We start from the raw sequence: 60948 nt of genomic DNA, 5'->3' as shown, positions 1-60948 counted from the left end.
TGGTGTGTATGGGTGGGTGAGAAAAGTAGGAGAGCGGGCAGAGGTCTCCAGGGTGGAGCTGTGTTCTCCCAGAGCAGGCAGGGCGTTGGCACCCTTCTCCTTCCTTCAGCGGTGCCATTTGCAGCTAGCTGCACAGTCCACACAGCGTGCCACCGCTAACGGGGATGCTCTCTCTCCGTGTGTGCTTCCCTAGGACAGGTAACACCGGATTATGCTTTTCAAGCCTCCTTGAGGTCAGTAAACAGCATCTTTGAGTAAAGCTGGGCCCAGAGCATGAGCCTGAGGCCAGCTGTCTCTTTTGAGTCACTATTGACGATTGCTGAATTGCAGGAACTGTTTTGTGGTTTGTTTTTTTTTTCTTTAAACGAGAATAGCAAAGTCTGGAAGCGAGTTCGGGGCGAGAAACATTCCCAGCCTGTACAGGGCACACAGAGAGGCGCGTGTGATTCACCAGCGTGTGAACTGCAGCGCGGCAGATGCTGTGATGGCTCCCTGCTGAGGCGGCCTTGGCTGGCTGGCTGGCCGGCTGGCTGGGCGGCTGGCTGGCTGGCCGACTGGCTGGGCGGCTGGCTGGCTGGCCAGAGGGGGACGAGGCAGGTTTGCCGGGGCGCAGGGGGTGATCCGCCTTCCTGGAAGGCCCTGCCCGGGGCCCCTGCGGCCTTGTGGGGTGAAGCGCTTCGGGGCCTTCAGCTGTGTGGCTGCGGCGTGTGGGGCAGGGTGACCAGGAGACAAGAGATCTAATTGTGCCGCGACGTCTGTAGTGAGAGGAGCTTATTCCTCAGAGGAAATGGTGAGAAACGACTGAGTGCTGCGCACAGAAGGGCGGAGGGCGGGAGACGCCTCGCAGGGCTGGGGAGCCTCGCCCTAACCGAGAGACAGCCCCCGGCCCCCGGTAGCCCGGCAGGGGTGGCCCTACCCCGGGCTGAGGCGGATGCATGCCGCGGTGGGGCGCCGGCCCGGCCCGGCCCGGCCCGGCCCGGCTCGGTGGGGCGCGGGGCGGGCGGAGGGCGCCCGGGCGCTCTCCGTGGTGCTGCAGGCGGCGGCGCGCCCCGGGGCAGCTGCGTCCCGGCCGGGGCGGGGGACGGGGCAGGCAGGGAGACGGGCAGGGAGGAGCGGGGACGGAACGGGGAGGGGGCAGGCGGGGCGGGGCGGGCAGGGCTTAGGCCCCCCTCGCGGGCCCGGCGCCAGCCGCAGCGCGGAGCGGGTGAGGGGCTGCGGTGGCGGCTCCGCCCGGCCCGGCCGCCCCCCGCCGCCCTGCCGGCGCGGGGCGGCACCGGGGAAGCGGGCTGGGTTCGGCTTGGCTCTGCGGGGCTCAGCTGCCCGGGGGCGGGGGGGGACACCAGGACCGCGCTGCCCTGATGCATCTTGGCTCGGCTCGGCTCGGCTCGGCTCCCCACCCCCGCCGCGGCAGCCGGCACGCCCAGCAGGCAGCAAACCCGCCCTTGGCATCTTTCTCATCTAATTCCGTTTTTCCTCTGCTAAACTGCTAAACCAGGAGCAAAGGGCGGCAGGCGGAGCGGGAGGGTTCCCGTCGGCGGTGGGTTCCCACAGCCCCTGGCAAGGCGGGAGCCCGCTTTCGGCTTTCCCGTAGCCGCCGCCACCGTGCCGGCAGCACTTCCCCACTCCCTTGGCCGTTGCCGCCCGGCGGTGCGGGAGCGGCTCCTCTGCCCGGACCCCCGGGTGCCCCGGGCCGGGGCCGGGAGGCTCCGCAGCCCCTCCCGAGGGAGCCGGCGCGGTGCTGCCGCGGGTTGTCAGGCCGGGGGTGGGGGGGAGGACGGACGACGGGACACACAGCTCGGATCGCCCCCGAGAAGCGGGTACCGGGCTCCTGGGGACGGGGTTGCCGAGAAAGCGGTGCAAGAAATTGCATGGCCGCCACTGTCACGTAAAAGCCTTGGCATATACGGGAGCAGTTATTAGACACTCCATAAATCACTTCTGAGCCACTGCCACCTTTTAATGTTGTGTTTCACATAAATTTTAGAGGAGCATGAATTAAGCTCCAGCACGTCCTAGCAAGGCTAGCACTTGTTTTCTTTCTCAGGCCGGGCCTTCTCTTGATTGACATTAAAATGCATCTGCAGCCCAGCCTACTTCCAGGTCTGTGGATGTACAGGCTGTAAGGATGTTCTGCTGAGCAAAGCACTCCTTAACGGCTGCTGAATAGCAGTGGGATATAACTGGGGCTTTCATCCCGCTTTTTTGCTGGACGCTTCTTCTGTGGCCTTGGCTAGGTCATTGAAAAGCTTTTGGGTTTTTTTTCCCCATTTGCTCTCTTCTCCATTTGTTTGAAAGGATCTTACTTTTTGCCCCCTTGCAGAGAAGGGGAGTTGGTGATACTGGAAAGATAAATGTTCACGCAGCACTTTGAAGACTATTGTTGCTAGGTAAATGAACTACATTGGCACTGAAATAATACAAATGGCAGAGATGGGAGTAGGTCATGAATCTCTTACTCTCTGCCTGTGCTTTGTGTCTCTGCTGCATAGGCTGGGAGACTCTGCAGCCTTGTTTTGCTTTCTTAAATAACTTGAGAAATTCAGCTTTTTCTTATTGAATTTTGGGAGACTTGTTTGCACTCAGCCTTTGTCATTAGGAAATGTAATGGACCTTATTTAGAGCAGCTGATTTTATTTTTTTTCCTTTGGTCACTCCTACTTCTTCTTTAGGCCTCCTGGAGCGATTTCTCTTTGTGTCTATGCAATTTTAGAAAATTGATTGTTAATTAGTTCATGACTGGCTTGTTTTCATCCCTGTTGCTTCCAACCCCTCACCAAAACCTATGATAAAAGATACTATTCAGACTGTACGATGAAGTCCTCAAAAGTCAGAGAAGAATGGTGCCTGTGCAACCTTAATTACCCTTCCTATGCATATATATCATGATACAGTTATTAATTATATAGTCACGTGCTATTTTTTCCACCAGATTCTCCCTACATACATAACAAGATGGATGGTACTCCCTTGGTAAGCACTGTTTGATATTTTATTTTCATTTTGTTCTCCTAAAACAGAACCTTGACACAGTCCTCTGTGCCCTTGAAAACATGGGTACGATAAAGATTTTCTTGCAGGAATGTTTGCCAGAATATTTTCCTAACATGGGGGAAAGAATCTTTTGTCTAGCCTTATTCTTCACAGCAGGTTAAGTATAGGTTAGAAGATGTTAGCATAGTTTGTGTTTCAGTAAGCAACTAAGCCCTGTGTACATTAATGTGAAATTTAGAGACAGAAGACTGCAAACATATGCATGTGTGATTTTGTAATTTTTGTAATGTTTTTTGTAACTAACTTCTGAAATTTTCTTCAGAACGCCATAAATATACCAAGCAGATTAAAAGATTAGCTGTGACTGAAAGCATAGGGAGAAAGAAAGAGCACTGACACATATGCGTAACTGTGTCTTGTATCTGAAGCACGGTGACCATTTTCTTCTTGAATTATATTTTTCTTACCCTTTCATTTTCCTATGTAACATTCGAGTTACAAAGCAGTAATGTGCTGTTACATTTCTATTAGCATTTCTCCACTTCTGAAATTGTGCTTTTTTGCTGGGCATAGCCTATCTAAAAATCATCTTGTTAAAGCTTGGTAGTGGCTTGATAAGCCAGCTGCAAACAATGTCACCATTAGTGATTTCAGTTGCGGCTCATTCACATGCATGTTGGAATAGTGCAGCTTTAGCGCTCGCCTGGTTTCATGCAAGCTTTTATACTTGCACGGCTGCACATGGTGTTCCTTTCAGCAGCATTCAGGATCACCATGGGGAAGCTGAATAATGGTATTATGGTATTTGCAGATATTTTTTTCCTAGAAATCTGTAAGCAATGGTGTAATGCTAACGGGGGGATTGTACGTAACGGGATCTCCCTCAACACCCTCGTCCATGAGACATGAGCTAGAACTGTGCAAGGCCGCACAATGGGAGTGACTTGCTTGCGTCTAGACTCTGTCCTGTGCTGCATATACATAAACCACCATAGGCCTTGTGGGAAACACCCTTGTTCATGAGACCATGAGAACTGTTGCATGGGATCAGACCAAGGGGCCATCTATCCAGTAGCCTGTAAATTCTATATCCTCCCATTCCAAGGCCCCACCAGATAACGGGATTTTGTAGTCAGTGACGTTCTTGCCTTGGGTGAACCTGTCATCAGCAGCTCTTAGAGGAGGCAACTTGAAGGGGAATGCCAGGGCCTGTGGGACTATTTTGGTTCTCTCCTCCTGACCCATCCATCTCCAGGTAGGCCACCCCTGGGCAGCCTCCCCGCATCCTTGCATATGTTCAGAGTGCCGACAGAAGTGCTGTTAGGGATGCTCAGCCTGATGTTCCCCTGTGAATCCCTGTTCTGTACATTTGTAATCCTTTGACTATCCCCTGCCTTCTTGTTTCCACTTCCATATTCCTTTGTGGTTGTTTTCCCTAATTTCTTTCTTCTTTAGTTCACTGCTCACAGGTTAAGTCTTAGGGTTTGGGGTTGTGTTTTTTTTTTCTTTTTTTTAGACAAGAGCTGACACCTGTCTTTGAAATAGGAAACCATGTAGGAAGAGCAGCCATAAACACAGGCCTAGGAGTATCAGCAGACAGAAATGTATGACAGAGCTCCTATTGTTCTCACAATATATGCAGTTTGGGGCTTTCCTGTGGTCTCTACACATTTATTAACCCTCTGGTAGTCCAGTCTCTCCCTGTTATCACTGGCTGTAGGCAAATGCTGCGGGGAAGGCTGAGGGTAGGAGAAGCACCTGCCGTACTCCCCCAGGGATCATTCCAGCCACTGACTGCTCTCGGGAGATGCCTGAGCCTGATACAATTTTCCTACTCAGTAACCCTTGATGGATCTTTCTTTCTTCTACAACGTCCACAATGTCCCGTGGCAGTCGGTTCCATGGGGTGGCTCCTTGCTATGTAAAGAGGCATCTTCTTTTGCTTATTTTAAGCGTGTGTCCTACCAAGACCTATTATGTTTATCTAGATGTGGGATACTAAGTACACTTTCAGTCCTAGAATCATAGGGGTCTTCACTTTTTAAAGTAAAAAGTAACGGAGGGAAGAATACCAGATCCGATTCCCCTTTTAAAATGGGAGGAGACAAGTAGAGGATGCAGAAGGAGTTAAGATGAGGCTGATGGGGGACAACACCATCCACTGCACCTTGTAAGGTCACAATGAAATTTTCCTAGAAAAAACAAAAGTGCCAATACTCAGCAGATCTAAATCACAAGTCTTTCCAAGACCAGTAGGCCAATTTGAAAGTGTCCTCCAAGTGTCCTATTGAAATGGGGCGTATAGTGGCACGTTTCTGATTTGGTTTCCTGACTATAGTTTTCTGAACAGTAAAATGCCTTGTGTAGCAGGAAATCAACAACATAATTATGCTGCAAAGTGCCTATTTCACTTTGCTCTGTCTCCCTTACTGTTTGCAGTGAGAGAGTACATGACTATTAAAACTTTCTTTTGCTGTTTTTGCTCGTCTTTGGATTGACTAAATTTCCTATGACTGTTGGCTGGTTATCAGCTGTTTCATCATGGCTTTTGTCTCACACCCCTTGGAGAAGACCAACAGACCATTTGATGCTCCAAGTATATTCTAGGCCATTTTTCTCTATGTAGTCAGGCATATCCATAGATATGTGTGTTTTAGGACAGTAAGTGTTATGTTATTGCTGGCTCTCAGACAAGGATCCAGTTCTTGATATTGGGCACATCTATTCTTTTTGCAACTAAAATTTATTTTGATATACTCAGTGATTTATCACAGTAAAGACAACAGATGATGATAAAGTAAAAATATGCTGAGGATAGATAGACTTTGAAGATATTAGTTGCATTTGGGTGACATTTACACTTACAGGGAAGCAGCAGCAGAAAACCACTTTGAGAATGAAGTGTAGGAGAACTTTTTTATTTCTAGTCTTGCTCTTAGCCCATTAAAAAGTTTACAGGAAATTTCATTTAACAACTGTTTTTGCTCACAGCTTTGCCAGACTTCATTATCTTCATCTGACACTTTCACTGTTGCATGCACATTGATTATTGTTTGTGTTTGAAAAAAGTCAGCTGAGATGTCTTAGCTGGTTTTGAGGATAAATTTTATGCAATATGACAATGTTTTGCTCATTCTGGTGATCTTTTCTTGGAAATGCAGTAGCATGACCCATTCTGCAATAGATAATTGAAATCCGGCAGGCAATTGTTTTGGTAGCAGAGAAATGGACTGTCTTTTCACTGTAAAAATCCGCTTAAACTTGGCAACATTTTAAGGCTTTAGAAAAAACTGTGCTTCATACTGCTTTTGGAGACACTTGCTAAAATCTTAACAGCTAAAATCTCTGAAGTTTCTCTCTTCACTGAGCATGCTTTATTTTTTTTAACAGTGTCTGTCTCATCTTTTGGGACTGAGAGCTGGTCAGGGAAATAGGAAATGGGGCGGATTAAATGCTAATTATGAAGAACACAAAGAATAACAACTGGAATAATGAGGGAAAGCTGGTACTGTCTGGACAAAGAAACTGCAATGGAGAAGCCTTTGGGAGCACGGGTAATTAGGGTTGCAGAAGCAGACTAGGGAAAGAGTAGGGTTGTGAGATGGGGCCTGGCATTTGTTTGCTGAAGAGATGAAGGACAAGGATTTGTGGCATAATGTGGGGAGGTGGTTGCTTGGCAACCTTAATTTGGTCCCCTTATGATACATGTGTGATCACAGACTGTTTTTATGCAGGATTTCTGGCTCGAGCATCGTGCAGGATGGACCTGCTCTAGGGATGTACGAGGGCCATGCAGGAGAGACGAGTGATGCCCAGGTGACTCCTGCCTCATTTATTGCTTGAGTTGGGAAGTCATTAATGAATGAAGCAAGGGAGGGTAAAGGAAGATCACGTGACTGAAATAATGCACTTTTGCACTGGACTTTTCCTATCTAGTGCTAATATAGCCACTTAAACCAGTTCTGTGATCTCTGTATGTGGAACCTCTAATAGTCTAATAGCTTCTAATTATCTAATTTTTAATGACCACCTTTATTTATGGTCCTAAATCCAATTTGCTCAGCAGTCACACCTGTGACTGATGATGCAACCTCTGTGCTTGAAATATTGTTAAATACTTTAAAATTACATCTATGATGCCTCAGACAGGACATCTAAAATCAGTGAATACCTCTGCCTTTAATTTTTCTGTGCCTCCACGCCCTATATTTTAGACAGCAGTAGTACCTTTTCTTTGCCACTGTGGATTGTTGTGAAGCTAAATTAATTTGCATTTGTGCAGCACTCAGATATTGAAGTGATGAGCACCATTGAGAAGCCCTGGAGGAAATTAATAATTCTGCCGTCATAACACAATTGAATAATGGGCAGTAAACAAAGCATGGGCCACACAGTGAGTTATGAGGTGAAAGCAAAATATTGATTAGCTGTTTGGTGAATGAAGCAGTGGTCCTATGCAAAAATAGTGATTAAAGACTGTGTCAAAATGCATAGATACAAGACGTTATTATCACCTCCAAGAGGGGATTAAACAATGTGCTGATGCCCCATGTGCCTTTTTCTGTCTCTAGGGCAGGGTTGTTTGTTTGTCTAGTACGGAGTTTCAGGTTTGTGATGAGTACTTTAATAGCTATACTCCTATTTTAAATGTGTAGGGTTCAGGAGTGCGCTTTGTGCTGAGAGTAGAAGGTGATGGAGTTTTTGGAGGTTCTTGTCTTTTGTGGGAATTTGCTCCATACTATGCCCCACATAGTCACTGCCTCCGAGTAGTATGGTTGGGTACACTAAGGGTAAATAGTGCTTCAGTAGAGATTTAATGGGTGCCATGGAAGATAGTGGCAATGCATTAACGGCTTGTGCCTGGTTGGAGAATAGATAAACATGTTTAATGCTACTGTTTGCAAGGAAAAAGGTATTACAGTAACAGTTCATACAGGCAAGGAGCTACTGGCTTACTAACTCACAACAAAAATCATTCAAAGAGAATAAAGAATTGTTTCCTTTTGTATTGACCTTTCATTTTGATTATTGATACACACAAAGTGGTTTTTGGTAGTATCTGCTTGTAGGTATGGGGCTCAATAGGAATCTACTTTTTGGATCACATAAAATTTCTCCCCATGTTTTTTGGTTCAGCTCTGAACTTACAAAAGCCTGTGTACCACCTGAGTTCCAACCCTGTGACATGGATGACGGTTCTGCTGACTGGCATACATCTGTTCTGTCCCTTTTTGTGTTTTCTTGTTTTTGTTTTTATATGCAGCTCTGCAAGGCCTGTACAGTGCAGTCCCATGTCATGAAGTGCCTCCTCAGTTTTTGCCCTGTACCATAATTAAAACAGACCTTTGTGTTTGCCACATGGAGAAGGTGGTAAAAAACCAGTGCTACCAGCAGCCTGTACTATTTATGCTTTTTGCTTTGCATAGCTATTTCTTTTTTCACATCTGGAGTTTGAATGTAATCACTATGTCCCAAAGGAATGAATCTTTTCCAGTAAATCTTCAGACAAAGAAGTAAAAGGGAGTCTTATTAAACCACAGACTTGAAAAGACCGTGAGCTATTATTCATATGAGCTAATTCAACAGCCAATTAAAGCAGTAACTCACTTTTATCTTTTCTAGGGCTGAAAAATTCCTGTCTGACTTCTGATTTCCTATTCAGTCAAACACTATTAGATTCAAGTCATGTAAGGGCTCTAACTTTAGCCAGAAAATGAAAAAAAAAAAAGAGCAAAAGCTGCCTTCCTTTGTCACTGACTCCATGATATGTAGCCATTGTAATAACCAAACATGGAAAATCACATTAGATTAAAACTTCCAGTTCAGCAGCTGAATGGGACTGGATGGGAGTGCATTTTCATACTGTTTTTTAAACTTAAATTCAAATTGTTCAAAGTTCTTTGAAGTGTGGGGTTTTGGAGTGGACTTCTATTCCTCCAGAGAAGTTGGTAGATAGAGAAGTCTGGATGGGCTGTAGTGTTGGTAACCTACAGATTATAGCTTCACTCAACACATGAAAGCTGTTTTTATCTGAAGGGTGAAAAGGAGAGATGATTGAGGGAAGTTCCTGGGGAACAAATGAGGTTGTAAGCTGAAGAGTGAAACGCTCCCTTTCTAGGGAAGATTCAAGTAGGAATCTACACTGGCAGATGAACATGTACTTCTATTGCTAGCCACAGTTGTATTCTGTGGACTACTATAGGATATCAGCTTCCCAAGGCTGGTAGCTTTTAGAATTAAGTCAATTTTAGAATTAGAAGTATTTCATTACCCCAAAATTCAGAATTTAGAATGCCATGTTTATATGATGCTTTGCAGTAGAAAATCCAGCTGCTAACCCAAAACTTGCTGCTGTCCTTGGTAGTCTAACATGTCTCTAAAGTATAAATAACATTTTGGTGCTGACTGAAGCTCACAAACCCCCAAAAACTAAGGCTGTAAACTCATCTCCTTTTGAGGCTGTTGCATTAAAATATTGCAGTGTATACGTGACATAAGATCATGCAGTATGAGGAGGGTACTACAAATGTAGCAATATGACTTTCAGGATGACAACTTTAAGCTCTTGGATCTGTGAATTGAACAGTTAGACAAGGATCAAATTCCATTCTTTCAAGATGCGGATCTTCGGAAATTGCTTGTTAGATGCCTGGTTGGCAGTGAATTTCTGGCAACAGCATTCATTGAGCCAGAAAACTTTGATCTCCTTTAGCCAAAATCCTTGCTCCACTAACCTTTCTACTTTTGCAGATGGACAGAACAGAGTAGTAAATCATTAAGTCTCCTTATTTCATGTATTGAACAAATACGCAGTTACTCTTACATTCTAACAACTGTTTGGCAAAATGACTCATATTTTCCTAAACATTTTCTAGACAGGTATCTAGTCTTCACCTGAAGGCACTGAGAGATGAAAAATCCACTAATCTTTGTAAAACAATGATGTCTAGTTTTTAAGTTGAATTTCTCTGCCTTCTGAGTCCACCTTCTGGTTTTCTTTGTGCCTTTTTCTGTTTTAGTTTCCAGTCTCTTCTCAGTCCTTTTTCTGAAAAAACAAGATGATCTGGAACCTCAAGTTTCTTGCTTTAAGGCATTATCTTAGGCCTGATCTTTATGGCTCTTCTTATTCCATTTCTGTCCTTCTTTTTTAACATCTTTAAAAAAAAAAAAAAAAAAAAAGGTAGTAGACAGGAACATATTATTCTAAAATGATCTCATCAAGGGGCAAGAACTGCCTCTCTGCTTTTGCTCATTTCTTTTCTTTTAACATGTTCAAAAATCCTATCAGCCTTTCTTGCCATAATGTAGCTGCTTAAAAGTTCATGCCGTTTTACCTATTCCTGGTTCTATACTTTTGTATTTGAATGTATTAAAATGCAAATTTACGTTATTTGCAAAATATAACGAATTTCTTTTCCAGGTCTATGCCACAGGTTCCAGTGTGTTGCAGTAACCGTCCACATCTTTATCACTATAGTAATGATTTGAAGTTAACTGATAAAAGAAATGAACCAAGTATTCTTTTACGTCTGATTTTTAACAGTGTTGTTTCATCAAGTATCAGATCCTGCTGAGTTTACATATCTCATAAGTAGCTTTATATTTGTATGTAGGTAAGCATAAGATACCTGAAGTTAATGAGAAACACTTTCTGACTTCACTAGGGCAAGCAGTAGGCTCCTCAGTAGATGACTCCATGAGCATGAAAATGTTTGAATGTGGAGATGTTTGCAGAGAACCGGGGCATAGTGTCATCCTGCTAAGTACTATGTTTAATTCAGTTTCATTAATTAGACCTATTGAAGGTGCGGTAAACGTTCCAATCAATAGAATGTCATCAGTTCATAAATTTTTAAGTCTGAAAGGGCTATTGCTTTCTCTGAGTCATTCTGCAAATAATTATTTATGAAGTCACAAATTTTATTAGTGTTTTCGTATCTACTAGCATCAGTTTAATAGTCCCATTTAGATCACTGACAAATGCTTCTTCACATCTCATTTAAAGTAGACCCTTTTTTGGGAACCTCTCTAGAAAGTACCTCTTTGGATAAAGATGCTCTGCTTGCGATTGTTTTCTTCAGTCTCTCTGGTGAATCAGCCTCTAGACATTTAATGTGCTCACCTTTATTTAGGGCATTTCCAAAAAATCAAACCATCAAATTAGTTCAAGTTTAAGTGTATCTTATAGAAATCTGTTATATGAATATTACAAATTTATATCCCTCATGAACTTTTTAATGATATTGCTCAAGTTCTAATTCCTAAGAATAAGTAAATACAAATTTTTAAATGGGATTCCTAGGTACTAATATGGATCAATGAAGTATTCCTGTATTGCCGAAACAGTTCTGATTCCAGTCACTGGGCTTTACTTGCAATCCTTCCTCTGGTAATACATTTTACAAATGGAAGAAATTCAATTGTCTGAAAGGATGATAAGAATCCTGAGCAGCAAAAGGAATGCAGCATCTGTCACTTCTGAGAAACCGTGTATCTCTATTGCTAAAAAGGAAAGATTTCAAAAGTAAATAAGGCACATTTTGGAGAGCTCACATTTTCAACTCAGTAATGCATTTAAATTGGCATTATTAAACATCAATAATGGCAGCAGTGATTCTAAAGTGAGAATTGTCAGCTAAAGTTTGCAAAATTCAGTAGCTTTGAACTAACATAGTACAACCCATGGCCTTTTTATCTCTGTAGTCATCTATCTCACTGTTGTAGCAGTAAGATAATTGTTTCTCCTATGTCTACAGTGGTTCTACGGGCTAAGGATTTGCTTTGAATAGCCCCTGGAGAAGAAAGGACTGTAGCATAAAATTAATTTTTTAACATTAAGGTGGCATAATTATTTGAAAATTTCAGTTGTGGCAAAGAACGGAATTGCTATGACAGTAATACAGCAGGCAGTCTTTTCTTTTTCCTGGTGTGTCAGGGTTAACGAAGCTTTATTCCGATTTTGTAGTTACGGAAGCTGAGGTCAGGGTAATGTGACTTCTGAAAGGCCACAGCTTGACAGTCAGCATGTTTCACTAAGAAATTTGTTTTCTTTACTCAGGAATCTGGGTGCTCAACTAAACCTTCTTATATCAAAGATCTTTTCGTCTAGTAACTGTCAGTCTTCTAATATGTTTTTATTTCATCCGAAGGAATCCACTTTGCATGCTCCAATCAATAGTAGGATGTTCATGCATAAACAGATTCATGATAGGAGTGTGAGGATATCTTCTCTGCACAGAAGGGCAATATTGTATCCAGTTCATATTCATATTTAAAAAACTGTTGAAAGACTTGAGAGAGCAAGGGAAAGAACTACCAAAATGATTCGTGAGCTGTAAGAAATACCTCATCCCATGAGAAGTAAAGAAATTGGCATGTTAGTGAATTAAAAACAAGACTCAGAGGTGACCTCATTAAAATGCGTGAGCATATTCACAGTAAGAAAATTCTGAGTACTAAAGAAGCAATGGCTGGAAGCTGTCACCAGCCAAATTCAAATTAGAAATTCTGTGCCCGTTTTTAACAGAAAGAGTGATTAATCATTGAAATACATGATGAAGGGAAGAGATGGATTCCCCATCTCTCATTTTCAAATTAAGACGGGGTGTCATTTTGGAAGATGTATTTAAGTCAAACACAAAGTTATTGAGCTCAGTACAAAGGTAATGGCCTGTGATAAGTAGATCAGATTAGGTGATCACAAATGGCACTTCTGGATTTAAGCGCTGTGACTCCAAGAGATCACGTCTCTGCCAAGAGCTGGGTGAGCAGCTGGTGTTTTTTGCATGGATCATAAATTGTACCGCTAGTAAAATGCAGGTTGCTCAGCCCCTACACTATTATTATTCAGGTGTGTGGAGTATGCTCTGGAAGAATTTCTTTGTGATAATCCTGGCAAAACTAACTAAAGTAATCCAACGACCAGAAAAGCTACTGAAGACTGTTGACTTTAATGTATCTCGCATCAGGTGACACAATTTTGCCTATTAACACCACGTAAAATCTTCCATACCAACTCAAATTAAATGTCTCTGTATCCCTCTAACTTGTTTCTGATACCAGCTAGGTTGTTTACAGTGTAAGAAAAGTACACGTATAGAGGGATTTAGCACGGTTCAGCTTGGAAGGCACCTCAGGAGGTCTCTGGTCCAACCTGCTGCCCACAGCAAGGCCAGACTCTGAGGAGACACCAGGTTTCTCAGGGCTTCCCAGGGCTTCCCAGCTTCTGGCGGTCACTGGTCAAGAGATTTCTTAAGCAGCAACTGGAATGCTGTGTTTAATGTCCTGTCCCCTGAATTTGTCTAGGGCTATTTATGTGTTGACTGCCCTAAGATCCAGTGATAACGATTTCCATGATTTAATGGTACACTGTACAAAAGGCCCCACTTTACCTTAAACGTGCTCTTTACCCACGGCTTATCATGTGAGAAATAATGAATAATCATTTTCCTTCTCCCATGGTCCACATTTTACTAAAGGTCTAGCATAGTGTCCTTCTTTTACCCTGGTAGTAAAATGCAAATATGTCTTTGTGCTCTTCCCGCTTTAATACATGAGATTAAAATGTGATGTTGATGACATTAAAAATAATGGAGCAAACACATGTTGTTCCTAAAGGTCTTAGCTATAATGAGTTTTGGCTTCACTCAATAAAAAGTCTTCTACAAAGGAGAGCCTATTCAAGACTGAGTAAGCTGTGGAAAATCAATTTTCCATGGCTGCTTTGGCCTTGTGCAAAAGCTTAGTGGTTTTTATAGTGAACCAAGCCTTTTGTTTTATGATTTGTTCTGCTTATAAATTGTGAGGATTGAGCTACTAATTTACAAAGGACAAACAAATCTTGTGTGACAGTTTAATCACCTAATTAATATCTTAAGTCAGAAGTTTTATTGTATTTTGTTGCATTTGTGGGATTTTGCATATTAACACCTGAGCAGGAACATGTAGTAAAATGCATCATGAATTTATCAAATGTCAAAACCCATGACACAGCTTAAAACTATAATTTTTACAATGAAATGATATTTGAATAATTGTCACGTTGTAAAAAGGCAGCCCTGCGGAGGCTAATGGAAAGCTATGTTTCAGTATAGTTCCTGAGGACTGCTCCCAATGCATCAATTAGGAAAATTACCGCTAGCTTTGTCAGGGTGAGATTGGGTCCAATTTCTTGGAATAACAATCTGATTCTGTTATGCACACTCATGTGCCATAAATCCTCTGCACGTTAGGGTGCCAACTTTCAAGCCAAAGTACTGTACACCACGAATAAGCTTGGGTTCAGTCCTGCAAGCTGCGGATATTAGCACAAAGAGTCGAGGCCTGAGCAGAGAGCGTGTGTTATTTGCTTAGTGTGAGTGAAGCTGTGCTTCTGGGCTCTGCAGAAGAACGGGAAACGCGCACACAGCCCCAGCCGGAGCCCGTGAGCGAGCAGCAACGGGCAGCGGGGGCCGGGGAGGAGGAGAGACCTGCCGACACCGCAGCTGATGAGCACGCGTGCCAGCTCTCAGGACCGGGGTTGATCCCCGGTACAGAGTGGAGGTAGTGGCCTCCTTGGCCAAGGCTTGCAGACCTGATCTCTGAAGAATTTTGGCTTAGAAGGATTTTGGCAACAGCATCCCAAAAAGCTAGCTGCTGAACGTCCCGAGGTGGATGTGAGGCTTAGCTTTCACAGGTCTCCTGTGTTTGTTTCCCTCACCTTATTGAACTGGAAACAATTAATTGTCATGCTCAGCAGCTCCACTGGTTTCTCAGTAGATTTTTTTTTAGTCAGTTTGTTGACTCCCTGAATAACGTAACTACAAAATCATATATGACAGTTCTGACCAGCTGCAGTCAGCAGACACATTTCCATGGATTTACTCTGGATTTATACCAAGGATTACACTTGTACAGGGGTATTTTAAATGATATCGATGTTGTAAACTACTTACAGGGGTTTCTGAAACTGAAAGCTTGCCTAACATTGGCTTTTATTACTAACTTCAGCCGGCTTTCCTGAAAGCTTCACTCGAGTTTAGGAAACTCTGGGGTTCATGCCCGAAGGTCTTTGCTTCAAAGCAAACCCAAATGAAATTCAGTGCCTCCTCTGGGTATTGCTTCAAAACTTGGAGTTAATTTGAAACCTCCTGCAGATACTTTGGAAATTCTGTAGTGTGGAAGCAACGGGAGTGACATGTACTGAAGTAATAGCAATGGGAGCCATCCAGGATCCTTGTAGCCTTGGGTAGGGAGTATTACACCTTTCAGAAGAGTTAGGAGCAATCTGTATTTTTCAAAATTAGGCATTCAGGTGCCAGTCCCACTCCCATTACTGCAATGGTGCAGCCTGCTCCTCTGTGATTCATTCTGTAGTGTGTCTCTGAGCAGCATTTATGCATAAGTGAGAGAGAGAAATAGAGAAAAAAAAGAATACTGTTTAAGGCTGAAGATGTCTGCGTTTACACTTTTATATCTCTAGACTTGTATTGCATCATTCTTTTTATGAGATAAAAACAGGTTACATTTTTATGTACACATACAGCCTTAACAGTGAAGTAGAATACAAATATTTGGTTCAGTTAGTGTTTTGTCTCAGGTGGTTTTGAATTTAAGGTGGAAGACCATGATGTGTGTTTATACAATAATTTTCCAGGTTTTGTCCCTGAGATTGTCAGTAAATGTGTTCATCCCATTCACATAGCACTGATTGCTGGAGTGCTGTCAGAGATCGCAGGAGTAATTGTGGGCCTGTTACCATGGTGTGCCCTGCTTCAGCTGCTGGAGTAATAAGCACAATTCAAGTGAACTATTATGTAAATGTCCTTGAGGAAACATCAAGTGGTGAAAACATCAACAGCTGTAAGGACAGGACCCACTTATTAAAAAAATAAGGTCGACTAATCCATTGAGCTCCCTGAGGAGGAAGAAAAATGGTTTCAGGGTAGTTTTACATGAGGAACCAAAGTTTGATAATGGGACCTTCATTTTAGCAGACCCAGGTGTAAAAACAGGACGAGACTGGAAGTTGAAAGAAGATAATTTCAGCCTGTAAGTATGGTTTACATTTTTAACCATGGAGGTTACTAATCATCTCAATTATTTCTCAAAGGTTGTGATGCTTTTACCCTCACTGGCGTTTTTATAAGTCAATGTTTTCTTAAGAGATACATTTTTATCCAAACAGAAATTAATTCAGGAAACATCTATAGTTACAGAAAAGATTGTGTTAGTTTATCCCAGTACTCTCGGCTTGCTTGGCAATTGCTGAATCACCCACAGTTGTTGACTACAAAAGGCACAGTGATATTATGTGCATTGACTTGTGTATGGTCGCTCTAAGCACTGTCATGATGTGGGCATGGATACTTAGTTAAAACCAGTCACATAGAGAAGGACGTTTCTATGTGCTGCTTGGATCCACAATAATTACTGTTTGCTGTGTAGCCCTTTCTTGTGCCAGGGCCGTCTCTCTCTCCCCTTTTGTCTATTTGGTTGTTCACCAGTGGCACCTGGCTCTGAGGTCACCACAGCCACAGGTCAGGTGGCAGGGGAGAAGGAGGGCAAGGTGGTCCCTGTGTGTGGTGGGACACCTCTTTCTCTTCATGCTGCTGGGACGAGGAGGCACACCACTGCAGCCTTCGGCTCCCCACAGCAGGTCTCTACACAGTGCATCTGGGACTGTGATTTGGATAGCCCAGTGCTGGGACAGAAGTCAGGAAATGAAGATATGAGTTCCTCTTACCTCCTCACTTCCTCCTTGACCAGTCCGTGCCTATCAAGGTTCCGTATTATTGCTTAAATTTGACAGAAACTCTTATGCTGTTCTGTGCTGCATAGTCCGTAGCAGAACTATGTCTTTTAAGACACTGGGATACATATAAAAATAAGTATAGTAATTTCTAGCACATTATCTGAATCTAGTTCAGTGAACGTTTGGTGAGTGCTGGTGAAGCATACTATGTGTCCTGTCTAGGAGATAAAACTGCAAGAGGATGCATCAAAATCCCCCTTTTGGAGCGATCCAAAGAAGGATTTTTTTTTTTTTTTTTTTTTAGTTTAAAAAGCAGGATGGAAAGCTGTGATCTGTGATGTCTGTTCCCATTGTTCAAAATGGGAGAGTAATAACTCAGAAATCTTAGAGTCCTTGATTTTTTTTAAATTTTTTTTTTGCAAGGCATATGCTATTACAAATGTATTATTGTATTCCAGGTTACACTGCAAGTTCTAGTAAAGAGCTGGGCATATGTTTATTTTAATATATTTATTTGGCATGCTGAAAAGACCATACTTAGCATTTTTACTTTCCATATAGAAACATTAAATCTTCCAGATAGATATAAAAAAATATTTCTGCACAATGAGGATGGGAAACACTGGTATAGTTACCTGGGAAAGTTGGTGAGTTGCCATCCTTGGAGATACCTGAAACTTTCTTGGACACAGTCTTGAGCAACCTCATTAAACTGGAAGCTGTCCCTTTTCTGGGAGGTCCGCCTAGATGACCTAAATTCCTTCCAACCTAAATTATTGTATGATTCTTTAAGAAACTTATAGAACAGAGATACTTCTTGGTTTTGAGTTACAGAATTATGACTAGGTTTCCTGCTAATAACTCTGCTTTGTGATTTTATTTTTTTTTCCCAATGTCTGCATCACAGAGTGTATAAATAAAGGAAAAGCCCTGTAGAGGGTTCTGTTGTTTTCCATCATACAGATTTATGAGAAATAATCATAGGAGCCACAATAAAAAGAACTGCTCACTGGCGACTACAGCCCTGGCACCGCATACCATATGTGTATGTCCATACTGGGAAGCTCTAGGAGAGGGAGCATGTCATTCCTTACCTTTCTGATATGTTTCCCTACTGATTGGATAGAGATTGCCACCCAGCCAAAGCATTTTCTGCTTTCTTTTGCTCAGTTACATCCTTCGGTTCTAGTTACTAGTAAACATGCTGGTTACAAAGTGCAATATTACATACCAAATGTAGGGTATGTACATTTTTTCCATGTGCAGGGGAATTGCCAAGGTTTCAATGCCCATGTGTTTGACCTTCAGCTAAAAAGATAACATAATAATAGTGGTTGAATGTTCAGCCTATTTAAATTAGTGACAGCAATGAGAGATGTGCATTAGTCCACAATTGGCTTGATAGTACCCAGCAGAATATTCTTCCCTTACAAATTCTCTTTCATCTGACATGATTGCTTTCCCTTTCTATTCTGCGGGGACTCACCTCCAGACCTGCTGGGTTTAGAATTAGTCCCACTAGTGTATTATTTTTCCTTTCAGCAATGACAGCCTCTTTAAAACAGGCCCCTTTTATAGAGATTTTAAAGGTTTTCTGTGGCTTTCAGTGAAGCCTGACAATTACTAAACCATCAGTAAATTAGCCCTGTTGCTCTTTAAGTCATTGTGCCATTCTCAGGATTTTGCCTTCCCTCCAAGGTCTTTCAGGAATGACTTCTCTTGCTCCCTTCCCCCCCCAGACCCCCTGCCCAAACCCCTTCAGCCATACTAAGCATTCCTCGTTGCTGTAAATGACATTTTCAGTGCAAATGCTTCATAGGCCCTCGCGCACGCATAAGGATGTCTCGTCTCACCTGTGAGACCATTGTGACAAGGGATCTTTTGCTCTAAGTCACGAAGTGCACTGTAAATATACATTGTCACAAGGGTTTTAATAAGCCCATAACTACACAATAAAACCCTTTTGGCAAGGCAGGGATTGAGTAAAAGCCAAGAGTCCAGAGGACAGCATCACCATCGAATCCATGTGAGATAGTTTGCAGCTCATCATGTGAGCTGGCTGTTTCTAGCTTGGTTTCTGCTGCACTTTCCTGTTTATTAAATCTTTCCTTTATTCTGCTTGTGTTCTTAGTCTTTCATTGTTTTACAGCATGGTGCTCCTTATTCCATTTTGAGAACTTCTTCACTGTGTAATCTGTGCAAATGGCTTTCAAGATTACTTTCAAGCTTCTTTTGAAACATTTTCAAGGGCTTACCAATACTTCTGATTTTCTGGTTGTTTTGTTGGGGTTTTTTTTTCCCCGTTTGATGTCAATAATGTTACAATTTCAGATGGCTCATCTCTTTACAGGTTCAGCCTCCATCTGTGTTCAGTTTTCCTCCTAATGTTGCAATGGGATCCTGATTTCCATAGAATCATAGAACAGCCCGAGTTGTTCTGCCTTCTTCCTTTCCCTTTGTAGGGATGGGCTGCTCTTGTGCTTCCAGGAGGTTGTTGTTGAATAATTTTGCAGAATGTGAACATGTGGTGCTGCCAGAAAGTAGGAAGTCAGGAAGCTTCTTACTGACATCAAATTAAACATAATTTCCCTGATTCAGACCCTTACTCATTATTCTTCTACTGAAGACCTTGATCCTTGTAGTTTAGTCAAAAAATTCTCTTTAGAAGGACATGGGGAGTTAGCCTTCGTGTATACTTGTGTAGAGCAATGAGTGAAGTTAATCTTTCATAGCTAAGTAGGAAAACAGGAGGAAAAATGCTTAGTTTTTCCAAAACAACATAGAAAACTTCTGATTTGTAGGTCATCATTGTCCTTTTGACGCGGAGGGAGGTAATACATATCAGCCCTCTCTTGGGGATCTGTAGAAACATATATAGCCATGAGTGTCACAAAGCTGCAACTTACAATTGTAGCTTTAACATTGAATCTGTTGAAATCTTGATCCATTCATTTCCTTTTTTTCTATCTTGGATTCATTTTTGACGGTAAGATGGAATAAACAAAACCTCACAGAAATATTGTGAACATTAATTAGGGATTGTTGACTAAACACTGGCTATTTACCATGTGGACTGATAAATAGACATGCAGTTTTTTCACATTAACAGTAGAAGTAAATGAGCATCCCAGAGGAGAACCCTATGGTAATCTTCAAATATCAGTAAATTGGAATTATGGATTACCAGAAAATCTTGAATGCATTTCTCCAGAACTGTTAATAACAAAGCAGAGGCTTTATCTGGTGTGAAAATCTTTAACTTCAGAATAGTTTAATTTTCTATTTTAAAACCAGTAACTCTTGCTACTGCTGGTTGGCTGTGAGATGTTTTTCAGGTCATTTATTCGCTATTCCTGATGCAGCAAGAGAAGGCAGATACAAAAATAGTCGTCTTTATCATACCCAATATGAAATTTTCCAACAAACCTATCTGATGGGATTGGATTTTGTAGAAAATTCCTTCTCAGCATTTCCAGGGAACCAATTCCCTATTCAAGGGGGAAAATACACAACTGCTTTAATTTTACTATAAAAAAAAATTCTATCAATTAAAAAAAAGATGAGCTTATACAGTTTATTTGGAAAATTTAGTTGGTTCAGTAGCATTTGATTTCATAGGACAAAAGTGCCTGTGAAGTGACGGAAGAGAGATTTCTTTTTCTGCTGATTGCAGTAACATTTTTGTGGTTTATTTGTTCCCACTGAGGATGGTGACCCTTTGTTAAAATATAGTGTGATAGGCTATTATCTTTTCATCCTGTAAGGCATTTTTATGCCTTTTCTGCAGACTGTCTTCTGATTCAGAAGAATTTGTACTGAACCATCATATGAAGTCCAATTTTGTGCCAGTGCTAGGTACAAGGTGCATCTTGTAACCATTGGTGCATCCCTGGAACATTGCCACAGGAGGACCACATGTTTTTTGATTTAGGCATGTGCTTGAGAAGCATTCCTGTTTGGAGGGACAAAAAGTTTCATTATTTAGATCACATGCATCAGATCAGTGCACACTACAGAGTCACTTTGGTTAATCAACTGTGTTGCCAGCTGTAGCCTAAACTAGCATCCTTCATGAGTGACATTAGAAAGCAAAAGGATTTTGTTAGGAATTCCTTCAAAAATTATGTTTCTGAGAGCAGAACAAGAATTAATTTGATCATTAGCTAAATAACTGCATGTATCCAACTGCAGTTTGATAAAGTGTTGTACAGAGCAATCTTTGGATACCTGCCTTTGCTGTCTCCCTAAGTTCTGCAGAACCCCAGGAAAAAGGAAACCATCTCTATAATTAAAATTTATTGTCTTATTTTTAATGGTCTTTTAAGTCACAACTCTAAGCAAAAAAAAATCAGTGAATAAATCTCATTAGAAGTAATCCATCTTCCTCTGCATCCTTTTTGTAAGATAATCTTGTCACCCTTTCTCCTAATTTTTAACATGTCAACCATTTGGTAATAGGATCCATTTCCTAAATAATTTTATATTGCCTGTCCCATCTGTGCTATGCTGTCCTCAGTACTTCATGACACAAAACATATTTCATGGTAACAGCACAAGTGGGAGATTGCCATGAAAACATTAAAAGCAAGTTTCTATTTGCAGTTGTAATGGAAATTACAATAAAAATTACTTACAGAAATTGCCTGTAGAATACTTTGCAGTTGCACTTCTGTATACAATAAAGATTGATGGAATTAATTGTAATGAATATTCAGTGCTTTGAAATCTGATTGCAAGATGGCTCAGACACTTAGGCGAAGCACCTGAGGGACTCTAGGCCTTTCTGCTTCCCTTGACGCGCTAGCTAACATGTCTACATTAGCCAGTTCTGTGGTCCAGGGGGAGCAAGGTCTGTACGGTGAAATGCCATGAGACCCGATGTCCACACTGAATGCATTTTGAGAGTTTTTACTTTGGACTAATTCTTATCTGGTTGTGAGCACTGAAATTATGTTTCTGAGAGCAGAACAATAAGTAATTTCATTCGGGTGCTTTTCTGGAGTATACCTTCTTGTTTAGTTTCATCCAGAAAGTTTAAATTCAGAATTTCAGCTCCAAACCCTCTCTGTGGTGCAAGCCAAAGTGAGGTAGGTGAGGGATATCAAGACATTTGCTATTAGAAGCACACTCCTGAACTGAACTAAGGTAGGCATACCATTTTGGGTCTACCATCACTTCCAGAAAGCATGTTGGGCAGAGAGGGTATGCAGCATAGGGGTGGGTGTCAGCTGCAAGGGGTTTTGGTCCTCAGTAGTCCTGTATTGCCATCTTTGCTTTGGATCAGTTCCTCATTATTGTCTATCCCTGCTGACCAGTCTGGTTCAGCCTCATCTCTATCAGAGGATAGAGAAACTTTCATGAGGTGCAGATAGATATTTGCTCTATTATGTGAGTTTTCTGAGCTCTCATGCCTCCTATTATAGGCTGCAGTTCCAGACAGCATTTTTTTTACCAGGGGCTGGATTGGGTAAAGTGAGTTGCAGAAATGCCCAGGACTGGGCAAAGCTTGTTAGTGAGGGTGCAGTACTGTACGAATTTAGATATTTTGCATACAACCTGAGCCGCCTTCCACACTGCTGGCTAATCCAGGAAAACAGTGACAGAAAATAGGTTTATTAGTATTAGTAAGGCTCATCTTTACAGTATCTGTGTCTCTTTTAATAACATTCTCTAAGTTTGCTAAATATCAAGATGTCAAATCATATACAGTGAGGTTTACGCTGTTGGCCTGTGTTCCTTGGCCAAGCCATCTGGGGTGACATTCCAATCCCAATGAGAATTTTGCACTTTGAAGGGGGGAAAAAAGTTAATTTCTGGCATATCATTCTCAATTTTCTGCTTATATTTTCATTTAAGCTAAGGAAACACAGGGGTGCAAACTACTATAGATCTCTTCTAGTGATTTTTTTACCAGATTTCACTTTTTCATGTACTAACCATGTTGAAAGGGAAAGTCAGGCTCTTTCTTATTCTGCCCTACATTAAGGAAAGCTGGATGGTCATCCACCTTCTCTTTGTCTCCCCTCCTGCCCCAAACCCTGACCAGTGGATATGGAGCTGGTACAGGAGGTGAGAGGCATGTACCAGGTCAAGCTCAGGCTCCAGCCAGTTAGCAGGAGCTGGAGCAGGAGTGTCCCCCCATTCGTATGTGGAGTGGGGCTTTTCCCTCCCGTCTAATGGATGATACAGGCAGGTTGCTGCCTGCCTTTTATCTTTATCTCAAACTGTGGGAGCTGTGGCTTCTAGCTTTTTGAGGGCTGTAACATATCTGTGCAAGTAATTGGGGTTTTTTTCTGAGTTCAGTTGAGTTGAAAAAAATGGAAGAGCCTGGGAAGGAACAGGTAATTCAGGTCATCCCTAATTGTCAACATTTTAGAGTGCTTCATTTGTTTTTAAACAAACGTAAAACTAAACAGGTCAAATAAATCAAACGGAACATTTCAGCAAGGGATTTATTTTTTAGCTCTTTTTATCCCCCTTTTTAAATGCTGAAAAAGAAAAATTTTTTTTTTTTTTTACATAAGAAATCTAAATGATCCCTTTTGGAAAGGTTGAGCAAAATGCATTTGGGAAGGTAAAATTATTTATCAAATTAATTCTTAATGTGCAAATCATTTCAGTGTCCCTCATAAAAATCTGTATTAGTTGTTTCCACCTTTTTTTCTTTCTTTAGTCTCCAGCCCCAGCTATTGTTATAATTGGCAGCTGTCATAATTGCTTAAGCCTTTGTTGAAAGCTGTCAAAACTACAGGCTTAAAATTAATTTAAAATAAATTAGTCACATTTGGCAAATACAGCTTCTTCATCGGTTCACGACATTAGTATCTTAATATATTTAGAAAGAAATAAGAGAGTAAGTTAGCAAAGGCTAAGGTGGCATTTGGACACTGAAAATCTTCCAGTAAGGCTATGTTTAAATAGCTTTGGCCTAACTCGAAATATTTGAGTGCTTACCTTGATCTGCTCAGATCTTCTTCAGTAGGTAAGCTCCAAAGAAACTGTGTTGGAAAAGCTCCATGGTGGAGCTGATGGAGGAGCACCGAGTCTCTGAATCCTGCTAAGAGATAAGCAGGTGTAAAGGTTGGATATTAAATAATTCAATATTATTGACAGTTAGGCGATCCTAGCTAGAGACAGTCAGGCAACAAGAGAATTTTTCTGTTAGAAAATTAAGCACCCAAAGCTGATGTTTTCAAGCTCCGCTCAGCAGACCCTGGGGATTCCCTGCATTATTCTCAGGGTCTTAAAATAAAGCAAGTTGACAGTGGCCATACAACAAGTCACACAGTCATGTTTACGATGTTCACTGAAAAATGTCTTGGGCTCCACAAACTGAAAAGATGAAATCTCTTGCTGAAGGAAATTTGGATGCCTCTCTGGTTAGGCGACAGCTAAGTGCAGTTCAGCTCCCCCTCAATTTCCACTTTGCATGCAGTGGTTAATAGGACAATGTAAAATTTGGTCCAAAAGACAGCCAGGCAAATGTGTCCTATTCTGAGGCTTTCTTATACTGGTCTTCATTTGTAAAACAGAGATAATAACCTCCAGTATAAACCTTGGTCTTGTTTGCTTTGAAATGAAATGTAAACATTCCCTTTGGGTTCCGTGTGGAAGGATCAGGCTTAATAGCACTTCTGCTAGCACTCAGTAGCTACAGGATCAGGTTGTCCTGAGGATTGCCCATCTGACTGGTAAACAGTAAAATATAAATTACCATTCCCCAAAGAGAACAACTTTCCAAGACTTTGACCAAATAGCACCATCATTTTTTTGTCATCTATTTTGACATGTGAGTTTTCTTTTTTGGGGGCACAATGGTGGAAAAAAAGATGAAAACAAGAGGTTCCTGAACAGTGATATGCTCTTAGTAGTCCTCCGCAGATATTACTCTATTTGCTTTACATATGAATGACTCTACCTCTGGGATGACTTCTTAATGCATATTTCTATTTTGCATCAGGAAGGGGAAAAAAGTATAAATAAAACTCCCAAAGGTGGAGAAAGGCTCATCATTTGAACTAAATAATGAAGGAAGGAGCACTGTGGACAAGGAAGAAAAAAAATGCACCAAAAAGAATATTAAATCAGAGATGGTGACACGATGAAAACATAAAACTTACACATTTTATTATTCATCACTTACTGTTATGGAAATGTATGCAGGGGCTCCACTATGATGCATGCAAATCCTCGACCCATTCTTCTGACATTCACCATCTGTATGATTTTCATTAACCCCACCTTTTTAGGTCAGCTTCAAGTGTTTCTGTAATCTTATTTAAACTTAAAAACAGAAAGAGAGAGTGAGAGAGAAGAAAAGTGTTCTTAGTGTAATGTAGCATCATGGTAGCTGTTACCAGAAAAGCATGCATGCAGGAACTGACATCTGCTAATGTGTGTCCAAGTCTCCCGGTGATATGGTGAGAAGCCATGGAACTAATGCTATGTGTAATCAGTTTGTAATTAATTTCTTTGCTGTATTGTCTCCCAGCTGCCTGGTCACATAGCTGCTTATTCTTGGAGGAGTGTAATGGAAACATAGCAGGTAAACTGCGGCGATGAAAAAGGCACTCGGGATGACAACGAAATGGCTCCAAAGCAACCAGACCTCTTTATTGTCTTTTACAGCATACTTATATATTACTAAAACAGGAGCACATATCTGGCTTGGCTGGGATGTTTGCCACTCCTCAGAACACTTAAACACATTCCACACATATACTCGTGACTGTCTTCAGCCACATCTTCCCAGGCACACACCAGGCAATCCTCTGACCTGACCTTGTAAAACTAGTTCTTCAAAGGCTTGGCAAACATGCAGCACAACAAGAGCTGCTCCCACAGCAAACACTGTACCGGTTTCCATCTGCACAATTTTTCTGAATGTCTCTGTTAGAAGGACAGACCTCCCTTCACTGCCTTATTTCACAAAGTGGGGAATTTAACCTGTCAGCTACAGGGACATTACCCAGAGGTAGGATTCATAGTCATTTCTGCTGAGGTCCTGGCTACATGGGGTTTTTTCCTGAATTCAGGCCTTTTGGGATCCTAAATAGTTTAGGCTTACGCTTGATTTTGAACAGAATTCACATACATGCTCCCATGCTGAAATGCTTTATTGAATCAGTACAATGGAAAGGGGCACTGCATGAGAATGAATCACAGTACCATAATGATGAACTTCCCTAAAATAATTTATCCTAGGGCTTATTCTATGATTTTGTCACTAATCTCTTACTACCATTCTCAGATAGAAGAGCCCACATATCGTCATTCTTTCTAGCCTCTAATACGCAGTGTCACATAGCTGCTTGTAGAAATACTTGTTAATTTTGACCAGGAACATTCTAAATATATCTTACAGGAGCAATGGCATTTCCCAAATACTTTTGAAATGCTTACACCCTTTAGACCCAATGCACACTATAGCACAGTGGTGGAGCTGTACACGAGACTGTAGTTTCTGACAAGTGTCAAGTCAGTAGAATGGTCAAAGCACTGAAATCCTGCCCTACAGGAGATGCTGAAATCTCAGAAATTTGGCCGCACCCTGAACTAGGATGAAAAATCAACATTTTGAAACTCTTCATAAATCTGAATATTCTGCAAACCTTGCTCTGATTAACCACACCCTTTTGACTATCCTATAGGTAATGGAAAGGTTGTATTGATAAAGTTGAAATGGAATATTTTAGTAATTTCATGACAAAATGTCTGGATTTTGCACAGATTCCTGCAGATTGCTTCATCTGAGGACTGGAAACTTGTGGCAAACACTAAAATTGGTGCTAAAAGATGATTTAGTTAAAATTGAGAATTTTTTTTGGTAAATTACATGAAAATTTTTGGTACTGAAGTGTGGCATATAATTAGTGCTAGAAATCTGAGAGGTCCGGAGTGTACCTGAATACCTAAAACCCATATTATTAATTATTAATTTATGAATATGGAAATTATATAGGCATTTGTGCCTCTAAGAATGCCCATAAGAATGTAATATACCTGTATTTCTTATCTTTCCCAGCAGTGCTGCTTGAAAAAGAAGACAGAATGTGGGAGAATTGTATTATATCATCAGAAACTGAAAATTCCTGTAATGCTATGAAGTATTTCCCAGAAATAAAGCTATGAAGAAGTGTGGCTACCTGGGTAATACTATAGGAGGGAGTCAGAGATACATCACCAGCTCCTTTGGGTGGATGACTTTTATTTACAGACTGATGAGTCTGTATGTGTGAGTTACCTTACTGAAACGTATTTATTTTTGTATTGCTTGCTGACCAGCAACTCTTAAGCAGAGACTGAGGCTGGAAAGATTCCCGAAGCTGAACAACTCCCTCAAAAAGCATCTGTGTCTGAGAATAAGTGTCTCGGGGAAATCCTAGGGCCCATCAGATCTGCAGTGCAGGGTATGCTGCTGCTGATGCAGTCCCCTGAGTGCCAGCTGGTGGTGATTTGTTCAGGAGCACATTTTCAGCAGGCTGTGATTACTGGTCTTGGTAGATGCCCTCCTTTAGCATCATGACAGCTTTCTGTGCCTGAAAAGAAGAGCAGGTGGGCAGTAAACTTGCTTTGGACAGAAATTACCCCAAATCAATTACTGACTGGCTGATGTTGTCTAAACATGATCTTTGGCTTTGTGAAACAGTTGTACTGATGCTTGTTGGAGCTATTTATTATGTCCAGAGCCTAATCTTTCATTTAATCTTTGGACTTAAAGTTGTTCTGATACATACGTTTTCTGATGTTGATAGCATAAACAAGCAGAATTAGCTGTCTTAACATTGTCGTCGGTTTCCTCTGGGAACTGGCAGAACTCTGTCTTGCAATGACTGGGTTGAAAGCTGGGAGCTGTATCTGCATGCCGGCAGCTCATGTGAGGGTGTGAGACCACAGCCCTCTGACTCTTCCCATGAAGTCAGAGCCCTTCCACTTTTCCAGTTGTTGGCTTCATTGCTGATGGGTCACGTAAACTGCTAGCTCAGAGCTGACATCTAGGCATTTTTAGTATAAAGAGTGAAATCTGATTCTGCTTTGCAGTATACCCTATTACTTTAGGATCCATTGTTTCTATAAGATCACAGTTTTTGTAAACATTTTGGCTGACTGAGTGAACAATAGTTGAATAACACCCCTATGGCACAAACTTCCTAAGGCAGAGGGAAACTCCTGTGGGAGTTAGTTCCAGAAGTGGAAATCAAGAAAGCAGAGTTTGGGATGTCACACCTATGCTGGTGGTACTTGTGGGGAGACATGTCCTCTACAAGGCACAAGCTGAAGCGGGTTTTAATCATCACTCTGCCAGAGTGAAAAAAAACACCAGACAACTACAGTAGAGCAGCAAGGTGCTGATTTTATGTAATGGTACATTACATAGGTATCTATGTAGCTGCTCAAAGTAGGAGTAAACTATTTCTCAAGACAGTGAAGCCAAAGACTTCATTGAATCCTGCTTTGAATCCTCCTTAGCTTCACTGTTATTAACTAGGGACTCCTTGAAAATGTGTGGTGGTGTGTGGAAGCAGAGGTTTGGTAGCTTATAGTTACCCATGTGTGGCTGTAAGCCAGGGAACAGCGAGAGAAGCTAAAGAATGGGGTGGGATAACCCGTGGGGTCCTCCATAGGCTGCAGTGTGGATATCTGCTCCACCGTGGACCTCCGTGGGCTGCAGGGGGACAGCCTGCCTCACCATGGTCTTCCCCACGGGCTGCAGGGGAATCTCTGCTCCGGCGCCTGGAGCATCTCCTCCCCCTCCTTTTTCTCTGAGCCTGGAGTCTGCAGGGCTGTTTCTTTTGCATGTATATAAATGTACGTATATATAATGAGGTTGAGACAAGGAAGCTCCACATCAACATCTCTCAGAAACAGCTTTAGGAGCCTGTGAATACCAGCTAATGCCTCAGTTATATATAACTTAACATTTAGAGCACTGGATAAGTAGACTGGAAAAATTGTAATTTTCATTTGAAGGGAATATTTGAAGAAATCAAAAAGCCAGAATCCTTTCAAGGGTGTTTCTGGATGTCTGCACATATGATTAGCTAATGACTCAGTTTCTATGGAGCAATGTATCAAAACAGGCAATGCACTGCATAACAGAGTACATCTGTAAGTGGCATGAGCAAGAAAATAATACAGTTAGCACTGACACAGCAACACATAAATACATGGTACAGATCACTAGACCCATTTTAGAAATGAGGAAACTAAGCTTCCAAGTACCTTTATGGACCTTGCTTTTATTCTTTTTTCCTTAGTTTCCTCGAAGAGTCAGAACATGGCTCATAAATACAGCTGAAGGCCTAAAGGGGTACTCAGCACCTACATCCAAAGTTCTTGGGGGTCCTCGTAAAACTGCTGGGGTGTTTCTGAGTTTCCAGAAGAAATCAGGTTCTTTGGCCATAGTTAGGACATTTGCCTGGTTAAAAGTAAACTGGAGCTCCAGTGCTAGCTCCATTGATGACTTGTGCATTTTATTTAATGGCTATTTAACATTAAATCCATAAATGGTGACTTTTGTCTTGATCTTGGAGCAAAACTACCTGCAGAAGATGATGTAGGCTTGAGAACCCTGAATGAAAGGATCCACCTCCTCGTAGCAGTTCAGATGCTTTGCAGTCCGTGGGGAGTGGTAGAATTTGGGTCACTCAGCTTTGCCTCCTGGTTAGGGTTTAGTAGCTCTTGGCAGTCTTCACAAATACCAACACTTAGCCGTTATCACGTTTTACACAGAACAGGTGAACTGCTGAGGGTTGCCAATGCCCCTGCAGGGAGCGAGTCCACAGCGCAGTGCACGAGCAACCCGACTAAAACCGCACTTGAAAGAGTCACTAAGAACCCAGACGAGAAGGCAGGATCCCTCACGTGCCATTTCTTTGTCTTAAACACACAAGCGTTTTTACTTCCTTTTTTAAAAGAATACATTCTTAATGTCTTTGCTTTGGGTATAAATAATTAACTTAAGAGATACTTCACCTCTTACCTCTAGTTGTTTTCTGATACATAAAATCATTCCAAGTGACAATCTATCTTTGACAAACTGTTGCAAGAGCAACATTTAGATCATGGGAAATTTTAAAACACTTAGGACCTGACAATCAAGGATATTTCTTTCCTAAACTAGGAAATACATAGTAATGAGAGCAGTCTTTCCAAATGCATGTGAAATTGAGCAAGATAAAATTTTGTTTTTACCATGCACCACGTGCGATCAACTTTGTGCTGTCCTGTGTACAGGTGCAAAGACATGCCTCATGAAGTCAAGTCACTGACAGCCACTCTCAGACTCTCGCACTGGCAGTGTAACAACAAGAGGAATGAAATTTGATTAGTAAGGCAAAGCTAGCCCCAGATAGCTATTATGAGCAAAGAATATAAAAATCTTGGTTAAAGCAAAGCAGGTTTTGTGAGTTTTGGAACACAATAGAAATATAACTGTGAGACCATCTGCCATTTTGGCCTCATACAATGCTGCAGGCCATCACAAAAATGGAAAGATGTCTCCTGGAAAAGCAAACTTGTTGAATGGTATAGTAAGGTGTCCTTTGAACCTGATAATATGACTGAAATTCCCATTGAGGGTCTTGAGGAAAGAGGGAGAATTTGAAGAAAACTGAACAGTGACATCCTGACCTCCTGTATTGCTCCAATGTTTCAGCAATGCTAATGACCCCATTTCTTCATCATGTACCTTTAAAAAAAAGATAGGTCAATGCATATAGTATTTTATAGGAATATTAAATATTCCTATAGTCTCTGCTCTAAAATGGGTTGTGACACTTGTGTTTGTTATGTTGGTAGGGGTGTTGTCAGTCTTGTTGGTTTTATCAGACTAAAGGACAAATCTCCTATTTTTTCACTGACAAAGCCTTTTAGTAACTTGGCTTTTCCCTGCCTCAGTACCAGTGAGAGTTGTCCAGCTACTTCCAGAATCAAGTGAGGTTTTTCAGATGTATTGGCTGATTTTGCTTATCTGTGAAACCAAAAAGTGATGTGATTTGCTTACCGTTGTCATCAGATTTAGAGAAAGTTATGGCCTTATTTTTCTTCTGTGGAACCTGTTCTGGGCTCCAGTCTCTGAGGCTTTGGCTTTTTACTCTGAGATTGTTTAAAGAGCAAAACTATCTTTGCATCTGAAGCTGATCCTTGGCAAAGTTTAATGTAGCCTCAATGCCTGTCTAACTTCTGCTGCTACCAGAAAAAATGCACTTGCAGATGGAGACTGCAGTTGCAAAAAGGTCTGCATTTGTGCTTGAAGTGTCAATAGAAGCTGCTCTTGTATAGATCATAGCTGCTGAAATGTTAGGCTAGTGGGTTTGGTCATCAAATACTCTGAGTTTTGACAAATTTGTCTTTGTTAGCTACTCAAATATGGCTTGTTAGCAAAGGGAAATACAACACAAGGTGGTCTTTATATTTAGAGTTCAGCTAATAGTTGCAAGGGGCCAATTTCCACCTGTCTGCACATAAATGGCATTTTTCACTATATTCTTTTGCACTGCATACAGTGAATGTATCAGGGTCATTAGCATCCTAGTGAAAAGAAGAGTTACAGATAGAGTCTCACTATACAGTATAATATAGATGTTATATATGGTTAAATTTCCTTCTACCAGTAGTCTTTATTGCTGTACTGTGCAGTTGAAGGGCAGTAGAGGTATGTGTGAAGGACACCGCTGAAAATATTTGTCAGCTACTACACACAGCCAAATCAAGTCCCCAGACATGTATGTTATACACCTGGCAGGATCTCAACTCTGTATTCTAATGGGTACTGTTAATAAACATACTATTGATCAACCTATACCTAATTCTGCATACTTAGGTACTCACTACTCAGTGTAAGGCCTTCTTGTGTCATGGCTGGTTTCTCAATCAATTGAGTTTATCTTTGCTGTGATACAGAGACTTGTAATTGATTTTGTAGAGTTATGAAATATTTTCCATGTTGGTAGTAAATAGATTAATTTCCATCTGATTTACTGGTTAAAATAGAGGAAATAACTCTATGTTCTCTCTATACATGAAAACTCTATGCTAATGTTGATTGAGCAGTCATTAAGACTGTAGTTTCTTAGGCTTTGTATTTTTTCATTGTCCCATCTCCTAAGAAAAATTACATATAGAAATGCATAAATAAATTGCGTCCTTCTTCTTTCTTTCCCTGTACCTACGAGAAAGCCAAAGGTTAAAAATGCAATGTGAACCTTAATATATGATTGGAGGATTCCATCAGTCTCCCTGGCATCTCAACACTCAAGGTGCTTCTACTGTGGCCAGCTCCAATGCTGCATCAGATGTCTTATATTTCTAAAAACAATTGTACAAAAACCCCCACAACAGTAGTAATGGCATTTTAAGGAGAAATGATTCTCCTGGCTCTGCTCCCCGATGCTGACTGTATGAGCAAGGAGCAGGAGAGGGTTACCAACTTCAGCTTTTGACTGCAGTGAAGCAGAAGTGAGAAACTGAAAGAGATTGTGGCATGAAACTCATGGAAAGTATCTTGGAAGAGTGAAAGTATAGATGATGACTGGAGAAGTAGAGGGCCAAAGAGCCAAACTTTTACAGAGGTGTTTGAAATATCATAGTCATGAAGCAGAGCAGAAAAATAGGGTCCCACAGAGCTGCTCGTCCATAGCGATGTGAGGGCTTTTTATTGTTTGTCTCCACAATGGAAAAAAGCTGGTGCATGAAAGCTGACAGCTCTAGACAGTGACTTTAGTTTTGATCAAGGCTCGGTGAAAATGGGTGGAAATACAAATGATTATTCTATAATGACAATGAGAAATACAGTTGATGACACATGCTTAGATCTACTGACTTGAGAGCAGGGCCAAAGCGATAGAAGACAGGCAGAGGTCCATGAATAAACATCCTTGAGATTCCAGGGGAACAATAACAAGACAGCTACTGGTGATTATCTTTAGGTGCGTATTGAGGGGTTCAGAGCTGCGAATCAGTTGTCAGATATGTGACCATGAATGCAGGCGCTGATAAATTATGCTGTGTGCTATCCCAAAATATAAATAGCAAAACTAAGCTATTTCCTGAGTTTGATTGCACAAAGAAGTGTTTACTGATTGATACACTAACTGTGTATCATGCTTAATAAAAGAGGTGCCTGCTATTCTAAAGAGCATCCTGCTCTTTATGTGCCAAGGATGTCAACCTATCATGCACAACTGATAAGTGGGTAGAGTGTTTTAGTCAGATATCAGAGGACATGATAGAGCACTTCTTAATTAGACCACAACCATTGGGTCATTTATTGACACCCTTCTCTTTGTCTAGGAAGCAGCAGCAAGGTTGTAACACCTGCAGCCAACAAGAATATTTGCGTTGTAAGACTGGGGTGAGGAGGAAGAAGAGAAATTTCCAGGTGGCCTTGCTGAACAGGGACTATACCTTGAGGGTATACTGAAAGAACAGGGGACAGAATTCCAACAGAGTTCAAGTATCACAGGCAGGTTTGGAGTACAAGCTACTTGCAAAATGGCAAGGATCCATGTGAAATACTTTGAATTAGAGGCTGGTTGAGCCACAGGTGCAAGAAAGGTTTTGCATGGGGAGGGGGGAAAAGCAAGGATTTTAAGTAGCACCTTATCTCTGTAAACCCAAGCTGAGCCTAATCACACAAGTTATCAGAGGAAGTGCAAATAGGAAATCAAAGGACAGTACGACACTGTAAACCTTTAGATTACATGGTACAGAAGTTAAGGGATGTGTTCTCTCAAGGATGAAGCAAACGCATCTGTTATCACATCTAGACACTTCCATTAAAAAAGAAAAAAAAGGTCCTTGAATTAAGGTCAAAACCCAGAGAAGCTGCTAGTCAAAAACAAGAGCTGAGATGTAAAAATAGGAAACGGCAAAGGAGTCCCATATCCTGAGGGAAAGACAGGTAGTGATGTCCTAACCCAGATGGCTTTGTGGTAGGTAAATGTGAATCCAAATCTAAGGCATATTTGATGAAGTGCTAAATTTGCTAATTTTCCATGTCTGTATCCTCACTGTTTTTAATCAAGGGACATTAGTGTATGCCTCTGGCCAGAAGGGTGAAGGTGGGGCAGCAGGGAATCTGGCCTTTCCACACCTGGAGTTCAGAGTAATGTCATCTGGTCAGCGGATATAGTTGTTTTTCAGCATTCAGTTTCTCTGGCCCCATCAGGAATGTATAAAGACATATTCAAATGACACTGTGATTTTCAGTGAACAATGGGAAGACCAGCTACATGTGATCAGGGTTTTTTTTCTGAATTTGGAATTTGATTAGGAAGAAAGATTGAGAGCAACCCCTGGGTACTGTGTGCAGACTATAAGTGGGTTTTGTCCTTCGGGCTTCAAGGCAAGAGGCATATAAAATACATGATGGAATAATGTCCATATGCAATGCAGACAGATTATCACAACTGGAGAAGGAAGAGAGATATATGCATTTTTTTGTGTGTTTGGCTAGCTATATTGGGCGGTTTGTATCTAGGTTCTTGGAAGTGGTATCACCGCTTCCAGAATAGAGAAAGAGAACAGCATCGCTGCTGATGGTGCCAGATTTTCCAAGCCATTTATACTCTAGACAGATGCCTCTAGCAAGGTGAAGGAACTACATTATATTGATATAATGTTAAGTATACTTTAAAATATAATATTAGCCTTAAGCACAAAGCTATCAGCATGAGAGAAAGCATATTCAGCCATTGAGAGGGCGTCCTTGCCAGCTGGTGGGAAATTACAAACCTGACTCAGTATCTACTAAGCACTTACGTGTCTTTGATAGATACTATGTACCCCATCATTCTGGGTAAAGGGTTGTAATTATAAATTACTGCCATCGTCCCTCAGTCCACAGCTCTTTTCCTTTTCTTTTGAACATGGCCTTGGGAAGGTACAAACACAGACTTCTTTTCCTCACAAGGCGGACCCTCACCATGTTTTTGGGACCTGGGGGAAGGTTGCAGTGAGCGATTAGGAAGCCTATATTAATGCTTATAGTATTACCAGTGGAACTGAGTGTCTCTTTGGCGTGTCCCCTGGGGAGCACTGCCCACAGAAGTAGCCTCTCCAGCCAGGGCAAGGTGGGCTCTGGCCTGAAGTGAAAAAGGACCTCCAGGAGAAGGGGAAAGTAGAGATCTAAAAGCTGGCCATGCCAAGAAGTGAAAGGACAGAGATGGCTGGGCAGATACAAGAGGCAGCCTCCTGGGGAAGAAAGCCTGAAAAAAGACAAACAAAAATGCCTGTCGTGGGCTCAGCTGTATGTGATGTTAAGAAAACAGTTAGTGACAGTGGTGTGAAGTATCAGCTGAGTCCCACAGAGATGGTCCGGGAGATACAATCCCCAGGTGTTCTCAGAGGCCTCCTTTCACGGGCAATCTACAATGCTGATGTTCTCGAGATGAAAGAGGGCAGTAATCTCTCTGCCCACTCTATCCTTGCTGTAAGGCAGATGCCCAAATATTGTCACAGAGCATTTGTACAAGCCTGGGTGGGCCTGATTTTCAAACATGCTCATTCACCCACAGTTGAGACTAAAGTGAGAGCAAAGAGCAACTGGAAATTTGGCCACGGCATGTGGTATATTTACAAAGCTAAAAATAAGTCTCTGCCTCAGGCACAAGAATAACAAGAGCATTCCTTATAGCCGATATCAGTGTCACAAAGAAAGGTAAAGGCACAGATGAAAAGAGAACGTCTGGTGCCTTGAGAAATGGAAAAGAAACAAATTGGACATTGTGCAAAACCACATTTGCCCTGGAATGCGATGGGTGGTGGGAAGAGGTCATAAAGGGGGAGGTAACAGCAAAGGGCAGCAAGATGCTGCTACAAAACAACATCTACTATTCCTTTAAAAATAATCTGCTGCCTCATCTCCCAGGCTCCATGCGTGTCAGGGCTATTTACAGGCTAGAATTTGTCGTGGAGACCCATGATCCAGTACTGCCAGCCTTAACATTAAACTATGTGACACAGCTCTGGAGTGCCTAGTCTCTGTAATGCTCCTGAAAGCACTAGATACAGGTGTTGGTCATTGCAGAGTTAAAGCTGCTTTCGCAGCTACACATGCTTTTTGGTAATGAACCATCTGGCTTAGTAAGAGAGGTTGTTCAGCTGCAAATCAGCAGTTTTCTTGCAGATGTCTGCTATTTGCTACTTCTTAATTCCCTTACTCCCAGTTCCTCCTTTTGCCTTGCACAATTCTCACTTTGCCATTTGTCTCAATTCTTTCTGCAGAGGTAGCTTTCATTGCAAATATACTAGTGCCTGGGTCTTTCATTATAATTATTTCTTTCTAGGTTCAGAATGCCAAGTTTTAGTGTCTTGGAGGTACGGATTTTCTATCTGAAATAAAGGTATGACATCTTCTGCAGACCCTGCTGGGACACATTTCTGTCCTGGATGTACAGAGTTAAAAAGGATAAATATCACAGTTTACTTTCCTCTTCTTTGAATTTAATTTCAAAGGCTAAGTATTTAGGGTATTAGACAGCATAGTTTTCCTTACAACAATCATGTCATCATTTTGCTGTAGAAGAAGAAACAGAAAGTCTGCTACATTCTGCTACAGTTTTTAAAATTACGGACAAATATGTCCAAAGGAAGAAAATAAGCACTCAGGGAATTGGGCATTGCTCTTGGAAGAAGGTAAATTATGGCAGTCAGAATCTGAACCTTGATGTTGGTGTAGAAGAGAAATTATGCAAAAGAGAAATAAGTCTAATGATCTCCAGAGTATTTTTATAAACTACATCCTCCTCCTTCATTTCTCCCCTTTATTTTATCTCAGATGATACCATTCAGTGCATTTTATTTTACTTACCTCCTCCCTGGCTCCAGGGTTGGCATTCCATTTCTCATGCAATTTACATGAAAATTAACCTTTCACATTGGTGCAAATCCATGTGGGTAGAAATAATGTGGTCTGTGTATTGCCCAGTAACCAGAGGCTTTTGAGCAGACCCTGGAAGACATTCAGTAAAAACTAATTTACCATGCTTTCTGTAATAGTAGATACTTTCCTAAAGCTGTTCTACTGCAAGGTGTTGCTATACTGATTCAGCATAGATTTTAAGATTTTATTAAATGTTACCTGTGCATCTAGAAAATTTTTATTTGAAATAGAAATAAAAATAATTAAAAAAACTGTTAGGAAAGCAGGAAAATGTGAAAGAAAACCTAGGGCCTTAATCAATATCTGTGTGGGAGACAATGTCTGCAGCAGGTAGCAGCTTCCTGAGGGATTGTTCTTACCTATTTGCTTTCTTCCTGTGAGTAGTAAGTTTAATGGATAGGGTCCCTCCAGGTGGGCAATCACAAAACTATCATTTTTATTTTCCTGAGAGAAAATTGCATCTCTTTTTCCTAGCAGAAAATGACATCTCCCCTAGAAAATTCTGATGCTTTTGCATAAGTGGTTTTCCTTGTCAGAGTATGTCTCCAAAGCAACATTTCCCACTGGTTTTAACAATCTAGGCAAATTCTTCAGCAAATTCTTCTTCTTTACTCATTTATTTTTAGTTAGCATGCTGCTCTGGCAGCACAGTCTCTCCCTAGGTAGCTTGGTGAACAGGTGGGGACCGTAGTTCCACTGTCTTCAGTGCTACCAGATTATTCTGAGGATGAGAGAGATGATTTACAGATACTTTTGGTCTCTTTTTGGCTGCTTTGGAAAATTTTCCAACAATTCATTAGGAAGAATAAACCCTGCTCAGAGTAATGGCTGAAGGTGCTGGAGGTGGGGAGGCTGTAATGGTCTGGCCCTTGTTTCTACAGGTGGAACCACCTGTTCTTAGTGGTACAAGAACAACTTAACTAAGTAAATTAAGATTATTGTGTTCTAACTGTCTAAGCTTTTCATGCCACAGCTACAAGAGCCTTGGACCTCTCTTTGTTAGACTGTCCCATCCAGCCAGCAAAGCCCATCCATGTTCTCTGAAATGCTCTACCTCCGGTTAACAGCTTTCCTCCCTTAAAATGTGGGTATCAGCAGCATTTACCCAGTGCATTTAAGGCTCCATTTTACTTTGCTATATTGGACACTTCAGAGACATATATTTCTGGAGATCTTTTTACAGAGAGTTGTTAAGAGGAGATTGCTCTCCCTCTTACAGTGCTGCAGCCATGCGAACACCAGCAACGCTGAACCACGTGCTGGCCACTGCTCCTTATCATTCTTGTGGAGACTGTTTCATCCGCTGAGCAGGGGCTGATGGTTGGTCATAATCCTCCCTTTGTAATGTGAGGGATGCTTTGAAAAAAGGCAGTGTGTTCAAACCTGAAAACTACAATGAAACAAAGCATGAGTATTGGTTTACACCACTGAAAATGATGAAAGTCATAGCTATCACTAGAGTCTTGAATTTTACTCAGTTCCCAGAGGAGACCTCAGAATTTTTGTTCTTAAATTCCCAGTCATAAAACACAGCAAAACTGAATGTGGATGTCAGTGAGGAATACCACCAAGGTCCTAACTTTGATATTATTTACTTTTCACAATTAAGTTTGCATCAGACTCTTGGTATTGCTTAAGTAGATGTTTTTAAAATGTTTATACTCTTATACATAGGTTTTATATTTAATAGGCCTATGCTCAATGGACCTTGAAATTAATTAAAGGACATAATTCATCTAAATTATTTCAGACAACCTCTTTTGCTACTTACTGTCTTTGAATCTTTAAACGTTATCCTTTAGTCAAGACAAATTGTTGTGAAGTCTGAATTCATCAATAAGGAAGATCCTTGCAACCATCTGTGAACTACTCAGGGGCAAGTATTTCACTGTCCTCTAGAAAATCTTAACTGTGTGATGCTTTGGGGTACACAGATGTTTCCAATGCCCTGTCAGACAATCCCATCATGTTGCAGGTGATAGGTGACCCCATTTGCTTTCTCTAATTGAATTGCACTTGGATTTCCCCTGGGTTTGGCAGGGAAGGCATCTCTGATAAGGATGCATGAGAAGAATAAATCTCACATGCTAGTATCAGCTGTTCTTCTAGGGAGAGGAAGAAAGAGGAATCTCCTGCATGTGTCCTGAACCTGGAGCTAGGCAGTGAAAACACAAGTGTTATTGCTTATGGCCCTGATTACAGAGATGGATGGTACTATGCAGAACTTTTTCTTCTGTACTTTAACTGAAATCCAACCCAGGCTTCCCTGACCTCTTTCCTTCTAGAAATTAGTCTTTCTTTGGGCACTGGAAACCCTCCTTTTCTCCATGCATAGCACACCTACTCTGTCTGATGAGAGGGGCTGGGTGGACTATAGTAAAAATACACAGGCCAGTGTCACTTTGTAGATTGTTAAAGGACAGTTCAGAGAAGGGCTTCACAGGATTTGTGCATAGTCCTGAATTTGAACTGGAAACAGAGTCTTGAGCCAGTCAGGCTTTCCTGTGCCAGGAGTATTGTCATCAGGAATGCTGCTAGATATTCAGTTAACTACTTGTGGCTGCTATGAAACCAGAGGACAGGCTTGCATCATCTAACTTTGGTTTCTGGGGCATTCATTTTAAGAATACAGTCATCCCTTTCTAATCACAATTAGAGAGGGACACTCACAAAGGCTGATTCTGCATGGCTCTCTAATCACTGCCTGTGGTAGCAGCTTAATGTTACCAGAATCCTAATTAAATTTAAAGTGAACCTGGGCTGAACCTGGCCTGCATCTGAAACAGCGGTGAGGAATAAAGCTGGCTTGCCAAGCATCTCCAGACTGGCAAATGCAAATACAGACTTAATATCTTCCAGTTTCTGAGAAAGCAAAACTTGCTGCATCAAGAGCATCAGATACTGGGAACACATCCACAGTTCTCCTGCAACACTAGGTTTAAATCAAGGCACTGTTACTGATTCCCTATGACAGCCATACAGTAGGTTTCAGATACTTTTTCTTACTACAGATTTCATCTTTCTCATAACTTATGTTCCTCAGGGATTACGAGGTCACTGCCAAAAGGCAATTTCAGTGGAGACGGAGCTTTACTACTGACTGGCTCAGGACTGTGGACATTAAGATGGAGTCATTTGGTGGCACTTCCAATGAAGGTGAGGTAAAATTCACATTTGTATTGGCTTTCCCATAACTGCAATCCAATCAACAATGTCTGAGAAAAAGGAGTCAGAGAAGGATTCAATCTCAACTTGTTTCAAGATAAAAAGAAGGCAGGATCCCAGATAAAAACTGGTATTCATGTACTCTGCTATTTAGTATAAAGCGAAGTTAAAGTTTTTTAGATTTTTAGCAGACCTCAAAGCAGTTTCCTCATATGCATTGACTAAAGTCTGTGTTTAACTCTTATGCTTAATGTTGTTTTCAGACAATTTTAATTCTTCTTTGACTACTCTGTCACATCAATCTCTTGCTATTGCAATTATGTTCTGCTGCAGACTGAGGACACAAAAATTTACCGGTGACTGGAAGGCTGAGCATGAGTAATACAGATGTGCTGTCCTTTGTCTGTATGGATTGGCTAGTGAAGCTGGAAGCATACTTGCTGTTGCTGAAATTTTATCAAAGACTGAAGGCAACCGCAAATATTATTTATAAGCAAATAATCTGTGTTCTTCAAATGCAGTTTCTTTAGATTCTTTAGTTGCATTCCTGCCTTTTGGAAAGAGATAGTGTCCTCTATCTCTGCACTTAGTTTCTTCTCCTAGGTAAGCAAGTTCTTGCACAAGGATGTGGTGCAACCAAGATCTGTCATTTAGAAAAATCTGATGCCTGTTGCTTGCTGAGTATGTCAGTTGTCCTGTGTCAAGTCAGACAAACTGTTTGAATGTTTCTCCTCTGTATATACAGTTTGATCAGGCAGGTGGACTATTGCTTCAGCTGCTGATGGCGAGGTTTAGGCAGCTCTCTGAGGTGGTGGATGTGTCTGTTCAGGTTTCCCTTGCAGAATGTGCACACTGCACTGCCTATGCCTAGCTCCGTTATTAAAAAGAGACTCGCCGTTTCTGCACACTCAGAGCCGCCTTTTTTCTGATGTTAGGTAGTCTATACCTGCTCTCAGGACTTTGATGTACTTCAGCTAAGTTTATAGTAAAGAGAAATGACAAAAATAGTAACCAAAAAGACTCTACCTTGTCTGTTTGTTTTGTGGTTGGTTTCTAGGAGAGGTTTGCATACGCTCACAATGAAATGTCCATCAAACTGCCCTAATTTCCCTTTTATGTTACTGAAAGTACAGAGACAGTCTGAGGAACCACACAGATGCTTAGCCAAAAGGTTAGTGACTTGCATGTTTTAACATTTAACCAACGTACAGATAACTAGATAGCAATAGATGGCATTTATCAAGGATTTCAAAGTACAGTTCAACTGTTGTATGGAATGATAAATAGAGTCTCAGGGAGGAAAAATCAGATGCGGAGTAAATGGAAGAGGCTTGGCTGGCCTCACACACACACAAACACACAGATAGATACACATACATACATACATACATATAATCAAACTTGAATTTTGAATTCACTTTCCCTAGATCATGCAGAATACGAAATTTTTCTTGGTCCTACTGAATACACATGTATTTATTTACTTCTTCTTTGCATGATGCTCATCTTTTAACCCTATAAATATTTATTTTATAGTTCCTAGTTTATCAACTGGATTCTCAGAAGAGGTAGAGAACTGTTTACTGCATTACTGGGAACTGTTTACTGCATTATTTCTTGTGATGCTTGTTAAGGTTTAGGAAAATAAATATGTTTGAAGGAACCTATGGATACCTCTGAGTGTTCTTGCCCTGTGCCATAGATATCAGATTGATTTGTAGAGAAATACTGTGCATTTTAAAATTACCCTCACTAGCAATATTTGATTTTTAAGGAGTGCAGAAAATGGGATCAATGAAAGACCTGTTCAGAATGTGCTGGGAAGTCAGAGAGTCAAAACTGCCAAGCCCTGGAAATTCTGAGAGATGCAAAGATTAGAGGCTTTTATTGCTAGAAAAAGTGGCACTTATTCTCATAGCATTCTGTCCTTTTTATCTGGCAAATATTTTCAGTGAAAATAATATACGGAAGAGAAATCTTGTATGCTTCTGAGCACAATGCACAATTACAATGATCAGGGAGAACAGAGCTGCTGATGCTGTGAATAACTGGCTTTGAGTTTCATTTCAAGGTAAAAATGACAATGCAGCCTTTTCTGAGACCCAGAAGGTGCATGGAAGTTCAAGTTTTTTATTCCCCTTTGTCACACTGAAAGTCATCATTGCACAGGGGAGAGTCAATGTTATGGGTAATTTTACATATTTGGTTACATCAGCCCAACAGCTCGGAATTATGCAACCTTTCAGATTTGGGACAGGAATTCAGTTGGGAGTTTCTTCAGAAATTCCCATCTAATCTCATCTTTAATGTCATCTGTCAATCCACTGGCACGTGCTTAAGATCAACTTTAGGCGTTCAGATGACCTCAAAGAGCACATTTCTTTTCACAGGATTAAACACATTAATGAGAGAGAAAATGAAGTATATTCTGGATTTTTCTTCTTGGAAGTGTGTTCCCAGCATTTGTCCATGCCTGTTTTAAATGATTGCATGCAATGTTTGGGTCCTGCTTTGAGGCTGAAGGTTTGCTGGAGAGCCTTTGGGGATCCCATCTCTGTCCTTTATTCTATGGTCTTTCTGTTAGAAAGCTTTCCTGGTACACAACCCCATCTTCTCTTTTACCAACCTAATCTTTCCATACCTTTCTTTTCTTCATTCAATAAAGAAGACATTTCCTCTCTTGTGCTTTACATTATCCCAATATATTTTGAACAGTCTTCTTTAAATGTCTATATATCTCTCTAATCCAAGGTGGTTGATTCTTTAAAATTTTATCTCATATTTCATGCTTTCCCAACCTTTGCATTGCTTGACCTTGCATCCAGTACAGTTGTATTTATGATTCTGGTTTCCAAAACCATGTCAATGCAATCACCAACTTTCAGGAAATCCATGCCAACTGTCACCTCTACTGAAGGACTAAATACAAGATTTACTAATGTGCTGTGAACCTGCTGATATTTTTTCCATTATTAGACAGTAATGTTAATTCTTGTGAATGAACCAGAGACTACCTACATTTCAAAATAATTTTTTATTCTTATGGAGTGGCAGTCTGATAGAACCCTTAGAATTAATTAGTTTACATATAGCTGATGAACCATTTGGTGTCTTGAACTCCTTATTTAAATATACCTATGTCACTAGACGTAGGAAGAGAGAAGTCAGATATGATACAATTCATACCAGTGAAGGCTATGGGACAGTGAGCAACAACCGTTCCCTTTGGGTGGCTCTGTTTGTTTATCAGCCAAGTAAGATATATAGTCAAGAATAAAGCAGAAAGGAACAGTTGTAAGCTACATGTGAAATCTATTGAGAAGACATAGATCCATTTGAAAAGATTTGGGTTACTTCAGGCTTTAAGAATAAAGATTTAAAGACAACGAGTAATGCCTGCAAATGATGTAACTAGCTCATGTGTTTTCATTGGGTTAAGTGCAAATATGGAAATATACATCAGAGTAGATCTGACCCTCAGTGTTACCCAGAGCATATTCCTTATTCACAGAATGCCCTGTAAAGGATGAATGTAATACCTAATCTTATTTGATAATATACATTCACGTCTCAGAAGATGCTGGGGAATTATTAGCCTTTGACAGACTTCCTTTCGGCTTTAGCAATTAGCAGAAATGAAACTTGTTAAGATTAAATTTATTCTTTGGACCATGCATAATTTTAAGACTTTTTCTATAACCCCATAAAGCAGTGAAAGAAGCCAAGCACTGAATTTTCAAATAATTGTGCAGTGATTTAGCCAGCACCTATTGAAGCTGTTCAGACCTTTATGAAAATGAAATTCATGGCCTTTAGAGCTCCTTTGAAAAGTGTGCCCTCTTTCCCCAGCATCTGAAAATAGCTTGTGAGCATAGGGAGTTGTTGAAGATGAAGAGGGGGAGTAGGGTTCGTGGCATTGTTTAAGTTATTGCCCACATATGTTTTAAGTTAGATTGAAAGTATCCTCAACATGAAGAAAATAGCATTCTTTTAGTGTTGGGAAAGTGAAATTGCTGTATAATGCAGTGCTGAAGCCTTTCAGAGGAATGGCAGGGGTCTGTGCCTTATTAACCGAGCTTATTGATGTAGGTAAATGAAATGAAAGTCAGTAAAGTGCTGATGAAATGGAGTTCAGTGGATTGTTCAGTCCATTCCATGCTGGACTGGTCTCTACCATACATTACCCTCCACCCTGCCCAGGTCAGTTTTAAATAATGGGACTCCTGACACTTTTCTTGTTACATTTACAAAAGTAATGGCTTCCTCTTTCTGTTCACTTGACAGGCTAAAACATATTTAAGTGGAAAAAACTGATGGTAGACTGGTATTTGTCTGAATTGCACACAGAGTTCATTAAAGCAGCAGCCACTGGTGAAAGTTTATTAGTGTGTAAAGGTACCTGCGGATTGGTCTAGATCCCTGGTGGAAGCTGAGCAGAAGTAGCCACTGTGGGAGGAATTTGATGAAGCTGCAGCTTGTCACGATTACAGCATTGGATGTAGCAGGCATAGGGAAATACTCATCCTTACTCATCAACAAATATGTTCTTCCCATCACACAGCAGGAAGAAACTTTGGAAAAAAATGAAGCAGAACTGAAGATCTGTGTTGGAAATTATTATCTAAAGTCAACTGATTCTAGGAAATCCTTATGGAAAAATCCCCTGACTACAGTAATTTCTGTACGGGTGTATGCGCTGTAAGATTTTGTAGGTTGATTAAAGGAGATCAGAGGTGGAATTTTCTATTCCATAAAAATACCTTGAGTAAGTAATCAAGAGTCCTGTTGCTATTGAATACTAATAGATCTTTCAAAAATCTGTTTCAATGGCAGGGCTGTGGGAGCTGGGGCCTGGCCCTGCTGCGGCGTCGCTGGGGCAGGGGCTGATGGTTTGTCAGCTGCCAGTTGCACTGAGTTGAATGGGGCACATGGGCTGTGCCTACCCTAACCACCACAGCCCTGAACCAGGATGAATCCGGCTTCATCTTGGCAAGAAAAGCAACAGTGGGGAGGTTGTAGGAGTCTATGTTAAAGCAGCGCATCCCTATGGTAACATCTCTTTAAGTCCTGGCTTGGTGAATGACCACAAAAGGGGACCCCAACCCACTGGTATCTGCCTCAAATCAGAAATAAAGGCCTAGATGCATTATTGCTTTGAAAACTGCTGATGATATTTAGGATGTGCATTTGTCCTAAGGAAGTCTAACCACTCACTGACGCATGGGAAGGCATCGGAAGGATGAAGTGACTGTTGCCATCTCGGATTAGCTACTACTTGCAGGGCAATCAGAAGATATAAAGTATTTAAAATGCCTCTGCCTGATTATTATTTCTGAGTGGCTATCAAAGCCTAAGTAGCACAGGAGACAGGCTTTTAAGCATGAAGTAGTGAGCTACCTCGAGAGACGTACTTCCCTCTCCTGCAGTAGGTTTGCTGTATTTTCATTTCAGTCCAGCCGGCAAAGCCTTGACTGATGCTGTAACATCTGGAGGACTATCTAAATTCTTAAATGCTGTGGGGCAGGGCCAGAGGATGAAGAACCTTATCCGAAGAAACTTTTTTTGCAGTTCAAAAGGCTCTTGGGGTTTACACAGTCTGCACACTGTGTCACCAGTACAGGCTGGATTTCATCCACAGAGTGAGATAGAAAGCTCAGCACAATCCACCACTTATTTCCCAGCTCTCGCGATGCAGCCTGACAGCAGAACCTCCCCCAGCCAGACCTGTTCCCAGCACCGTGCTTCATCAGCCCTTCCCCTGCGCTGAGAAAGGCTCGCCGAGTCAGTGTGTTTGAAGCCCGGTTAGTCAAATAAAGCCATTCCTCCTTTTCTGTGTCCATCTTTTCCGCCTGGGATTCCCAGCACTGGGATCTTTCCCCGCCAGGGACGGAAAGGACAGTGTGTGTGAGCAAGCACCGCCTGCCTGTGGGACATGCCAAAGCATGTTCGTGCTGAAGACAAGCAATTAAAGAGCTTAGGAAGGTACATCATCTGCTGCCTCAGCTCGGGGAGAGCCAGGGAGACTATGGTTACTTTGACATCGACACAAAGAAGGCCAGGGAATTTGGGTTAGCATTTTTCTAATTAATCTTTTTATCACTTTTTTTCCGCTCACAGTAAATCTATTTAAGGTTCCCTGCTGGTTTCAAAGGAGGAGAGAAAAAGGTTTTTAATTAGAGCTGTACAGTTCATGTACCTAATGAATCAATAGTAATTGAATACAGTGGAAGCTTCTTCAAAGCACACCCGCAGAGTATAGTAACTCCTTCCTTTAACAGGTTTAGTTCCATGCCAAGTGATCTTTTAAGAGGATTCTCTATCATATATTGGCCTGAATGTATGTTTTTTCCATGTATTCTTTTGAGTTCATCCAGATACTATGTGCCTGGTTGTCCAGTGGTATTAATTGTAGCCGTCTTTGAAGATGTGGGTATTAGACACAATCACAGAATACACTTCCTAAAATTCTGATATTCTCTGTGTGTAGTTTTGGGAAGTGCTAAATGTGTTATCCCTACAGACTCCTGAAAATGGCCTGTAAATTTTCATTTAAATCATTTTAACCACTACTTTAATTTAAAAATTAAGGCTACAAAATATCTTTGATCAACAGATTGGAAAAAGCAAATTCAGCCCATCAGAAGGAGAGGCCCTCCTGAATAAGTGATGCCTTAGCATTATATCAATCACACTTCCTTAGGGAAAAAGAGAGATTCATAATGGAGCACACTTCTCCAGATCAAGAAATCATTGTACAGGACAGAGTTTTTGGAGATCCTTCTCTAAGGAAATCCCCCACAGCTGCTCCTTCAAAGAAAAGTCTTCAGGTATGAATGCAGACCTGGACCTTCAGACTTTGTCCACATGTTTTTTGAGGACATTTTGAGGACATTACCGTAACAGGCTTAGGATACAATAGTTAAATTGATACTGCCTCACTGATGAGGACGACTTCTCAGCCTCACACAAAGGTGCCTTTATAGTGTCCAGCCCATTTTCTTATGGTCACAGATATAATCTGTGTTGGCTTAGCTGTCTTTATCCTACTGTGACTTCATCTGCACTAGCAGCTTGCAATGATGTACCTGCACGGTTCACGGGGCAAAGCGCTTGAGCAGATCTGTGCTAGTCCTGCTCAGTCCCCCTCCTGTGGTAGCACATGTCAACCAGGACAGAGGGGACTGTGCAGGAATTGCTCAGCAGATAGTGAAATACTACTTTGATTTCTCCAGTAATTTAGTCTGTTCAAGAATTTCACTGATGCCCAAAGGATTTCTGCCTTGTGCAAACCAAGGGGTTGTTCTGTCTTGTTTGGGGATTTTTTTATGGCGTCTTTTTATTATAGATGAAGATAAACAAGCCTTTCAACTGAAAAGCAAAGACACTTTGAGTGTGACAGAGGGAAGGAAGCTCACATATACACACACCAAAACCACACCACTTTAGACATTACCTTCAAACCATGAAGGTAATTCATCCACGCTGCAAAGGTTCAGCTCTCATCACACAGGGTAAAATTCCTTATCTTGGGAAAAGCAAAGCACAAGGGCATTTGCCTCAAAAAGGACTGATTTGTAAGACCTAAATCAGAGTAGAGGAAAATCTAAGCTTTCATTTTCTAAAAGCTCTCCAGCCTTCATTTTTATGAAGAAAATGCAACCTGAAGGCATGCCAAGACTATAAAGCTAGAAGGTATTAATATGATACATATATATAAAATATATTGCAATTATATAATACATGTTTTATATAATAGAATGTATTAAGTATATTTAATCTCATGATTTTCAGATTAATATTCTCCTTCTCAAGGCTCTCCGTGCCGATTCTGGAACATTCATAGCTATCAACATTGAAAAAGGTTTCCTTAAGTGTCCTGGTTTTGACTGGGATAGAGTTAATTGTCTTCCTAGTAGCTGGTATAGTGTTATGTTTTAGGTTCAGTATGAGAAGAATGTTGATAACACACTGATGGTTTTAGTTGTTGCTAAGCAGTGTTTATACTAAGTCAAGGGTTTTTCAGCTTCTCATGCCTGGCCAGCAAGAAGGCTGGAGGGGCACAAGAAGCTGGGAGGGGACAGAGCCAGGGCAGCTGACCCAAATTGGCCAAAGGGATATTCCATATCATGTGACGTCATGCCCAGTAAATAAACTGGGGGAGTTCGCCAGGGGACACTGCGGCTCAGGGATTGGCTGCACATGGGTCAGCAGGTGGTGAATAGTTGCATTGTGCATCACTTGTTTTGTATTATTATTATTATCATCACCATTATTATTATTTTCCCTTCCTTTTCTGTTCTATTAAACTATCTTTATCTCAAACCACGAGTTTTACTTTTTGTCTTCCCAATTCTCTCCCCCATCCCACTGAGCAGGGGGAGTGAGTGAGCAGCTGCGTGGTGCTTAGTTGCCTACTGGGGTTAAACCATGACACTTAAGAAAGAAAATAAAAAAGCTACAAAGCAAGTTTTTTGGACCAAGTAATTGAAAATCTGAAATTAAAATGCAAGGTCTTTTTAGTTAATCTGTTCCCATAAAAAGTCTGACGTATTGGCTAAGATCTGTGTTATGTCCTGCCAGAAGTTAGATCCCAGCTTCAATATCTCTTTAATTTTTTTTTTTTTAATTTTCAAGAACTCTCTTTCTAGAGCTCATCATCTGGTGTTATGTAGTAAAATTCATACAATTCAGCAGCTTTGTATTAAATTTAGGAAACATCTAAACAATTTAACTGTCAGAAGGGTCTTGATAAGGAATCTAAAAACCCTTAATATCTCAATGTGAAAAAGAGGGAGCTTAGCTGTGCTTATTTGAACTTGATTTATTATTATCAGAGAATGCTGGTGCCTGGGGCACCTGAATGTCCTTCTAAAGTTAACTCCTGGCAAGTGGTGAGGAACAGCCAAGCAATTGAAAAACATAATTAACTTTCAGATGCTCTTTTCTGACATGATAACCCAAGGTTATAATGTGTTCTTTAGGTGATACAAGTGTTCCCAAATTGCATTTTGGCTGGAAGGATCTGTGCTGGAAGGAGCTGTACCAGAAGGCATTTTCCAGGATTCCTTTCTAGTTGTGGCAAATTTTTTATCTATTAGAAGAAGGATAAATGTAGGGGGAATTCCTTACTCCACTGATGAAAAAACTGCCCCTCATTTGAGTTTGTTTGTCCAAGTGGGTTTATCTCTCGAAAATTTGATACAATAGTGTATAAGTGGATATAATGATGCTTACATGCCTCAAAAGAACGTTTGGGGGCATAACAGCCTGATTAATTGACTTTTGTGCTATGCACAATGTTTCTGTCAATTCTTAGATTTCATATGTGTGTCAAAAATCAGATCAATAGATAAATGTAAAGCGATGCATACAGGGTGAAGCAATTTTAACTTCAGATATAAAATGTTGTGTTTTGAGAGACCATTACCATTCAGGAATGAGACCATGGGGAGATTATAGATAGTACCATGAAATTGTCAGCTTAGTGTTCAGCAGCAGTCTGAAAAGCAAACAAATGTTCAGAAATATTAGGAAAGGAATAGAGGAGAAAACAGAAGACATCAGTATGACAACAAATACATCATTCATGGTTTGCCCACACCTGGACAGCTGTGTGCAGTTCTGGTCCTCCCATCTTAAAAAGTATGTCCTTAGAGGAGAAAAGGTTCAGATAATAGCAACAAGGATGATTCAGAGATATGGAATAGCTTCGGTATGAGGAAAACCAAGGTACATCTATCAGTTTTAGTTCAGATCAGGCATCTGGTTTTGAAACAAATCTTCAAGTCATCCTCACTTACTGCACTTTGGTTCAAACACAGGACAGTCTTGGAGCACCTGAACTGAATTCCTTTTGGATGAAACAAAACCAGCTCATGTCCTGGAACATGCTTAGTGCAAATCTGGAACATTCCTAGTGTAATCCAGCTGCTACTGGGTATACAATCTGCAGGACCAATTTTATGCTAGTTGGAAGAAAAAAGCCCCCTGAGGATGCCGGAGACTCTGCATCAATAGTTTTGTTTTACAAATGCATTCCTATTACCTACTGTATAATGTGGGCATAGCTGAGGTGGACTAGGACACTTCAACCTGAAAAAGAGATGATTTATGGGAGATATGAGAGACATCAAGACAATTCTGAGTGGCATGGAGAGGAATGCTAGAGATAGCTGGTTGTTGTATTTTTCATATAGACATCCCACAGAATTAGGTATGACATTAATTTGGATCAGGTTCAAAACAAAGAAAAGGATGTGGTTCTTCACGTGACATGCAATGGACCTGTGGAACTCCTTGCCAAAGGTTGTTGTATATGGATGAAGTTAAGGTGTGTTTGGAGGCAGACTGGACAAGTACTTGGAAGAGACATCTGCTGACATTTAGTAACTGGGTTACTAATTGTGTCAGGATAGGGAAATCTCTTTGGCTGAAAATGGCTAGATCACATATGTTCCCTTTTCTTTCTCTTACCTACATGTGACCACTGCTGGAGACAGAACATTGATCAAAATAGGTGCTTGCTCTGAGCCAGTGTTACATTCTTTCTTGTGTTATGTTCCTATATACCTTTTTTTTTAAGGAAGTGCTGTAAAAATGATCTTTGAATAGACAGTTAGACTTGAATTTTACCTTTGTGGCTGGTGCTGGTGATTTCCATACTAGAATTGTTTCTTAGAAGCCTGTGCATGTCAAATTAAAGTGTTTTTCTAAAGAAGTTTTAAATGAGTCATTTAGATGATTTTCAGCATCACAGGCTACCTAGCCTCTAAATGACTGCAACAATAAAGGGTATTCATTTGAAGCAGCCACAATTTCCTGTTGATACTTGATGTTCATTTTGATTTAGGCTTTATGATTGCAACACTGCATAATTTCACGGGTGTATAGAAAAGCTGGGTGTGTTAAAAGTGCAGTGGGAAAGGAGGAGGGGAGATAGCTGAGGGAGACCCCAAGTCTTCTTAGTCTCGGTGTTTATGTCATTTATGGCAAAAAGAACATTTTTTTTTCTTGTATGTATGAATGCCTGTGTGTAATAGTGAAATAAATCCACCTTTGTGTTGAACATGACGATTTTTAACAATAAACAGCAACACTATATTTGACATTTATTATACAAGGAATGCAATGTCTGATTGCAATGGTAGAAGATTTGAAACATTCTCCTTAGAGAGATGGTATAGTCAGGTGATGCTATGCCAAAGCCATAAGAAGATTGTCAAACTCTGAGTCAAATAAAGAGCAATTGGTTTAGAGTGATGAATTAAAGCTCCGTGCTTTGGGAGAAAAAGGAGTTTGCTTGATCTAATAATCAGAAATGGTCAGAACCTCTTTTTTTTTTTATTTCACCTAGAGTGCAATGCTTCCAGCTGCACCATTTTCCCAACTGCTCTTCTTGGAGGAGGTGTTGGTTATGGAGGAGCAGCTGTTCCCAGTGTTGGGTGCCTGTCCTTGCCACACTCCTTTGGAGATGGCAGGGGACAGGGTCTCCTGGCTGGCTGGCATGGCCTTGGGTGCAGAGCATGGTTAGATCACAGCCTGGGGTGGCACAGCTGCAGGGAATACTTTTCATTACAGCTGAATGACTAAACTAACCAATAACAGTAAATATTTAATGTGAGTCAGGCAGGCCTTATGAGTCAACACTTCACAGTATTACAAGATGCATTTTCTTAACAGTTGAGGACCTCGAATTCCTGTAACTGTATTCTGCTGGTAATGATCTCAGACTACAGGATGGCAAGATGTGACTGTTTAGCTCTGTCACGGACCAGGTCATTTGGGTGCTGGGCAGTGCTCTGGCTCCCAATTGCTTGTGTGGTTTGAGCTGTGCTTAACTGGAGAGCAAAGCACCGTGAGAGATGGAAAAGTTGCCAAAAAAGAACATACCTCCACTCTGGCCGCTGGCTTAGTACGACAAAAAGCCTTGTCATTTAAGGGATATGTAATCATTAAGAGATATGTAATATGCTTTTTAAAGATAGATGGTCTGTAACTTATTTTTAGGTACAATTTAACATATAGTGGGAAAAGCATTTATACAGATATTGGTTATCAGCACCATGCAGTTGTCAGTTTTAAAACTTGCAGAGGGGAGAGAGACTCACAGAACCTTCTGGGAGTGGTTTAGAGAGAGCTGAGCCTCAAGAGGTTGATATATTCCTGCTGTTCAAGTTATCTTTTGATTGTGATAAGAATGACTTCATCACCAGCATTCTGCTTGTGTAGCTGTAAATACTTGTTTTGCTCTTGGAAAAAGCTGTGCCAGAGTTGTTATTAATGCACATGATATCATGCACCAGGTGTTTTTACTATGAAAAATGTCTCCACAATAGCTCAGTAAGAATATAATTTCAGAGGTTATTTTGTTTGTTCTCATTGTACCTTGTGTGTATGCAAGAAGGAGTGCACACACGCTTTAATGTAGGCAACTAGAACGGAGAAAACTGCTAAAACACAAGAAATGCCATGGTATGGCACCTGTGGAAAGACAATTAAGGAGAAATCAAGATTAAGGAACACATTTCCATTTCCCCCAGAAATTTTTTAACTGAGAGATGGTATAAAATGGAGAAACCTAACGTTTGACTCCCCTTCCGTTCAAAGGCTTGATTTTTATTTGACTTTCCCTTCTAATATGACAAAGATTTTAATTAGATTGTGGGATGTTTCCATCTCTGAAGATAGAGGAAAGGGTTAAGGCTCTACCAATATGTGACCAATTCCTCCTCTCAGAGTCTGGGGTAATGTATGGGAAGGTCTATAAACATGGCATTTTTGTATTTTAATCCTCTTCCATTAAACTCTAATGACCGGTTGCTAAACGATGTCATGCATTTCCTGCTCCTTTTATGGGGAACTGTTTTATAAAGCAGCAGCTTGGAAGCATGCAGGAAGCAGTCATCTCTGGAATTGATTGCATTTCTGATAGAGCACTTTTGTACTGTATCCCAGGAGAAACGCTGCAGGTCATAATGGCTTATGTTCCCCTTGTAGCTTCAGCATAATAATTTACAGAAGTAGAGCAATGACGGAAGCAAGATCTACCATCTTTAAACCTCTTACTAGACTCAGTTCACTCACTTTCGTGGGTTTGGGTTTTTGGTTTTTTTTTTTTTTAAGAAAGCAGATCATTATTATTAATGAAGGGGACTGAAGGGCTATGTACAATACAATGAAAACCTCTGGCTCTGAAACAGCTGATGTTTATAAATTGGTTGGGAGTATGATCTGCAAGAAACATGTCCAATTTGATCAAGTGATGTGGAAAGGGCAGTTGAACAAAAGCAATATTTGCATACATTGGGATGGCAGTAATGATCATGTCCCTTCTGTCTGTCACATGGATTCATTAGAAATGGGTGTCAGCCATTAAGCTTTGATTTTCAGCACAGATAAGTAATGAACAAGCAAATAAAGGAAACAAAGGCTGGCCACACTGCAGAGCAGTGTGATGATCTGATTATGCTGAGAGACTGGCTGCCACTTTCTTGGCTGGCTGCTCAGTATAAGGGGATGCTTCCCTTTATTTCTGTTTCCATAACTCTGTCCTCAGTCAAATATTGGTAAAAAATGTTTGGGTCTTAGATGCGTCTTCCCTGGAAAATTGCTTCCCTTGGTTCCTGATAGAAATCAACAAGACAGTCCCCTGAGTGAATTCTTCCTCATGTGCCAGATTCAGTGAGTGCCTGGGTGTGCAGAAAGCATGTAGAATAAAGCTTTTGAGGTTTATAAAACACATGGTATTTGCTGTGGTTTCTTTTTTCCCATTTGCAAGTGTCTTAGTCCTGAAGAATATATAAAAATAGAGATGGTTTTTACTCTTTCTTTCTGCAGATGCCTGGAATTTTAGCATGGGACTAAAGGCCTGTGCCAAATAGTAGTTGGCACTGGACATCAATCATTCTGCTAGTATCAGGCTGTCACAAGCAATGTTTCGTGACTGTACTGGTGTTAGCCTGAGCAGATTTCCCATGACACACACAGTAGCTGAGGCCAGTTTTTCTTTAATTCTCTGGTAATTTGGACATTCGCTGAACTGCCTTGGCACCAAAATTGCAGGTGGGCCAAGAAGATGTACTGCTGTGACCAAGGAAGGGCAAGGATACTTAAAATATACTAGTAAATGTACCTCCGGCTCCCACTATAACTTCAGGAAGGTCACTTGCCTTCTCATTATTTCAATTTGTCCATTTATGAAATGGTGATAATACAATGTCGCTGAGTGCAATGGAGTTTAACAAATAAATGTTTGCAAGGCATTTGGAGATTTTGCATAAAAGGTTTTGCAATACCAATGCCTGAGAAGAATGCAAAACCTTGCTGGTAAAGTCCATAGTGGTCACCCTGAGATGAGACTGCTCTTGAAAACTCTGAGAGAGAAAGCAGTGGAGAAGGGAGCCTCAGGCTATGAAAGGTGAAACAATGTGGAGGCAGCACCCTCAGTGGCAGAGTTGAGGCCTTTTTCTCCATCCCTTTTTTTTGTGTGTGCTAAGTAACACGGGGGTGGGAGAAGGGAATGTGCAATATATGACTAATGGAACCTTGATATAATTGATATGATTTTTCACTAATGATGTCACTAGCTCCTAATGATGTACAATCATCTTTACATTAAGGAGAAAAGTTAAAAAACAAAATACAGCTCCCTTAAGCTGCAGTCATCCCTTGTTATACCTGCTCTCCCAAGCCCTAGATTTGTGCAGCAGTGGAAAAGGGACAAAGTGAATAAGCAAAAAAACACTTGAGACTTTTAGTTTTTACCTTTTTAGCAAGATGATTTGAAAATTCATACATGATTTATATTGTGGTGTTCTGTTGGATGTTTTGCTTCTTGCAGTAGACAACGGGCTAAGAAGATGAGGGCTCGAGGAAAGCTAAGCTTGAAATTCCTGCCAGAGTTGAATGGTAAGGACCTTGTCCTTTTCTCTGGTGCTCCTTTTTGGGGGGTTTTAGGCATGTTGAATTTGATAGCTTATTCTGTAGAGTCAGCTAATCAAACGATAGTCCAGGGGTAAGTGGCAACATCAGGATAAGGCAGGGAAAGAGTGGGAAAAAGATAGAAACCTCAGAAGCATGGCCGAATGTCTACTCTGAAAGTACAGTGCTAAATGTGCAAGGAATATGAATGATGGTTATGGATTAGTGACATCCATTCTTTCAATCTGCCCTTTCTCTATACTGAAAAAGTAGTTTCTTGAAGAACTTTTTACTGATTGTCTGTTAATGTTTGTATTCGAGAAAGGAATGATATTGGAAAACACAATATTCATGCATCATTAATTTTGGTCATAAGACAGTCTGAGATTTTGGTTGCAAAACAATCAGAGAAGGACTACCTGGTCTTTAGTTTTGAGCTTCCTTTTTACTCACTGATTTTTTTTTTAGTGTGGTGAACACATAGTCCTGGAGAGACACATCCCTATTTCGGTGCTCTTCCTATTTGTGTCTCTGGGCTATTAGGAAATCAAATTTCATCATGTTCCTTTACATTTCAATGAAGCTGGGCTCTCTTTCTGTGCAACTCAGGAAAGAGGAGTTGTCACTATTAATATATCTGTTTTCCAGGGGTCAATTAGTCATGTCTTTTATCATCTTTATAGCAGCAAAATGACAATGTGATGATTGTGAGGACTCTGGAATAGAGTAATAAGAATTTTCTCATGTGGAAACCAAAGAAAAGTGTAGCCCATAGAACTCGGCGAGGTGACTGCCTTTCCCAGGATCTTTCCTTTCCTTCTGCTTTCTGGGTGGGGAAAGGACTTTGTCTCTAAGTTCCTGAGAGGTGTTAAGAAGGAATAGCTGAGTTAGGAGTAGACTGATTAATGCTCCCTTATTTCCAGAAGGTCTAGTCTTTAGTGGAATGATGATTATTTGCTTATCTTGCACCCATCAGCAACAGACCACCCCCAAGGAACAGTCCTAGATGCAAGTTCCAACAGAAAGAAGCATCCAGGAGTCTGAATGCAATCCTTTTGACAATTTTTATAATCTAATTCTGCCCACCATTGCTGTAAAAATCCAGGAGTACATTTCCAATTCTTCTCAAGCTACTATCTGTTCCTGAATATGTATTTTACATTAGCACTTAGTATTTACAATGGGGTCTCTCTCTGCATTAAAAAACATAGGTAGCATCCCCAAGGAAATCAAAGCATTAGGATCATGCAGTAAGATCTTTGTAAAGATGGTCACAGAGAGGGAGAGCAAAGTGACATTGTGTCATGTGAAATGCCTCCACAGCAGTCTCACCCCTTTGCATGGTGACAGATTATATAGCAACATATCCTAACCACTATAGGGTGCAGCCAGCGTGTCAGGTGAGGACTCAAAATTCCTATGAGCAGACCAGTCCCTAGCTAGAGTCACATGCTCAGTGCCCAGGGAAAAATGCACTGAGCAAAGAAATTTAGGCATTAATAGATATTTTGTAAGCATGGTATCTCCTTGATCTATATTTCCTATCTTTTTTTAAAAAGCCATTTTGATTTACATACTAAGAAACAGGCAATTCAGTCCCTTACTAGCTAAGCTATTTAAGTAGCTGTTAAAAAATGCTATAATTTTTTTATAGTTTTGGTCTATCTGGGGTCCATTTTTAGCTTTGGGATCTCATGGTGAGTTTGTTTTGCTAGATTAAGGAGTGGTCTGTCATCAGAAATCTCTTCTCATATGAATATTTGTGGACCAGAAGCAAGTTGCCTTGTCTTACAAATAAACTAAACAGGGCAAGCCTTTGAACTCTTCCAGGATGAGGCATGTTTTCAACAGATTTTTGACAGTACAACTCATTGCTACTGGTATATTACTAGTAGTTGCACTCATGTGCTAAACAAAGGAAATATTCCCTCAAATACCTATTTCTATACATCCATTTCTCCTTCCTCTCCTAGTTACGACAGCATGCAGATACGGCTGGTCTAGCTGGTTATGTATTGAGACTCTGAGATCCTCCTTATTGTCACTGCTTTCATGAATTCTTTAGGTAAGGTTCATAAATGTGTGACCCTCCATCTGGCTAAATTAAAATGTGGTGTTAGAAGATATTTTGTTGCCTTCATTTTCTAAAAGATAAACTCTAATGGCCTCTGCCACTCTGTAAGTGTGACTATGGCAAGTAGGTCATGCAACAAGTCTCTCTTCTGAACATACTCTGATTTGGGTTATTTCAGTCTCTCCACCAAAATTCTGCTTGCAAATTTAGGTCTCCTACCCAATCATCTAAGACTGTGGCAGAGTGGTGCTCCTGTATTCTGCTCCAGCTCTGCACCACCCTGGTAGTAGAGTTTCTTGTATATCTTGTGTCCATCCACCAGTTGGCTGAGTCTTCTATCGTCTATGCCCTGTTACTAAAATCCACTGGAAGGAAGAGGAATAAACTAGAAATTAGCCTATTTCCTGGGAAGGGAAAAAGGTTGTACACTATTACACCATTCCTGCTGCAACATTTCTTGCACATTCACCAGTTTTCCCTTCCTGATCAGCATATGTCTCTACCTCAGCAGCATCAACAGATCAAAGGCTGTAGTTGTACAACTTAACATAACTGAATTCTCTGGACATTTCTGCAATTAAATCTTGAAAAGTAATTTCTGTTAAAGTATTTTTCCATATAATATAATGTGTTCCAAAACACATTCTTTTTTTAACATATGCCTGATCCTTTTAGTTTAGTGTGAATTTTGGATACATTTTCCTATTGTAAATAATGTGTCCATTAAGCTGTATGTTTAACATTGCTGCTTCCTGTTAGTATTTATCCTGCAATAATCTTCAGCAATAGAACAGTGAAAGGTTCTGTTTGTCATTTGGTGTTCATTTATTATTAATCTAAGATTTGACAGACTCCAAGAGTCTATTGTTTTTTATTGTGGCACATAAGCGAGCTAGAAGAACTGATAGATTTTTCAGGTTTGATGGAAATAGTCATACACATTTTTCTAGAGTATTGTTTTTCTGAATACACTATCTGCTAAAGGAGAGCATTGTTGTGATCTTTTCTGCTACTTTTGATTTAAAAATGTATAATTTTAAGATCAATTAAAATTCTGTTCCAAGTTTAAAAAGGAGAGGGAAACACAATAAAAAGCACACCATAAAAACATCTGTGTTCTACTGGCATAAACTGATTTAAAAAAAAAAAGTCCTGTAATACACAAGTGAGCAGTCAATATATTTTTCATGCTCTCTAATTCTAAGGGCAGTAAATCACATAAAAATGTGGTAGTTTTGGTACATTTATAAATTCCCATATTTTTCTTGCATCAGAATTCTGATTAAGGAGATTATAATTATAATGATTATCCCTAATGTTGTTTTCAAAAGTAAGTGGAGCTCCTAAATTTGCATCTAGCTACCATTGCTACTCTCAGAGAAATTAAAACAAATGAAAATGCCTATATAACAAAAGATAACATTCAGCTGCTACTGGGAGTGGGTACTCCAGATCTTGAGTGCTACCAGATACTTTATCTTCACCGTGCCCTCCCTCAGTATATTGTCTCTGGTATCAGACCTTCTGTTATTTCAGACTGCTGTTATCCTCCTGCTGTTTCATTCTGAATGTGTCTTAGTAAGATGTGTCTTATTCATACAGATAACAACCATTTACCAGCCATCCCTGAATATGCTTGGAATCTTTCAGTCTTTAATCAAAGCTGTCATCTGCTCAGATTCCCTTACTCAGACTTACTTGTCTTTAGGTTTATTTGACCTTTTGAGATAGCAATGTCAAGTCTGAAAAGCTTTTCATCTATTTAGTGACTAATATCTAGCAATATACGTAGAAAGAAAATCTATAATTTGACAGGTGGCAAGGAAAGCCAGAGTAGTAAATTTAGATCAATTCATGGTTTACATTCTTGGAAATGGTTTTAGCCTTTAGTGGGCTTTAAATTGATGCAACACAGTTATTGAAACAAAGGTAAGGGTTTATCAAACATCTGTTTATAGTTAAATATAGTAGCAGTATTCAGGAAGGTGTGTACCCACATGACATTTTGCTAATCAGTTTTACTTTGAAACAGTTGTGGAATTGCTAGTTGAGGTTATGTAAATTATGAATATTGCAAAAATCAAGAGATACCTGAGAAATTGAATAGACAGATAGTAAAAGTAAAATTTTGAGACTTTTGGAGTCCACAGAATTCTGACAATAATTCCTGTGCCAATAGGAATCCAATAATTCAGATTTCTTCCCTGTGTATACCAGCTAAGATAAAATCTGACAAGCAGAAATGTATAATCTTTTGCGTGATCGGATAAGTAAGTTCTGTAGGTGCAAAATACACAAGATGGTTTGTGTCCATCTCTTTGTGAGTGAGGCGGTAAGATTTCCCTCTTCATTCTCTGTGTACCCCCACCAGAGGAAACCTGCAAAGACACCAGTTCTTGTTCTTCCCCAAGGACCAACATGCTGTGAAAGTTGTACTGCTCTAATGATAAGGTACAGCCCAATGGAGTAGGGGGATCAGGATTGTAATCAAAGTATTCTTGCAGCAATCAGTAGAAGAGACCCAAGAAAGCAGAAAGGAAAACAGTTCTTTAAACCTTTCCTAAGCTTTCTCATATAGTCCCAGGCAGGCATGAACACAGAGATATGTGCCCCCACATCCCCACACATACCTGTGCAGTTATGCACATGTGCACACACTTTTACTCCCAGTCTATGTCCAGCCTGGAATTTGATATGGGATGACCACCTTGCACTGTGGGAAAAGCGTCTGTACATGGTTGCTGCCAGCAATGGCAGGAGAGAGGAGGAGAAGGACACTGGAATTTGAAACACAGGGCAGTGCATCCTAATGGTTATTCTCATAATCCTAACAATGTTAGCCTGTCTCCATAACAGAATTTGGTTATGGGGGAACCCAAGATCACCCCGTGCATGATCACAGTCTTCTTAGCCTGAAAATAAAGCAGTGAAGAAACCAGAATATTAAAGGCCTAATTCTTTTCCTAGATCAGTTTTGAGTAGTAAACATCTATCAAGAGCATATTACTCTGCGGTGATAAGGAATTGGCTTTCATGTTCAATGTTATAATTTTGAAGGTTAAATTTGGTCCCTGGGTTAGAAGCACTTAAGAAAGAGTTGTGTCTGGAGTAGGATGCTTTGGTACTTAGATTCTTCAGGGAATCCCATCTGATTCAACTAAGGAGGCAAAGGCTTCACTGCAGGACTGACCATGTCTGCCATCCTCTTTTGCTTGTCCTGGAGACTTAAATGACACTAGCTGCTTAAGTTTAGGCCACTGAATTTCACTCTGGGACTGAAGTCACCCTATCTTTACTGCCACTGTATGATGCTGTTTTATGGGCATCAGTAGACAAATTATGATGTGAGGTTTGATAACTTTTCCTGTCTTTATAGTCATAGTTGTCAGGAGAAATCCATCACCTCTGTGAAGGTACACTTAATGGGATCCATATGAGAACACAGGTAGATAGGTAGATGCCACTTGTATCTGGTAAATTATGAATGATTTATCTAAACTATGTACACTATAACTCTATTAGCTCATATCATTCTGACAGTTTCACATCATGACTGATAAGTCAGTCACTTTATTATTTGGAAATCACAGTGTTAATAGTAAACAACTAAACAGTTACTGAGTCTTCCATGTGATTGTCCACTCCACACATGTCTGTTAGCATTTTCATTAACTTCTACTCTATAAAGGGATGATTTGACAGCCTGTAGAACATAACTTTTTTTCCCCCTTGGAACAACAGAATGCAGTTTGATGTGTGCTCTTCAGTGTATTGGGTTACATCTGTGATGCGAATCAGTTTTGCCTGACTTGACCACAAGATAGTTCACTTACTTACTATTGCATGTCTACAGTGAGACTTCACAATAATTAAATCACTAAACTTATAAACACAGGTTGCTTATTTCAAATCAAACATAATGTGAGGCTGCATGGCATCTATAATACTGAAACGATTCACTAAGTGCACATCTGTGCTCCTAATGTTTACAAAGTTTATAAATCCATCTGACACTTCCAGGAAGTGCTTGTGTATGCAATGTGGAGGAGATCAATACCTCGTTGGTAGGAGATTGCCCTTCCGTTAATCTGGGAGATCAGTGTGTTCAGAATACGGGGGTGTGGGGTGAGGGCCAAGGGCTCACTGTTGATGTTTTACGTCTGAATCGCCTCATTTTTTTCC

The 60948-nt window shown here is 40.7% G+C and overlaps 1 long non-coding RNA gene across 1 annotated transcript; it reads left to right on the top strand.

The window, feature by feature from the left end:
• The first annotated feature begins 592 nt into the window (after positions 1-592).
• On the top strand, positions 593-26863 carry LOC128142411 (uncharacterized). Its single transcript, XR_008235386.1, has 4 exons — positions 593-790; positions 2930-2970; positions 25215-25268; positions 26748-26863. It is a non-coding gene; the product is annotated as an uncharacterized LOC128142411 (long non-coding RNA).
• The last annotated feature ends 34085 nt before the right edge of the window (positions 26864-60948 follow it).

The sequence above is a fragment of the Harpia harpyja genome, chromosome 5 (assembly GCF_026419915.1).
Source record: "Harpia harpyja isolate bHarHar1 chromosome 5, bHarHar1 primary haplotype, whole genome shotgun sequence".
Lineage (NCBI taxonomy): Eukaryota > Metazoa > Chordata > Aves > Accipitriformes > Accipitridae > Harpia > Harpia harpyja.
The sequence above is the reverse complement of the archived record's forward strand: the minus strand, read 5'-3'. Positions and strand labels throughout refer to the sequence as shown.